This window comes from Aquarana catesbeiana, linkage group LG02 (assembly GCF_042186555.1).
Source record: "Aquarana catesbeiana isolate 2022-GZ linkage group LG02, ASM4218655v1, whole genome shotgun sequence".
In the NCBI taxonomy this organism is placed as follows: domain Eukaryota; kingdom Metazoa; phylum Chordata; class Amphibia; order Anura; family Ranidae; genus Aquarana; species Aquarana catesbeiana.
In genome coordinates, this window is record NC_133325.1 from 322,173,246 (window position 1) to 322,245,334 (window position 72,089).

Sequence of the window (72,089 nt, forward strand, 5' to 3'; positions counted from 1 at the left end):
CCCAGTAAGCAAGTGGTTAAAGAAAAACCAATGTATCATGATAAAAATATTAAATACATAAAATTGAATTGAATTGAATGATACAAATCACTTAATGCGAATGTGATCATGTTGTGTATAATGCTAAAAAGCAAACAAGTGTATGTGAATCCTAAATAACTAATAACCCTATGTGAGAGCGGACCATGGGAGAGAGGGGCCCATACCACATGTCTGTGCACACAATCACCAAAAAATGTTTTTGCAATAAAAAGCAGAAACCAAACCAACAATAATACACACTGAAATACCGAGTAACTTCACCATAAACAGTGGATGTGACTAGAGTACAAAGCCCACCGAGCCTACAACCCAAAAAGTGACTTACCCTAAGAGGAAGACAAACACAGTACCAGGTGGCCGGTTCAATTGACAAGCTGCACTGTGACCAAGCCATGGTCTGGGCTAAATAGTCCAGACCCCTGGGTTGGTCCCGCCCACACAGTGTCCTCATGGTGGAGAATCCACCAATGGGCTTGCATGGAACAAGGGGAGGCATGACTGCTCATCCCCACAGAGTGTGGCCAGCTGATGCCTCCCAGCCACCTGTAGCGATGCAGCCGAACCAGCTGCACTGCAAAGCAACCGACACTGCCGATCACATCTCCACCCGCGGGATGCGCATGCACGGCAATGCCGGCATGCTGACGTCACGTCCATGGAGCCGGGAACGCCGCCAATCGTGTCCACACCCGCAGTGAACGGATGCGCATGTGCGGCGATGCCGGTGCGTTGACGTCACGCCTGGTGAAACGTGACTGCTGCCGATCATGTCCACACCCGTGGGAGGCGGATGCGTGGCGATGCTGGTGTGGCGACATCACGCCTAAGGAACCGTGAACGTGGCGCTGGGGGGAAGAGAGGAGGACACCAATCCTACTGGTCTCCAAACGCAAAGTCTATAGCAAGAGCCCTGCACGTCTACACCACGAGCCCCGCAAGTCTATAGCAAGAGTTATGCAAGTCTCCATTTTTGACAAGAAAAAAGAAACAAGCAGCGCAAATCTATAATCCCACAATCTGGTGATAGTGAACTCACTGCTAGTAACCTAATCCCTTACTGTACACGTGTGAAATGCATTCAATCCATTGCATTAAATAATTCGTCTATCATACAAAAATTATTTGTTTCTATGCAAACAATTAAAGTGCAAATGCTGTTAAAAAAAAGTACAAAAGAAAAAATGGTGTGCTGATACATTGAACAATAAGTCCTTAGTGCAAGAAAATATTATTCCTTAGTAAAGTGCATGATTGAAAAATATTTGCATTCCATTTTGCAGTCCCAGGTAAAATGCAAGATTATTATTATCATTTTCTTGGATTTTTCCTGGGATTGCAAAATGGACTTCAAATATTTTAAACACATATGAATTTTTGATGCATGCACTTTACTAATGAATAATATTTTCTTGCACTAAGTACATTTTGTTTACTGTGTCAGCACACAGTTTTTTCTTTTGCACTTTTTCTTAACAGCATTTGCACTTGGTTTGTTTCATAGAAACAAATACTTTTTGTATGATAGATGAATTATTTTATGCAATGATACAGAGTTTATCATTATACATGATTGTTGGATGAATGCATTTCACATGTCTACAGTAAGGGATTAGGTTAATAGCAGTGGGTTCACTATCACCAGATTGTGGGTTTATAGATTTGCGCTGCTTGCTTCTTTTTTCTTGCCAATTAACTGGTGATCATAGGCATGTGCAGGGGGTGTGCCAGGTGTGCCTGGGCACACCCTAATCACCCCAAGCGCATTAACATTATCGCTGTGTGTGCAGGCAGGGAGATGGGAAATATCTCCCTCTGACCATTTCCGCCATTCAAGAAGTGCTACCATACTTCTTTCTCTGTACCGGCCGGCTCTACCATAAGAGTGTGTGTCTGTATGTATATGTAATAGATATATATATAAAATCACACACACATATACACGCATGTGTGTTTGATCTTTGGGGTGCGCACCCTAATGCAATAGGCTACACACACCTATGCTGGTGATTCACCGGTACTTAGGTGGTAGCAATCTTATTTAATGCCTCAATCTTCCAATAATATCTTTGGCACTAGTTTTTCATGTTGTTTGTCCAAGTGTCTTGTTTTATCGGGTCTATTTACTAAGTGAAGAGAGGTGAATTGTCAGAAAAGTCTAAGCGAAAGTGGTTGAAGTAGAAAAAAATAAAAAAGCTCTCATTGAAATTTTTTTAGTTCAGCTTTTTTGGCCTATATTTTACCATTCCCCTAAAAAATGTACCTCAGTTTACTGAATAGTGCATTAAGACAAAACTGATCTTTATAAAAACATTTATTAAAATATTTGAAAAAAAATCAATGCATAACACTGGATTACATCTTAGTTATTTTTTTTATTAGGATGAACAAAACATAAAAAAGAACATTTATAATATGAAAAAGAACATTCTCAAAAACAATAAAAAAAAAAAACACACAAAAAAAATTGCAGTAATATGCGATACTATGTGAAACAGTGATGAAGTGCACTAATTGAAGAAGCTAGGCAGCAAAAAGACAAATATGCACAAATGCCTATCCCAAATAAAAAAAATAACAAAAAAAAAAGACACAAAACAAAAATTGCCATATTTAATAATATAATAATATAATATATAGTATCGTAATATGCAATACTATGTGAAACAGTGATAAAGTGCACTAATTCAAGAAGCTAAACAGCAAAAAGACAAATATGCATAAATGACTATTCCTAATTAAAAAAAGCAAAAACATACAATGATATGCGATAATATGTGAAACAGTGATAAAAGTGCTTGAATCAAAAGCAGGTATTCATCTGATTTTCCATAAAAAACAAAAAATAATGTGCATGTGCATCAAAAAGTGATGAGATGTGAAAACCACATGCTCAAAAAACAGTTCTTGAAAGTTGTGCACAAAATTGTTTCCACCATCCAGGCATCCACCTGGAGTGTGCCCTAGCAGCCCACCTTAAACAAACACAACAGGTATAGTGGCGCTTTGGTATTCAAATCCTTAATGGCAGTTCATGTTCCACTAGCCTCTCCCCGCCTGCATCGAAATCCATAGCTGGTCTGACAAGGCTTTAATATATGGATCCTTTATGGAAAAATCACTTTCCACTCTCCTCTCCTCTCTTAAAAGCGCCAATAGACCTGTTGCGGTCTTTGTTTAAGGTGAGCTGCTAGCATATAAAAAAGGAAAGATAAAACATTCCTATTTGTGCTCCACCAATGGGATATTAGGGTTACTCACTCCTTGATTTCTACCTACCTGAACTCCATATCAGATCTCATGAATACCACTCACCTCTCTGCACACCACGCACCAGCACCAATTAAAGAAAAAACGTACACACAGCAGGGTGGTGGTGGGATAACCATTACACAACATAACTGAACAAGAACTTGCAGCAGACTTGCAGAATGTTTGCAAAGAAAGTTGATCTGGAGTCATGTAATGTGGACTTGCTGCAATTGTGCAACAAACTTGTGAAGCCTGGCAAGAGCTTAGCAAGTAATTTTTAAACTTGCAGCACAATTACTTGCTATCTGGCTTACGGTATGAAAGCACCGCCAACACCCAAAGGCCAATTTTTCCACACCTGTTACTTCTATCCATAATCTGGGAAAGAGACACCAGAATTTATCCAAAAAAAATCTCATTCCGTGTGCACTAAATTGTGGCCTCATCATACAGACTGCCCCCCCCCCCCCCCCCCCAGCCGTTGTTTATAAAATAAAGAAAGCTTGTATGAAAAATGTCATTTCTTTGGGCTTTATAAATGTCATTATTGCTGCAGCAGGCTCTATACATGGTACAGATGTGCCATTTTTATTGTTATTTTTCGTTTTAATGATTTCACCTTAAGCATCAGTAAAAATTGATTTTTTAAAAAAATTTTTTTTTCATTGATGCATGTCCCCCAGGGCAGTACCCGGATTCCCATAACCATTGTATGCCCAATTACTTGCATGTAAGCCTTCAAAATGGGCACTTTTCCAGTTTAGGTCCCATAGACTTCAACAGGGTTTGTTATTCGGTTCCGAACTCTTGCAATGTTCTAAAGTTCTGCCGCGAACCGAACAGGGGGTCGTTCGTCCCATCTCTATTCTTCAGATATTCAGGTAGTTGCAGGTGTGGCAGCTGCTTTAATACAATAGCCAGCTGTGGAGATTTCTCCATAATTAAGCATGAATGGAGGAATCTATTGATTTTCTCTTGTTCATCCCTTGAAGTCTAAAAAAGTGTAGGGTTAAGATTAACTTTGTTACATATAGCCAAATTTACGAAAGATCTGCATTACCAAGCCTTATGTTAAGTGGTTATCTTTTGGTATATGCAGAAAGCTGTGAATAAAAAAAAAAAGTCTATCAGAAGGAAAAACATATGAAATACTTTTAGTCAAAAAAAAAAAAAAGCGTTCTCTAATGGGTATATTTTAACCAAAATGTAACACTCCCTGTAATGGTCAGCTGCCATCCTCGGACATTCAAGAGTACCTGGTGTTCTATTTCTGTTTCTATTTTAAATGCAATGAACTTGGAAGAAGCATTCTGGCAGATTCTGGTGCTTTATATTTTTAATAATGATCTCATCTATCCTATCTTTCATCACATAGATGAAACAGCATCTAGAGACATCTATGACATTGCAATGCATTTTCTAACCCTTTCAATGTTTTATATGATGCTGACTGACCTACTCTATAACTTCTAAAGTAAACCTGTCATGAGTGAAACATGGAGGCTGCCATTGTTAGCCTTCTGAAAATGTGAGCTATTGTATTATCTATATATAGAGATAGCAGTTACACTTGTTTATGGAAGATATCATAAAGAATGTCAGAATTCTGCTCATCTAGATTACTGTACTAGATTAGATTACTGTACATCTAGACTACTGTGAAGTTTTTCTCTGATATGGCAAATGTCAGGGTTTTACATCAGTGCAGATTAAGTTCAATAGGCCTCTGTCACAAAGCAAAACACCTGTGTAATTGAGGCTCAGAAGTAAGCAGCCATTTTCTAAGGACCATGTCTCAGCAGTGACATATTTAAATAGCATCCCAGTGCACTAAAGCAGTACACGTGTTTTAAAAGGCAGCAACGCATGACAACTTACCATAGGACATTGCATCAAACATTTTGCCACGTCTGACTTTTGAGACTTTTGCTTACTTCAGAATCCTACTGATTTCAATGGGCTGCCTGAATGAAATGCACATTAACGCCTGACAAATTATGTGCATTAATGCACCTCACACATGGAAATGGGCCCTAATTGTTTTGGCCCATTTTATTAATATGAAGCACAACACATCTAATTAAACAATGTTTAAATACAAACAAATGCAATGTCGGTGGACTTGAAAAGTATCATATATTTAATCAGATTTGAACACGTAGGGCAATGGAGTGTTAAAAAGAATAAATCTAGCTCTGAAATGGTACATATGCACATTCCCTTATGGCATTATGTATGCATAGCACAAATGTTTTTATTAATCTGAGGCCATGAGAAATATATAACAATTACAGTGGTCTAAATTAATATTTAATGCAACAAAATAAAAGGCACATACACATATAAAGGTTATAGCTAGTGATAAGTATATACAAGGAAAGAACAACTTCCCAAAACAGTTTAAATCTGGTCAAAAAACAATATAGCCACATTTTTTTAGCTTTGAAACAACTAGAGAATGGTTAAGAACTGTTGGGTGTTTTTTTGCTGTCGTCTCACCAGGGAGACTTCTTTTCATTTCCTTCTTTTTTGGAATCTCTCCAAAGCAAAGAAACATCCCCTCTTACACCAGAACAGGAGTCCAAACTAGAAGAGTTCCCCCTCACCTCCTGTTCCAGTAACAACTGTATTCTGGATTTCCCATCAGTTTCTGTACCAAAGACAATGGTCAACAAGAGTAACAGAGAAGGTGCATATCCCAAGTGGGGACATAACAGCAAAACAAAAACATAAACAAATAAATAGGTTTTGGCTTTACCTGTGCTTTAACCACTTCAATACCAGGCACTTAGACATCTTCCCGCCCAGACCAATTTTCAGTGCTGTTGCAATTTGAATTACAATTGCGCGGTCATACAACACTGTACCCAAACAAATTTTTTATCATTTTGTTCCCACAAATAGAGCTTTCTTTTGGTGGTATTTGATCACCTCTGCGGGTTTTATTTTTTTGCGCAACAAATAAAAAAAGACCGAAAATTTTGAAAAAAAACACGTTTTTGTTTCTGTTAAAATTTTTTGTAGATAAGTATGTTTTCTTCTTCACTGATGGGCACTGATATGGCTGCACTGACGGGCACTGATGGGCACCGATGAGGTGGCACCAATGAGGTGGCACTGACGGGCACTGATGATGGGCACTGATAGGCAGCACTGATGGGCACTGATAGGTGGCACTGATGGGCACTGATAGGTGGCACTGGTATGCAGCACTGATGGGCACTCATAGGTGGCACTGATGGGCACTCATAGGCGGCACTGATGGGCACTTGTAGGTGGCATTGATTGGTACTTATGGGTGGCACTGATGGGTACTTATGGGTGGCACTGATAGGTGGCACTGATGGGCACTGATAGGTGAGCACTGACAGGTGGCACTGATGACACTGATTGGTGGCACTGAATAAACTGATTGGTGGCATTGCTGGGCAGACCTGAAACATGTTGGTGCCAATCAGTGCCCATTTGTGGGCACTGATTGGGCACATGTGGGTGGCCATGGGGTACATACCTGGCCATCCACATGTTGCCCCTTCCCTGGTGGTCCTAGTGGTGATCCCTGGTGGTCCAGTGTGGTGATCTGAGGGGGGGCTGCGCTGATAAACAATCAGCGCAGACCCCCCTGTCAGGAGAGCCGCAGATCGGCTCTCCTCTACTCGCGTCTGTCAGACGCGAGTGAGGAAAAGCCGATCAACGGCTCTTCCTATTGACATCGTGATCAGCCGTGATTGGACACGGCTTATCACGTGGTAAAGAGCCTCCGCCGGAGGCTCTTTACCAAGATCGGTGGAGTGGTGTGTCAGGCTGACACACCGCTCCACCGATCGCCGTGATGCGCGCCCCTGCGGGCGCGCGGCAGCATGTTATCCTGCTGGACGTCATATGACGCCCAGTCAGGATAACTGAACCACCGCCCAGCCGTCATCTGCTATGGGCCGGGCGGGAAGTGGTTAAAGTATTATTTAAAACAACGAAAAACAAGTGCAAAATTGTATGCAAAATTTTAGATTTTGTCACTTTTGGTAATGTTATCAAAAGCAACAAATGTTTACAACTCGTCATAACATATATATTGTTTTTTAACTTGTCTTTTTTGGTAATGGATACTGTCAGTAGAAAGAAAAAGGCTCATTCAAGGATAACTGGACATTTAATACAGACATCATTTATAGGGCCACCCCCAGCACCTCATACCTCTCCCAAAATCTATGATCCTCCAAAATTACTACCACTTCTCTAAAACTCTCCTGTTCAGATCCTGCGTGTTGTAATTTTCATTGATTCCCATAAGAAAGGCCATTAATCTTTGCAAAATTTTATAGCATGTTCATGGCCATGAATGGAGATTGTGTCACGCAAAAGAAGCAGAGCTCAGATTTGAGCAAATTAGAAAGAAATGTGGTGTCCAGCGGGTCAACCTGCAAAGATCTCAGAAGAGTGGGGACAAGTAGGTGTAAGACTAAGCCCACGTTCACATCGGGCCATTTTGACATATCAAATTGCATTTCAAATCGCCTATTGCCGGCAAGGGCACAGTCCGAATGGGTGCGACGCCGACTTTGCGGGTCCACACCGATTCCCAAAAGTAGTTTCTGCACCACTTTTGGCGACTTCGGGGGAGATTTAAATAGACATCTGTGCAGGAACCTGCACAGATGTCTCTGAAATCACTCCCGAAGTTGGACTGACATGCGGGTTTGAAATTGTGCGAGTTCAGCTGAACACGATTTCATACCCGCAGCAGTGTGAACCTAGGCTCAAAGTGTGGAGGGGCAAGCTGGGGAGGTGGCCCAAGAAAGGATAACTGTAGTCAGGACAGCCATCAGAAAATTTTGGGCACCTTACACAGCTTTAGGCCTGGGCCCCCCCGCCCCCCCCCGGGCTTGTCTATGGGCCATCCTACCGAATCTGCACACCAGTGACCTCACCTGTACTCACTCAGCCCCCCGCTCAATCCTGTATATAGGTCAGCCCCCCCCCACACCTGTATAATTGTCAGCCCCCTCAAACCTTTATATTTGTCAGCCCCCTCACACCTATATATATGTCAGCCCCCCCCACATGCACACCTGTATATATGTCAGCGCCCCCCCCCCCACACACACACCTGTATATATGGCAGCCCTCTCACACACACCTGTATATATGGCAGCGCCCCCCCACACACCTGTATATATGTCACCCCCCCACACACAACTGTATATATGGCAGCGCCCCCCCACACACCTGTATATATAGCAGCGCCCCCCCACACACCTGTATATATGGCAGCCCCCCTCACACACCTGTATATATAGCAGCGCCCCCCCACACACCTGTATATATGTCAGCCCCCCTACGCAGACCTGTATATATGGCAGCGCCCCCCCCCACACACACACCTGTATATATGTCAGCGCCCCCACACACACACCTGTATATATGTCAGCGCCCCCCCACACACCTGTATATATGTCAGCCCCCCACACACACCTGTATATATGGCAGCGCCCCCCGCACACACACCTGTATATATGTCAGCACCCCCCCCCACACACACACCTGTATATATGGCAGCGCCCCCCCACACACACCTGTATATATGTCAGCACCCCCACACACACCTGTATATATGTCAGCACCCCCACACACACCTGTATATATGTCAGCACCCCACACAAACACACCTGTATATATGTCAGCGCCCCCCCCCCACACACACCTGTATATATGGTAGCCCCACATACACAAATCTGTACACACACAAGCCTCTGGCCCCTCCCTGTACACAAACAGCCCCCTTCCCTTACCTTCACAGCCTCTTCATGTAGTTTCCTACCTGGTCCCAGCTCGTTTTCACAAAGCTGACATGTTGCTGAGAAGCATAGTAACAGGCTGATAGATCACTGTCACACGAGGTGTGCACACGCACATAGTAGCCAGAGGTGGAAGTAAAGAGCTTGATGTCTGAGTCAATGACACGAGAACTGCAGAAGCTGTGAAATCGTTTCTGTACTGCACAGCATGGATCCCCTTCACCCGTCCTGCCTTCTCCTGGCCCGGGCGGGCCCCTTACAGTTGTAACGGCTGTACCCCCCTGACTGAAGTAAAAGTACAGGTAACCTTTAGATTATTGTAGAAAGTTCAAATTATTGGGGATAGTAAAAAAATATTGTATCTCTGACAGAACTTTGGTGCAAGACTACCAACATATACCAATATCCATTTTTTTATTGTTATTTTTTATTATTATTAATATTATACAAAAGGATCCTCGATAAAGCCTTGTTCCCCTTGGACAATATCTTCAGTGAATTCTGTAAAACAAACATAAAAACAAAAAATCAGTTAAAGCAAACCCTTTTCTGATGAGTGCGTGATTATATGTAGAAGACAGCGAAATAAAAAGAAACAGTTCTAGAGGGGCATTTGATGGAAAATGAGGATCTCAGCATTCTTGAAAGGCTATTTCTTTTTTAAACCCCTGCATAGATTGTGCTGCATAGAACACTCTGTCACCACTCAACAATCCCAGTCACTTCTCTCCCCCTTGTCCTGCTGAGTTGACCAGTCACAGCCACACCAGGTGACATATCATGCCGAAAGCTCAAACCAGTCCCACCAGCTACCCCAACCAAGAGAGGACATATGGGTTGTCAGCAACAGTTCAGACCCCCCCACCCTCACCACTTTACTCCCCTCTCTGTTTATATTTATGTCCAGGTCAGCCTCGTACACCAAGTGTCTTGAATATTAAAGCTTTTTTTTACAACATAGATGGCCAAAGGCAGCAAGCTTTAAACGGCAGTCAGCTGTCAATTTAGATGAGTGTGAGGTGCTTCTGAGTTCCTTCTGACCTGCTTTGATCTCCTTCTGAGCTGCTTTTGACTTCTTTTTGACTTACATAGGGAAAAAATGTTCTGTTTGTAAACAGGTTCTCACTGCCCAACCTATTCTGCCTACTTCAAACACTAGCAAAATGAAAGAGTCCAGAATAATTTTAAGTGTTGATAAAATAATCATATAAAAACAGCCAATGTGTTTCAGGGGAAACACCACTTCCCCTTCATCATCACTGAACACAGGATAAAAGGTGGATGGACTAAGAGAAAACAGTGACTTCACGAATTTATGTTAGAATCACAGGGGGCAACAACTTGACAGTGATTGTTGAGCAGCAATGGAGCTCCACTGCTGTCAAGTTTTTACTCAATGCGGACAGTTCAATACCGATTCCAATATAGATCTGTAAAGTCATTGCTTTCTCTGGGCCCATCCAAGTTTATCCTATTTTGAGCCCTGTTGTAGGGGGAGTGGTGTTGCCCCCGAAAAACTTTGGCTGTTTTAGATGACCTTTTAAACAATTAAAATTATCTTGGACTCCAGGTTTGGTCAGACATTCGTTTATGTATTTCTATGGTTTGAGCTACTATTAAGAAGCCGTACCCTAGGTTCACATCTATATGTTTCAGCAGGTGTTTTGTGGGTGCCTGCATTTCCCGCAAAAAAAGGTGCATGCCCCTTTTTCAAAATGCAACCTGCAGGGAAATCACATAGTCGTTTTGACCATGTGATTTCCCTGCGGTTTCCGCACACGCACTGAGATTTCACATGGGTGGGGGTGCCATTCAGAATGAATGGCAGCCCTGTGCGTTTTCTAACAGTAGCGCATTTTCACTGTGGGTGGTTGCGGGTATCGCTGCGATTCCCGCAGCCACAGGCATTGGTATGAACCTATCCTCACTGTGCAGCAGTTGCCTCATCAGAGCTATTGAGCTTGCTTGAAGTATTACATTAAACAAATTTTTTTTTTTACCCCAAACCATTATAGATTGCCTAATTTTGTTTTTGTTTTGGTAAATCGCTGTACTTTAAAATATCAACTCCAAGTATTTGTGATGGTTAAGCTGCCTGTGCTCTACATACTATATCCAAGGACTAGTTTTAGGGTTAAACATTTTTAAAACTTTTTATATATTTTACATACACTTTATATATTTTATATTTGTTTTCATATATTTTTTTAATGTGGCAAACATGCTGTTCACTTTCCATAGCCTAGTGAATGGGGTGAAGCTCTACTGCCCTCATTATCCAAACATGTGCAAGCAAAAATACTGTTTTTTTTTTTTTTTTTTTACTTTTCCTTGCATGTGATTGAGTTTTCTTTGCAAAGTGAATTTTTACTACATTCATTAAGCTAAGCAAAAATTTTCATGTAAAGCGAACAGCCTTTTTTCCTTTAGTAAATAAACCCTATCTATTTTTAATATTATTATACAGAATTTATATAGTGCCAACAGTTTGCGCAGCGCCTATGTATTCAGTATTATTTTGTAGAATAATCAGCACCCAAATTTAAAATAATTCCTGTAAATATTCCTAAGTTAGAGGAAATCAACAACTCTCCAATACACAGTTAAAAGTCTGAAAACGTTAGATAACAATAACAATACACGATCGATGAATACAAACTGTTATTGAGGTAAAAATTGTTCTTCAGAAAGTAATATTACACACATTAACACCATCATGCATATGTATACCTTTATAAATATGCTAGTGTTCATCTATGGAAACCTTTCTTCCATTTCTAGGCTGTTAGAATAAAGCAAAGTGGATGTAATTAGTAACTGGTATATCATATTTAAAAATGGTAAATCATTGTGCATATCAGCAAAAAAAATACCCTAGATTTATTATTTCATTTTATATATGGCTATTTTGCATATTGACAGGTCGTGTCAAGAGCACTGATGATGTGCACAGTGCAGTTACCTTATAGCAGCTAATTAGATTTTCCCAGAGCTTTTTTTCAGGGGGAACTTGGTGGAACTCAGTTCCACCACCTCTGGCTCAGACCCTTGTGGGGGGGGGGGGGGCTGCTCACCACAGTCACTTGTAAACACAGAAGTCTGATTTCTGTGTTTACAAGTGACAGCTCTGCACTCTGTGTGTAACCCCCCCCCCCCCCTGAACTCTGCACCCTGTATGTAATGCAATCCTGGTATTTAATGCCCCTTTAAGACCCTGCTACTATTCATAAAATTTGACTGACCACACCCACTATTTAATGTGATTTGGAGGGTGTATGTGGGGGGAGGGGTTTTGGGGGGTCGTGGTTGAGTTCCAGCACCCATTGTTTGAGAAAAAAAGCCCTGGATTTTCCCATACTATAGTTTGACAAATCAAAGATAAATCCTGTAATAGGATTTACTGAATTATGTACAGTGATCAATCAGGTTTTTTGCAAACTAAAGAAATGTAATGCTCTAGTGGCAAAGTGAGTATGAATACAATGTAATATAGCAAGTAGTGACAGTTTATAATGATTTGGGTTTAATGACACTTTAAAATAGCCAGGCAGCTAGCATTTTCAGGTCAACAGCGGCAAACTATATATTGTATACATTTTTCATTACAGGTTTCCTTTAAGCTCTATTGTGGCAGCATGCTTAAATTATATCTAATCCTAAGAACAAAATGTAATATATTGCAGCCTACCAGTCCTTAAATATAGTAACTGTATACATTTTCTATTTTCAAGCTAAGCACATTTTCTACAAGTACAGGAAATACGCTTTGATCCAGCCAGAAATCTTGTATTCTTACTGTGTCATGTCCTGGGTACTGAACTGAAATCTCATACAAGGTTATAGCTTTCCTAGCTATCTTTTGTGAACTACAACTACGCCCGCATATGTAATAGAGATGAGGAGAGAAGAGGTGTCTGTAGTCCAATTCAGTGACACCAGTGCTCCTCCATAAATAAAGTAAAGTGGGTAAACAGTGCTTCTCTCTCCCTCAGGACAGGAAATGTGGTAATGGCAGAGTCACCAGGCATAAAAAAAAATCGTAAGAAAAGGAAAATAATGCATATTGAACTGGAAATAATGGGCTCTAAACTGGGTCAGAACCCATTTGCCCTAACACACAGGAAGCTGTCACATGATTGCATCACCACTGGAAATTCCCCACCGCACAGCTGCACTTAACAAAGGGGTGGATGAGATTATTATGACATCATTGTCCTAATATGGCCACATGGCTGTACTAGAACGATGTTGTTGTCCTGATATGGCCATATTAGGTCTATGATATCACAAGCATCCTCACCTTTTTGTAAATGTACGTTCAGCTAAGGGGCAAGAAATCTCCTGCCCACAGCTCACTGGCCTAGCAATACAGCTAACCTTCAGGTTTGGACCAAAACCAAGCTCATATCTTCGGGACCCTAATCATAGTAACAGAGACGTTTTTGACTATTTCCAAACTCTGCAACCCCTTGTAGCATAAAAAAGATCAAGACATGCACTGAAGACTAAAAAGAGATACAAAACATACCCTGAAAAGGAAAAATGGCCTTCCCACTGTACCAGAGCTATCCTGTAAAATATAACACATCCAGCATTAAAAAACGTTGGGAGATACACTCATGATGTTTGATTATAATTAGACATGGAACTGCTGCCTAAATGAAATTAAAACTTTTTTTTTAAATTAAAATAAGAAAAGTATTATGCGTGCTCTGTGCAATGATTTTGCACAGAGCAGCCCTTATCCTCCTCTTCTGGGATCCCCCACCAGATCTCCAATCTCCTTCTCTTCGGTGGGTGCCCCCAATAGAAAGCTGCTTTCTATGGGGGCACTCATGCAGGCTCACTTCCAAGGTATCCTTTCTGCATCCATTGACACAGACCGGACAGCTCAGTCCCACCCCCTGTTCCCTCATCACAGCATTTGATTGACAGCAGCGGAAGCCAATGGCTCCCGCTTCTATCAATCAGTCCTGTGAAGAGGGAGACAGTGGCAAGAACCGCAGCTCTTGTGCACATCGATGAATAGGGATGGGGCTCAGGTAAGTGTAAGGCCTCTTGCACACTGGATGTTTTTACAGCTGCTCCTAGGGGCATCTGCCCTTTATTTTCCCTGTCTCTAAATGCCCCTTCATGTTAGCCTATGTTTCCATGCACACATAGGCTTTTAGCAGCATTTAGTGGCAGGAGCTTTTAGAGGCTTTTAGAGGCAAGGAAAAAAAAACACTGCCAGTGCATTTTAAAAGTCAGCATGTTAAGCAACATTATGGTTTCGTATAAAATGAATGAAAGTGTGATAATTGTTGGCCCCTAGAATTGTACACTGCTATACAGACTTAAAAAAAAATTTAAAAAATGATAACCTCCAGTCGATTCTGTACAAATTTTCTGGGCCTATAAGACCATACTGTGTATATATATATATATATATATATATATATATATATATATATATATATATATATATATATATATGCACTTTTGTGTTTGCCCCCTATTTATCATGCGCTGAACTGAAAGATCTATGACTTTTTCTATGTACACAAAAGGCCTATTTCTCTCAAATATTGTTCACACATCTGTCTAAATCTGTGTTAGTGAGCATTTCTCCTTTGCCGGAATAATCCATCCACCTCACAGGTGTGGCATATCAAGATGCTGAGTAGACAGCATGATTATTGCACAGGTATGCCTTAGGCTGGCCACAATAAAAGGCCACTCTAAAATGTGCAGTTTTATCACACAGCACAATGTCACAGATGTTATAAGTTTTGAGGGAGGGTGCAATTGGCATGCTGACTGCAGGAATGTCCACCAGAGCTGTTGCCCTTGAATTGAATGTTAATTTCTCTACCATAAGCCGTCTCCAAGGCGTTTCAGAGAATTTGGCAGTACATCCAACCGGCCTCACAACCGCAGACCACGTGTAACCACACCAGCCCAGAACCTCCACATCCAGTATCTTCATCCCCAAGATCGTCTGAGACCAGCCACCCGGACAGCTGCTCCAACAATCAGTTTGCATAACCAAAGAATTTCTGCACAAACTGTCAGAAACCGTCTCAGGGAAGCTCATCTGCATGCTCGTCTTCCTGATCGGGGTCTCGACCTGCCTGCAGTTCGTCGTCGTAACCCACTTGAGTGGGCAAATGCTCACATTCAATGGCATCTGGCACTTTGGAGAGGTGCTCTCTTCATGAATCAATCCCAGTTTTCACTGTACAGGGCAGATGGTAGACAGCGTGTATGGCATCGTGTGGGTGAGCGGTTTGCTGTTGTCAACGTTGTGGATCGAGTGGCCCATGGTGGCGGTGGGGTTATGAAATGGGCAGGCGTATGCTATGGACAACAAACACAGGTGCATTTTTCTTCTATGGCATTTTAAATGCACAGAGATACCGTGACAAGATCCTTAGGCCCATTGTTGTGCCATTCATCCACGACCATCACCTCATGTTGCAGCATGTTGCAAGGATCTGTACACATTTCCTGGAAGCTGAAAACATCCCAGTTTTTGCAAGGCCAGCATACTCACCGGACACGTCACCCATTGAGCATGTTTGGGATGCTCTGGATCGGCGTATACGTCAGCATGTTCCAGTTCCTGCCAATGTTCAGCAACTTCGCACAGCCATTGAAAAGGAATAAACCAACATTTCACAGGCCACAACAAACAGCCTGATCAACTCTATGCGAAGGAGATGGGCTGCACTGCATGAGGCACATGGTGGTCACACCAGATACTGACTGGTTTTTGAACCCCCCAGACCCCGCCAATACAGTAAAACTGCACATTTTAGAGTGGGCACACCTGTGCAATAGTCATGCTGTCTAATCAGCATCTTGATATGCTACACCTGTGAGGTGGATGGATTATCTCGGCAAAGGAGAAGTAACTAACAGATTTGTGAATAATATTTGAGAGAAATAGGCCTTTTCTGTACATAGAAAAAGTCGCAAATCTTTCAGTTCATCTCATGATAAAAAGGTTAAACACAAAAGTGTTGCGTTTAGAATTTTGCTCTATATATATATATATATATATATATATATATATATATATATGCTACAGACATATCAGAGACCCAGAAAGATATATCCAAAATAATGGACATTGTCTTTGCATTCAATACTATAACAAGTATAAATGTGCAGATAACCTAGAGTTATTGTGTATCTTTCCAGTTTAATAGAATTAAATAGGGGTTTGCCAGGGCTGCAGTCACATGATCCTGCAGCACATTAGGGAAAAGAACACTTATTAAACTGGAAATGAAAGTTACCATTAGGGACGTTAATCATTAATTAATCATTATCCAAAATCATGGGCCAAAGTTTCACACCCATAAATATGGATAAAGATACTTTTTTATCCTTAACAGGAATGTCAGACTTTAATGGTACCACACACTTTCTGGTTTCTCAGAGCACTATCTGATGGCCAGCTGACCCCCTAAGAGCAGCACGGTGGACCTAGTTGCAGCTATAATCTGTCAGTATTACTGGTGATTCCTGGACAACTTAATCAAGAGATATTGGGTGCATTAGTTTGCACTTGCTGATAGAGTGAATATGGTATACACGTATGACCAACTGACCAACATAAGAAACTGAGAGTCGGTAAGACTTAATTTTTTTAGGGGTTATAGTTAGAATAGGTCCTATATCTGGAGGACTAACCCCACCTAGTTGGCACTCTTGCACCTGCTGTTGTTGTGGGGTCCTGGGTTCCATCTGTTGCATCTTTGGTTAATGGGCAGTGCTATACCATGTAATACTTATGTGGCTCTTCTGATGAAACAGGCTTCACCTCACCTGCAAAACATGTTTGAGTGAGTTGTTCGCACTCCACTGAACTACCTGCACCTTTTATACAAAGCCTGTTACACATGACCTTTTCTGTGTAAAAAGATTAAAAAGATGTATGATATAGGATAACATATGTAAACATATACTGTATATATGGTTAGTCAGTGGTAAGACTTGGCCCTTGCAGGGGTTTACCATAGTTTTTTTATTTTTATTTAAAATTATTGTTATGTATCCAAACTGACAATATGCTATATATCTTTGTATCAGGATTTTAAATATAATTTAAATAACTGTAATACTTATTTTTATTTAAATTACACTTGTGGAGGTACGATTAAAGCCTGACATTCCTGTAGAGAAAATACATTTTCTTGAACTATTAAGAGTGAACAAACCAATTTGGCAGAGGCTCTCTAAATGCTCATTACAGGAATAGAACACAGCTTCTATGAAAGCCTATAGGTTTTTCAATTGAAAATTACTGAGGTTAAATCTATGTGCTCCGCATTTGTACAATTTACTACAGTAATTCAATAATCAGAAAGGAAAGTACAAACTACTTTTTCTACATTGATTTAATCTTCAGAGAGGACCTAAAATATACTCTTTCCACTCTTTAAAATGTATTAAAGGGAAGGGGAGGGAGTGGGTAGAAACTAAAGGTGAAAGGACCAAAGGAAGGCACAATGGGGAAATGGCTCAGTCAAGTGCAACGTTATTCACATACAAGTTGACCAAATTGTGTCAAATTTTTGGGGGCAATTGCAGCTTTCATGTTAATTTGTAAAGGGGCAAAACATTGTTGATGGCAGGATGGAAGGAAGGTACAGTAGGAGATAAAGGAGACTTCCACTGTATAAGAATTTTCTTACCAGCATAAAAGGTAGTGTAAAAGACAAGCAATTTTACATAGCAGCTCTATGTAAGTATACTATGTAAAGTTCTGCACTATCCAGGACACGAGAAGCAATACCTTAGGATTCCATCTTAGGGCTAGATTACAGGTAACATTAAAAATATAATTAGGCTATGACAGAACACCACTATCACACCTCTCCACTTTTGACCGAATATGGACTGGGATGCCATGATTAACAGATTGCATATGGATGGATCAATACAGAGTTTGCCTTGAAACACTGGATGAGTCACAGGACTTGATAAGTATATATACTTTCTTTTTGATCTAAGAATCAAGGTTGTTTTTTTTTGTGAGAACTCATAAGAGTTTGGGCACACAAACCACAATCTAGAGAACCCATTGGAAGGACTACGCTATTTCTATGTAACAGTGTGAAGAGGGTGGCTAAGACTGTATTGTACATTTCAGAGTAGAACCATACAGGCATGAACTGTGCAGCTACAGCATAGCCAGTTGGTTCACAGTATTTCACAGCCCTAAAGGCCCCCCCTCCAGACCACTGTAACGGTGCATTTCTGACTTCAACATCAATATCTACAGTAGAGTCAATACAACCTTGGAAAACATCAACATTAAGTCCCAAATAATGATGTAGGTTTTTCTACTTCTCAGTATGGCAAACTCATGATTTACAACCACATGAATGTGTAGATCCAATCCAGCAGCTCAAGCATCCCATATCCAGTGGATCCCTCAGGATCATTATGATACTTTGATTTAAAGTTACTCTATGTTTGGACAGCTATTTATTCTATATCCAAACAATCTAGGTCACTAATTCATATTTAGATGGTGAGAGAGATGGATTTTTAGATTGGTGTGAGTGTGATTGGGAGATGTGGTACCATTTTAGGTTTATGGCTAATGGTTTTGTAAATTAATAAACAATTTTCTATTTTTGAATCAGCAAGTTGAGAACCATTTTTTGCAATATTGGTTTGAGGGTGGTTTGAGCATAAATTTGGCTTTGAATCTTTAGTGTTCGCTATGTAGTTTAATGATTGCTCCCACCTCTATACAATATATATATATATATATATATATATATATATATATATATATATACAGTATCTCACAAAAGTACACCCCTCACATTTTTGTAAATATTTTATTATATCTTTTCATGTGGCAACACTGAAGAAATTACACTTTGGTACAATGTAAAGTAGTGAGTGTACAGCTTGTATAACAGTGTAAATTTGCTGTCCCCTCGAAATAACTTAAAACACAGCCATTAATGTTTAAACCACTGGCAACAAAAGTGAGTACACCCCTAAGTGAAAATGTCCAAATTGGGCCCAAAGTGTCAATATTTTGTGTGGCCACCATTTTTTTCCAGCACTGCCTTAACCCACTTGGGCATGGAGTTCACCAGAGCTTCACAGGTTGCCACTGGAGTCCTCTTCCACTCCTCTATGACAACATCCACAAAAATGGTGGATGTTGGAGACCTTGCGCTCCTCCACCTTCCATTTGAGGATGCCCCACAGATGCTCAATAGGGTTTAGGTCTGGAGACATGCTTGGCCAATCCATCACCTTTACCCTCAGATTCTTTACCAAGACAGTGGTCGTCTTGGAGGTGTGTTTGGGGTCGTTATCATGTTGGAATAGGGGTGAGGGGATCATGCTCTGCTTCAGTATGTCACAGTACATGTTGGCATTCATGGTTCCCTCAATGAACTGTAGTTCCCCAGTGCCGGCAGCACTCATGCAGACCCAGACCATGACACTCCCACCACCATGCTTGAATGTAGGCAAGACACACTTGTCTTTGTACTTCTCACCTGGTTGCCACCACACACGCTTGACAACATATAAACCAAATAAGTTTATCTTGGTCTCATCAGACCACAGGACATGGTTCCAGTAATCCATGTCCTTAGTCTGCTTGTCTTCAGCAAACTGTTTGCAGGCTTTCGTGTGCATCATCTTTAGAAAAGTCTTCCTTCTGGGACAACAGCCATGCAGACCAATTTGATGCAGTGTGCGGCGTATGGTCTAAAGGACTGACAGGCTGACCCCTCACCCATTCAACCCCTGCAGCAATGCTGGCAGCACTCATACATCTATTTCCCAAAGACAACCTCTGGATATGACGCTGAGCACGTGCACTCAACTTCTTTGGTCGACCATGGCGAGGCCTGTTCTGAGCTGAACCTGTCCTAATAAACCGCTGTATGGTCTTGCTGCAGATCAGTTTCGGGGTATTGGCAATATACTTACAGCCTAGGCCATCTTTATGTAGAGCAACAATTCTTTTTTTCAGATCCTCAGAGAGTTCTTTGCCATGAGGTGCCATGTTGAACTTCCAGTGACCAGTATGAGAGAGTGAGAGCGAGAACACCAAAGACACCTGCTCCCCATTCACACCTGAGACCTTGTAACACTAACGAGTCACATGACACCGGGGAGGGAAAATGGCTAATTGGGCCCAATTTGGAAATTTTTACTTAGGGATGTACTCCCTTTTGTTGCCAGTGATTTAGACATTAATGGTTGTGTGTTGAGTTATTTTAAGGAAGCAGCAAATTTACACTGTTATACAAGTTGTACACTTGCTACTTTACATTGTAGCAAAGTGTAATTTCTTTAGTGTTGTCAAATGAAAAGATATAATAAAATGTTTACAAAAATGTGAGGGGTGTACTCATTTTTGTGAAATACTGTGTGTGTATATATATATATATATATATACATATTCAAATTTGTCTAATAGGAAAACTCACAAGTAGCCTCTCGAGGGACCATCTCTCTGTTGTAACATAACGTTAATAACATTAATTATGGCTTTTAAAATGGGACAAATCTTAAGGAAGGTCCAAACCACATGAAAAAATGTGCCTTCAGTGAGCTGACATCTAGTACATAAGGGACAAACTGCAGGGTAGATGGCAGCTAGGTGGTGAGGGGTAAAGTACGCTCTATAGAGGAATTTAATTTGTATAAATCTGTCTTTGGCAAGAACCATATTAGTAGTGTAATGGTGCATACAATCATTCTGGCCATCTTTTGACAAATCCAGCAGATCATCCTGTCACTTCTAAATCTGGTCAGTTGCACCGAATGTGCGGAGCAGAGTCTGTGATAAATAGAGGACAAGGGTTTACCTATCGCTCTTGAGGTGAGTAACCTCTGCAGAGGGTTGGATTCCAGGGGAGATGTGGGCAGGAAACTGTGATTGCACTGCATGTAAGTTGCAGATATTTAAACAACATCCAATTGGGGAGATTATATTCCATTTTAGACTCAACAAAATTAGTCAATCTGCTCTTGGACATATTGTGTTTCAATGCTATGAAACCTCAGGTAGCCCAAATTTGTGGATCAGGCAGAGCCCACAAATGGGGAAGAGTAGGATCAGCCCATAAAGGCATCAGCAGACTATTCTTACAAAAGACTTCACAGATTACTGGGTCCACAGACCCAAAAGGTTAAGATTTTAAAATATTGAAAATTACTTTTGAAGCTACAGTAACATGTTAAAGGTTATATGAGATTTTAGTGATTTGATTAAAATATACTTTAAACTCTTCATGCCAGCTGAACGCATATATGTGACCTCCCAGCTTGTGGTCCTTAACGCTAAGTGGGCGTATATATGTGTACCTGAATGTTTGCGCCCTGCACGTTCCGGGCGGCTAATGGAAAGCTCCCAATCTCTACTTGTGATTGGGAGCTTTCCGATCATGTGACCACTATGACAGCCAATCACGGTTGTCACATGATCAGAAACCTGGCATCAGAAACCTCTTAAAGGATCAGGAGGCGCCGGCGTTAAGGGGTTAGCTTCCAGTGCACTTTATGGCATTATATTTTCTATTAATGGAAACATCAGGATTAACCATATAAGCATACCTTTTTTGTATATTCTTCTGTAGTAATATGCGATTCCTATAAAGAGAGACCATGAAAATAATTGGATTTATTACTTAATATAAATGCATGTCAGAAACAATACCAGGGATACTTCCAAAGTTGTTTATTATACCCATGTCAAGGTCCCAAATTTCAAAGATGGTTCTGGCAGGACTTTTGTTTACTCTACCTTTTGACTGTATCCTGCTCAGATTTAGCGCTAAATAATAGTGTAATGGCATTATTTACTATTATTAGCTATTTTAAGCCTTCATATTGTGAATCTTTATTATAGTGTTAAGCAATGCCTGGTTTGCCTACTGTATGAACTTGAGGTTTGCGTACATACAGTATCTCCCACACAAGTGAGTACACCCCTCACATTTTTGTAAATATTTTGTTATATCTTTTCATGTGACAACACTGAAGAAATGACACTTTTCTACAATGTAAAGTAGTGAGTGTACAGCTTGTATAACAGTGTAAATGTGCTGTCCCCTCAAAATAACTCAACACACAGCCATTAATGTCTAAACCGCTGGCAACAAAAGTGAGTACACCCCTAAGTGAAAATGTGCAAATTGGGCCCAATTAGGCATTTTCCCTCCCAGGTATCATGTGACTCATTAGTGTTACAAGGTCTCAGGTGTGAATAGGGAGCAGGTGTGTTAAATTTGGTGTTATCGCTCTCACTCTCTCATACTGGTCACTGGAAGTTCAACATGGCGCCTCATGGCAAAGAACTCTCTGAGGATCTGAAAAAAAAATTGTTGCTCTACATAAAGATGGCCTGGGCTATAAGAAGATTGCCAAGACCCTGAAACTGAGTTGCAGCACAATGGCCAAGACCATACAGCGCTTTATTAGGACAGGTTCGACTCAGAACAGGCCTTGCCATGGTCGACCAAAGAAGTTGAGTGCACGTGCTCAACGTCATATCCACAGGTTGTCTTTGGGAAATAGATGTATGAGTGTTGCCAGCATTGCTGCAGAGGTTGAAGGGGTGGGGGGGTCAGCCTGTCGATGCACAGACCATACGCCGCACACTGCATCAAATTGGTCTGCATGACTGTCACCCCGGAACCAATCCTCTTCTAAAGATTATGCACAAGAAAGTCCACAAACAGTTTGCTGAAGACAAGCAGACTAAGGACATGGATTACTAAAACCATGTCCTGTGGTGTGATGAGACCAAGATAAACTTATTTGGTTCAAATGGTGTCAAGCGTGTGTGGCGGCAACCAGGTGAGGAGTACAAAGACAAGTGTGTCTTGCCTACAGTCAAGCATGGTGGTGGGAGTGTCATGGTCTGGGGCTGCATGAGTGCTGCCGGCACTGGGGAGCTACAGTTCATTGAGGGAACCATGAATGCCAACATATACTGTGACATACTGAAGCAGAGCATGATCCCCTCTCTTCTGAGACTGGGCCGCAGGGCAGTATTCCAACATGATAATGACCCCAAACACACCACCAAGATGACCACTGCCTTGCTAAAGAAGCTGAGGGTAAAGGTGATGGACTGGCCAAGCATGTCTACAGATCTAAACCCTATTGAGCATCTGTGGGGCATCCTCAAATGGAAGGTGGAGGAACGCAAGGTCTCTAACATCTACCAGCTCCATTATGTCGTCATGGAGGAGTGGAAGAGGACTCTAGTGGCAACCTGTGAAGCTCTGGTTAACTCCATGCCCAAGAGGGTTAAGGCAGTGCTGGAAAATAATGGTGGCGACACAAAGTATTGACACTTTGGGCCCAAATTGGACATTTTCACTTAGGGGTGTACTCACTTTTGTTGCCAGCGGTTTAGACATTAATGGCTGTGTGTTGAGTTATTTTGAGGGGACAGCAAATTTACACTGTTATACAAGCTGTACACACACTACTTTACATTGTAGCCAAGTGTCACTTCAGAATTGTCACATGAAAAGATATGATAAAATATTTACAAAAATGTGAGGGGTGTATTCATTTGTGTGAGATACCGTATCTTTTAGGATAAGAAGCAAGTCAAATAAAACTTGTTTTCAAGGGAAATGGGTTGCACATGAGATCCATTTATGATGCTTCTCACCTAATTATGACTTTCTTCTAACTTGTTTTTTTTTTTTTTTTTTTTTTGCATCCACATAGATTTGTATTGTGAAAAATGCAATTCAGTAGCATTAGCATAAGGTATGCCAGAAATATGCACATAAACACAACTTTGCATTTAATGAATATATGTACTTTCTTTCATTAAAATGTGTTTGCCTCATATGTATATATGACATACACAAAGTTTGAATAAAGCAAACAATCTTAACAAAAAACTCACTCCTTTTCATGCAAAAAGTAACGGCCACTCATTACAAAAATTGAAGACAATCATCTTGTGCAAATTAAGCAAAACAATTTTAATGCTGCTTAAATCTACTACTACTACTGCTGCTACTACTAGAAAATGAGAATTAGCACTTGCTATTATGGAGTGGCACAAGATGGTGTTTGTGCAGAGAATAATAATACAAATTTGAATGGTAAACATGGGCCAACAACAAGTCAAGTGGCACTTAGCAATTGGTGCTTTAAGCAGTGGCGGTGCATTTTATTTCATTTCTTTCAGTTGGAAACCATTGATTGGGACAAGAGGGAGGGTTGTTAAGTGAATGAATTTTTTTTTTTTTTTTATTTGACCCTCATGGACCCTCTGAAACCAATCCATGGACCCCAAGTTAAGAACTCCTGCATAGGTTTAGACAGTGCCCCTTCCCTCTTACTGTATAGTTGACTTTTGTTTTCACTAAAAATCACATCAACATGCAGCTGACATAAGCAAAGAATAGGTTTAAGTAAAGAATATTGCTGTTACATACTTTTAATGTAATTCCACTTCCTTATCTTTTTTGGACACTGGTGACGTAGCCAAGATCTTACAGATGCCCCTTGGAAAGGCTATTTCACCAGCAACTTCCAGGGAGATCTCATTCCTAAACTGTGAGATCTTACAAGATCTCAGGAAAAAAAGGCTTGTTTTTCAGCAAATGAGTGTAGTGTCATATAACACATATCTGAGATGAGGTGCAAGACGTCATGCCATACAACATTACACTGCAACTCTGTCACTCATCTGTCACAAGATGGGGGAACATTTTTTTTTTTAGGTAGAGTCTAAGGTGTTATGTTGCATGCATGAAATAACTCGCAAATGTCATTGGTTGGCCGGCAGAGAAGAAGGCAGAAGAAGTCAACCACAGGTAAGGTCTACAAGGCTGGTGGCTTGGCTTTGGAAGAGGAGAAGAGAAGAGGCACATTTGCATCTGACAATGTGGAGGCTTATTTTGCAACAACTAGTTGAGTAAAAGTGGCAATTTAAAAGGAGGGGGTGGGGGTCTGCTTTAATAAAAAACACTGTAATTTTAGCTTTGGCTTCCAATGTAAAATGTATCATTTAGTTGCTATTTAAACTTTCACAACTGACAGTGAACATTAGTTTGTACTCACCCCAGTTTTTAGCGCAGGGTCTTGTGCTCTGGAGTACTGAAATAGAAACTATGAATAACAACAGTATAGTTATATTCCTAAAGCATACACCATGCTTATATAATGCATGTGTTATTTTTGTGACTTACTCTTTTATATATCTCTTGATCATTCCCCTAGAAAACATAAAAAAAACCCTCATGTTTTTGTTTTAAACAGAGCTGAATAAATATCCATGCTACAGTAAATAAAAAAAGTGACACCCTGGTATAACCTTGGTATTCAGATGAAAGAAGACATTCTGCTGGGTGCATTGTGTATCATTAATATTATGTACAGTCAATGTACATCAACTTGAATGGGGCATTGCTGGTTCAGTGGTTTTAATCTCCTACGGATAGGAAGGGCACTGCATTAGCTGTTCAAAGTACTAGCCCTTCTTACTCAAATCCAGTGTTGGTGTTTTGTCCCCAATAGATCACATTCATTGCATTATACACAATAAGAATCTTATCACAGGAAAGGAAATATTTGGAAAGAGATATATGGAGGCTACTTTTGAAAGCGCTAGTTGCCTGGCTGTCCTGCTTATGCTTTGGCTTCTGAAAACAAGTAAGGGGATCAAAAGTTATACTGTCAATCATGCTTGTTCAGGGTCAGTTTCGGAGAAATACTGAGTTCAGCTACTGTCAGGCAACCATCATATTCAGCACACATGTTTAGTTCATGACAGATGCACTTGAAATAAGCTAGCAGGAGGTCATTGCAACACTAAATTATTGCACAAAAGTTTATAAATTTAAAAAGCAAAATGTGCTTCGTAAAAATGTGCTTTGCTAAAAAAAAAAAAGCATAAATGCATAAGATATATGGGAGATTAACTACCCTTAAAGTGGATGTAAACCCGATTTGTGAAATTTGAGCTGGGCACATATATCTGTAGTGTTTTCTTATCTCTCTCCAAAGCCCTAAATCCCAGGGCTTTCTCCTGCTCCATTCTTCTGTTATCAGCATAACTTCTGACAAGTTCTCTGACACAAATGATAAAACCAGCCTGAAATTTGTGTCAGGGAAGGTGCTATAAATAGATTAGCAGACAGCTGGTCAATTCACAGCACAGCTCTGCAAGTCTCTGTCTATGTGGAGAGGGGGTATGTGCCTTTTTTCCAAAAATAGTGCTAAAATCTTGTGAGCCACAAATGGGTTAATGCCTTCAGTGTGAATAAATGAACCTAATTCAGCTGCACACACTAACCATGTTCCATACCGTGTATATGCCAAAAATAAATAAATATATGTGTATGCGCTAAAGGCTATAAATACGTGAACAAAGAATATAATAAATCTATACAATATTAAAAATTATTATAAATTATAAACAGTGTCACACACCTGTGAAGAAAGTGACTATAATCCACAATTGAATATATGAAAAATGGTAACATGCACCATGCAAAAAAATGTGAGAAAAAAAAAAAATCCTTTAAATGATTAAAAAAAAAAAAAAATATATAAGTGCTACTTGATAAATAAAGTGTCCGAAACCAATTCATACAAATGAATATATCTCAGTCCAAGCCATTCATAAGAGTATATAAATCAAAGTGCACAATAGTGTCCAAACAAATAGCAGGCAATCCTCATGCTGGTTTTTTTGAAAAAGTGCTAAATATTCCTCATGCTCTTCTTATGAGATGTGCACATTAAGGCATGCTGCAGTGCTCTCCAGTGACCCCCAATGGATAATGCGCTCACCTTAGAGCGTGTGACACAGTAGCTAAACAGTGTCAAAACACGCATTAGAGCCACTCCAGGGCTCACACAGGTTATGCTGGTGATGATCTGTATCTCGCTCAAATGGTGACATATATGAAAGAAAGGAGACTCATAGCATAATACCGCCAGGAATTTATCTGAAAAGCCCTAAAAACAATCCCTCCAGGAGGGTACTCACAATGCTTGGGTGCGTCAGTGCACCATCCTATCCAAAACATGCAATACAGATGAATCCTGTGGCGTGCGGTGCGGTGTTCAATCCTCTGCCTGTCTGTGTGTAGAAAGCTCCGTCCTGCCCCCCGGGGGCAGGACGGAGCTTTCTACACACAGACAGGCAGAGGATTGAACACCGCACCGCACGCCACAGGATTCATCTGTATTGCATGTTTTGGATAGGATGGTGCACTGACGCACCCAAGCATTGTGAGTACCCTCCTGGAGGGATTGTTTTTAGGGCTTTTCAAATAAATTCCTGGCGGTATTATGCTATGAGTCTCCTTTCTTTCATATATGTCACCATTTGAGAGAGATACAGATCATCACCAGCATACCCTGTGTGAGCCCTGGAGTGGCTCTAATGCGTGCCTTTTTTCCAGTCAGCTGTCTCACAGTGCATGGCAAGACTCCCCTCCCCCTGCTGGAACAGGAAGAGAAAATTCTAACATAATGTGCACTTTCTAAACAGTATATAAAGCTGAAGACAGCAGATATACATGTAAAACGTATGTAGGGAGATTTGTTTCATCCCTGTGTATCATCTGAGGCTGTTCACTTCACTGGGTATATGTGAGGGTTTACATCCACTTCGTATATTCCTATCAATACTAATAAATGAGAACATTGCGTGATCCTGGCATTTCCATGGTGTTCCTATGGGAAATTGGACTGTAACTTGATGCATCTGTTTTACAAAGTTATCGTGTAGTAGTCCTTAAAGTGTTACTAAACACATTACCACTCTCTTATTTTTCAAAAGTAGATACGGCAATAAAATCAATCCAGGGTAGATTGCATATAAATTAGTATAAGTACCTCATCTTCTCCTTAATGTACTGAAGTCATGTGACACCATTCACATGCTCCACACGGAACTATGAAATCGGTGGGCAGCGCAAGCAGTAGACTCCTGAGGTATCCTGTAGATATCACTCCAGGAACTTACACTCCTGTTCCTCTCACCATCAATCACAATCTGGGAGCCTCAACACAAGCCTCTGCATTGTGTGTGTCACGTGAGGTGGCGCTCAGTGTAAATAATCGATCATTCCTCTGGCTCTGCCCTGCAATCCACATCGGCTTATAAGCATGTGTGTGTGGAAAGCAGGGGAGGTGAGGAAGGTCATTCCTTATATGCAGTCGAAGGCGCCATAAACAAAACTACAAAGTCACGTGGGTCTGCTTGAGGAGAAAAACAAGGAAGTGAAAAGCTTCCCATAAGGCAGATTATGGAGCATGCACATAGCCAGTGACTATGCAATAATTAGAGTGTTGGCTGATATTGTGTTGCCACTGAGGAGAGGGTGGTCCAGGAAAAAGGCAGGATCAACAAGGCATTTAAACCAAATAAAACGATGCATTACTAAAAGCTTCAGCAGACAGGCATAATTTTAATTATAAAGCACAAAGAAACATTTTGGGCTGAACGGCATTGATTGTTTGACAAAAAAAGATGGTATGTGTAGTATTTAGTATACTTGATTTATATATAATACTAAAGATTTAAAAAATGTAAAAAAATACATATTAATTAGAATAAAATGGAGCAAAACATGTTATGCCCCGTACACACGGTTGGACATTGATCGGACATTCCGACAACAAAATCCTAGGATTTTTTCCGACAGATGTTGGGTCAAACTTGTCTTGCATACACACGGTCACACAAAGTTGTCGGAAAATCCGACCATTCTGAGCGCGGTGATGTAAAACATGTACGTCGGGACTATAAACGGGGCAGTAGCCAATAGCTTTCATCTCTTTATTTATTCTGAGCATGCGAGGCACTTTGTCCGTCGGATTTGTGTACACACAATCGGAAATTCCGACAACGGATTTTGTTGTTGGAAAATTTTATAGCCTGCTCTCAAACTTTGTGTGTCGGAAAATCTGATGGAAAATGTGTGATGGAGCCCACACACCGTCGGAATTTCCGACAACAAGGTCCTATCACACATTTTCCATCGGAAAATCCGGCATTAGTGTGTTGTTGCTGTAGCACCCTGCCCTAGGCTGTACTCTGAGCAGCAATTGGGTTATGAATATTTATTTGATCTCAGCCAATCCCTGGGAGGGCGCACCCAGAACCTGTGGCTGAGGAGAAGATAAATGTTTGGACGGTATGTTTAGAGCCCTCTTCTCCTGGGGCCTCTGCTCCTGGGAGACAGCCTGTGCTACTGGAGAGCTGTTGCTGTCAGGCCTCAGAATGTTCTTAGCTGAGGACTTTGAAGGAATTCGGGCTTAAGGAAAACTGCTGGATATACTGCTTGTGAGTATCGCAGGGAAGCTGGTTGAGGAGCTGTCTCTGGACATTGTGAGTAGGACCTTGCCTAGAGCTCCAGGGGTCATCAAAAGCCTGCATATGTTTTGGAGTATCCTGCATCCTCATCCTCTAGCCTTTATCCTCATCCCTCTACCTGCCTGTGTTCAACTACTGCAATGCATCTTCAAAAAGACACCCCTAGACTAAGCCTGAATATTTTCGGTGTGCTCTGGAACTATCAGGGCCTGGCTGCCTTTGAACAGGTAAGGGAAACCTGGGTTATATTCAATGGCCCATCTGGGGGTAAGCACTACACTGCACATTTTGCTAGGCTTCAAAGCACATGTGTCAGCAAGATATGCTGGGATGTAATTTAGAATGAGTGGCACTGCTTCACACTAACGCATGTAGATCTCATTGCTGCCTTAGAGAGATGGTACAAAGGTGGACAGCCACTGTATTTTGCTCACCACTTTTATTAGAAACCAATGCACTGAGGACACAATCATGGGAGCAACCTGTATTAAATCTCAGTTTCTTAAAAGGAAATTTGTAAATGAACATTCACTAGGCATGTGCAATTCGTTTCGTTACGAATTCGTTTTTTAACGAATTTCGACAAATTCGTTAATTCGGGAATATCCGAATTAACGAAAACCCGTTTAACGAATTTTTTCCGAATATTCGATAAAATTGGACATTCGTAAATTCGGGCATTCGAACATTCGTACATTCGCAATTTACATTCGTACATTCGTACATTCGAACATTCGCAATTTACATTCGTACATTCGCAATTTACATTCGTACATTCGAACATTCGTACATTCGCAATTTACATTCGTACATTCGTGCATTCGTGCATTCGTACATTAGTAAATTAGTGAATTCGTAAATTTGTAAATTCGAAAATTCGGAAATCTGAAATAATAGTTAACTAATAATAACTTAACTATTAGTAATTACTAGTAACTTTGAATTTATAGGTATTGTAATTTCCTTTTAAATTTGGCTGTTAGTGAACGTAACACATACAAATTTATCCGAAGTTATGAATGATCCGAAAAAACGGAATGGAACGTAATGAATTAATAATAATAAATAACAATAATAATAATAACAATGTTTTATTATTATTATTTATTATTAATTTGTTCCGTTCCATTTGTTTAAATGCAGCCTTAATTTTGGATAATTCGTAACTTTGGATAAATTTGTATTTGTTACGTTCACTGACAGTCAAGTTTGAAAGGAAATTACAATACCTATAATTTAATAGTTAGTTACTATTTCAGATTTTTGAATTTTCGGGGTTTTTGGTTTTTCAAACTTCGAATTTACAAATTTCCGAATTTTCGAATTTACAAATGTACGATTTTACGAATGTACGAATTTACGAATGTACAAATGTAAAAATGTACGAATGTACGAATGAACGAATGTTCGAATTACGAATGTTCGAATTACGAATGTTCGAATTACGAATGTTCGAATGTACGAATGAATGCATTTACGAATTTACGAATGAACGAATTTACGAATCGCAATCATAACGAATGACCCGAAAAACGAAAAAAATAATAAACTAATGAAACGAAAACGAAAATGAACGAATTTTTTTGGCTGTGCACATGTCTAACATTCACCAAAAAACTTACACTGTGAAAAGAAGCAGCAAATCAGAACTAGTGTGTGCCCCACTGCAAAGCAGGAAGCAGAGCTTTCAAACGTACTGAGCAATTATGATGGCCCCCCATGTACAGAATCTCACAAAAGTGAGTACACCCCACACATTTTTGTAAATATTTTATTATATCTTTTCATGTGACAACACTGAAGAAATGACACTTTGCTACAATTTGCTACAATGTAAAGTAGTGAGTGTACAGCTTGTATATCAGTGTAAATTTGCTGTCCCCTCAAAATAACTTAACACCCAGCCATTAATGTCTAAACCGCTGGCAACAAAAGTGAGTACACCCCTAAGTGAAAATGTACAAATTGGGCCCAAAGTGTGAATATTTTGTGTGGCCACCATTATTTTACAGTACTGCCTTAACCCTCTTGGGCATGGAGTTCACCAGAGCTTCACAGGTTGCCACTGGAGTCCTCCTCCACTCCTCCATGATGACATCACAGAGCTGGTGGATGTTAGAGACCTTGCACTCCTCCACCTTCTGTTTGAGGGTTTAGGTCTGGAGACATGCTTGGCCAGTCCATCACCTTTACCCTCAGCTTCTTTAGCAAGGCAGTGGTCATCTTGAAGGTGTGTTTGGGGTCATTATCATGTTGGAATATTGCCCTTCGGCCCAGTCTCCGAAAGGGAGGGGATCATGCTCTGCTTCAGTATGTCACAGTACATGTTGGCATTCATGGTTCCCTCAATGAACTGTAGCTCCCCAGTGCTGGCAGCACTCATGCAGCCCCAGACAATGACACTCCCACCACCATGCTTGACTGTAGGCTAGACACACTTGTCTTTGTACTCCTCTCCTGGTTGCCACCACACACGCTTGACACCATCTGAACCAAATAAGTTTATCTTGGTCTCATCAGATCACAAGACATAGTTCCAGTAATCCATGTACTTAGTCTGCTTGTCTTACGCAAACTGTTTGTGGGCTTTCTTGTGCATCATCTTTAGAAGAGGCTTCATTCTGGGACGACAGCCATGCAGACCAATTTGATGCAGTGTGTGGCATATGGTCTGGGCACTGACAGGCTGACCCTCCCACCCCTTCAACCTCTGCAGCAATGCAGTTAGCACTCATAAGTCTATTTCCCAAAGACAACCTCTGGATATGACGCTGACCATGTGCACTCAACTTCTTTGGTCGACCATGGCGAGTTCTGTTCTGAGTTGAACCTGTCCTGGTAAACCTCTGTATGGTCTTGGCCACCTTGTTGCAGATCAGTTTTAGGGTCTTGGCAATCTTCTTATAGCTTAGGCCATCTTTATGTGGAGCAACAATTCTTTTTTTCAGATCCTCAGAGAGTTCTTTGTCATGAGGTGCTATGTTGAACTTCCAGTGACCGGTATGAGAGAGTAATGCTGGCCATACACTATACAGAAAATCGGCTGAACCCATTTTCGAAAAACGAACGTTCGACCGTGACCGCAAACGATCGTGCCATCATATAATGACCGATAAATTGTTCAGTGGACATGAATAAATAATTTTTTGTTCGTTTTTTTACATATACCTAGTGCAGACAGTTCGGACGGGAAACACATTAACCTTGCAATTTATCGTACGTTCGGCAGAAATTTTCCAAACTTCCCGTTCGTTTTTTTCCCACAAAAACGTCACAAACGATTATCGATTTGTGCCCATTAACTTGCCAAAAAACGAACGAAGTGTCTATACGAACGATTTTTCGGCCGATTTTTCGTATAGTGTATGGCCAGCATAAGAGCGATAACACCAAATTTAACACACCTGCTCCCCATTCACACCTGAGGCCTTGTAACACTAATGAGTCACATGACATTGGGGAGGGAAAATAGCTAATTGGGCCCAATTTGTACATTTTCACTTAGGGGTGTACTCACTTTTGTTGCCAGTGGTTTACACATGAATGGCTGTGTGTTGAGTTATTTTGAAGGGACAGCAAATTTACACTGTTATACAAGCTGTACACTCACTCCTTTACATTGTAGCAAATGGTAGCAAAGTGTCATTTCTTCAGTGTTGTCACATGAAAAGATATAATAAAATATTTACAAAAATGTGTGGGGTGTACTCACTTTTGTGAGATTCTGTACATGGGGGGGGGGGGGGGGGGGGCGTCATAATTGCTCAGTGCATTTGAAAGATCTGCTTCCTGCTTTGCAGTGGGGCACACACTAGTTCTGATTTGCTGCTCCTTCTCACAGTGTAAGTTTTTTGGTGAATGTTCATTTACAAATTTCCTTTTAAGAAACTGAGATTTAATACAGGTTGCTCCCATGATTGTGTCCTCAGTGCATTGGTTTCTAATAAAAGTGGTGAGCAAAATACAGTGGCTGCCCACTGTAGCAAAGTGTAATTTCTTCAGTGTTGTCACATGAAAAGATATAATAAAATATTTACAAAAATATGAGAGGTGTACTCACTTGTGTGAGACACTGTACATATATAATAACAAACTATATATAGGAACATTGTTGTTTTAACAAAAAACTAAATTTACATCAAGCTGTTTTTTTTGTTTTTCTTTGTATCTAAAAATCATTGAAAAGGCTATATACTGCAATTCCTTTAAGGAAATCGTGAATGATCTTAAATGCTCATTTCTATGGCAGCACCATGTGATAGAAAACAAAGCAAGTTTAAAGCTGACTTGGTTTGTGCATTATTTTAAATGGTGCAGAACATATTTTTATGCTTGAGTCTGACGCAACTGGATTTATGTGCATGATGTACAAAACTCACCTTGTTGGGTGACGACTCTGGATGTCAACAGTAAACACAGGTGCTTAATAGCATACTGTATACTATCTCATTTTCTCATTTCTTACCTCGTGTATCTTCATTCTGTTGTAAATGGTGCTACAAAGATCCATGACAAAATTGGAAATCTAAAAAACATTTTTGTAAAAGAGTTTGTAAAAGATCAGTTTGTAAATGATCACTGCAACAAGGGTTCTGAAACAGTCTACATGTCTTTACAATTTTGTTAAAATATTTTGAAGAGTATTTCAGTTTTATACTGATTATAGAATTGATTTTAAAAGCTGATATTTCACTTGGTCAGCTTGTTTAAGATAAATGACCCTCACATTTATTTTGTTTTTTTCATGAAAGCATTGTAAGTATCTGAATAAGACTTGACTCAGCATCCTGAAGCCCCTTATACAGCAAAACACAGGCTGGAGAAGGTAGAAGCAGCAAGGAAACAGTCAATCGTGCTGCAGTGAAATGAACATGCTGATAGGTGGATAGAGCACAGTGACAAAGAGATGAGCTTGTCAGTTTGCTGCTTCTCCTTCACTGTCTAGTCATAGAGCAGGTGTGGGGAGGAGACACATAAATGTTACTGAACAGCAGCATAGAAAAATGAGGTCTCCCCAACTGCTAGACAGACTATGTGCTGCGGCAGAGATGTGTAAATCTTAGAACTGAATGGACAGGCATACAAAGCCAGGGCATTTTTCATCAGTGTGTTTAGTTGTTTACCCAGAGTTTAGCTTTTAAAGTTTGTGGACATTTTGGTTGTTCACTTTGCAAGGGAAGTTTTCTTTAGCTTAGTAAATAAGGTGAAATTTTGCAAAGTATAACTGATCATGTGGGGAATAAAAGCAACAGTATTTTTGCTTGCACGTGATTGATGATGGAAGTTAGTATAGCTTCACCTTATTCACAAAGCTAAGAGAAAATACCCCTTGCAAAGTGAACAGCCTATATGCCTTCAGTAAATCAAGCTCAAAGGATTCCAAATACTGCTGTGGTTTGTAAGAAGACACAATGGGGTTGATTTGCTAAAACTGCAGTGTGAAAAATCTGGTGCAGCTCTGCAAAGAAACCAATCCGTTTCCAGGTTATCAAAGCTTAATTGAACAAGCTGAAGTTGGAAGCTGATTGGCTACCATGCACAGCTGCACCAGATTTTGCAGTCTCCAGGTTTGGTAAATCAACCCCAAAGGATCTGTAACATACCCAGCCACCCAGAATATGCAAGTCCTGGCATCTTTAGAAGCCATGCCATCTTATGACGGGATAAAGTATGTTTTTCAAGTGGCAAGTGGGGGGTGAAATAAAGAACAGATTTTATACATTTTCTCAACTGTGTTTGCTCCATATGGGATCCTAAGACTCTATATTTTGTTGTGACAACCCTTTCCCTGTAAGACAGCATTGATTCTCCTAGATATTCTTGAATGTTTTTTAAGGAACCGCACCGAAACCAACCGCAGTCCTTGTTTTTCTATTCACAGAAAATAGCTTGTTTGATATTGGCTGCATGTTTGGGGGTCATTGCCTTGCCGCAGAATGAGTTTTGTAGGGATCAGACGGCTCCCTGAGGGCACTGCATGATTAATAAGGCAACTTTAGGAGACCATTCATTCTGATAAAATCCCCAAAATCGATGTACAGAAACACAGCCCCAAACCTGGAACCTTCACCCTGCTTCACTGTTGCCTACAGACTCTCATCCATGTACTACTATTCAGGCCTTCAAGGAGCAAACTGCTTTCTGTTACAGCCAAATATTGTAAATTAGGACTTATCAGTCCAGGGCATAGGCAATTCACTTGGACTTGTTTCCACGTAGGAGGTATGGCTTTTTAGCTACCATGGTTCCACTGGTTTTTGCCACTTTTGAGCTAATGTGGCCGCATAACAGCCAAGTCTTAGCTAATAGTAACACTGAACATCTTCCAATTGCCAAAGGAAGACAGCACGATGTGTCTTTCATATGTTTCCTTTAGTCGATCACTACTTCGATCCAACCTTCTGCAGAACAGCATGTACAGAAAACACCTGTATTTCTTGAATTGCAAGATGTTTAAGGCTCTGGTATAACCACATCTCAAATAAAAATGTTATTGTAAGCAAGATAACCGATTCTAGATCTCTCAGACAGGCCAGGCATTGTTATACACGTGCCTTCTAATAAAAGGATTGGTTAGGAGACACAGATAGGTGCTCTTGTGACTGTATTGGTCAATTCAGAAAATAAAACTGATGTGCATTTTTTTTAAACCTGAATTATAAAGGAAGCCTTGATTAGTTTTGAACCACATAAAGTGCGCCTGACAATTGGTCTGCTCTGGTGAATGCTGGAGGAACCACAATCTTTTCCAACTGGGTATGCTACCATAGATGGATAGCTTTATGGATAGGCAGATAAGCAGGCACATATAAAGATCACCTGTTAAACCCCTCTGCATTAGGAGAAGCACAGCTCTTCAAATGAGCCAATCAATTACTATGGAGCCAAATGAAGGAAGATTTAATTTGATCTAGGATGGGTCTATTATGAGTGAACAAATACTACCTATTCATTTATGACCACAGCAAACATAGATCCGTTAAAGCAGACCTTCAGTCATTTTTTCAACTTTCCATCTATTAAATCTTCTGCCCCTGTTGTTTTAATTTTGGATAGAAAAACTTTTTTTTTTTTCTGCCAGTAAATACCTTATACAGTTCACTACCTGTTTCTTGTCTGGTAAAAAGCCCAGGCTAATGACATCATGCACAGCTCTCTCTCTAACTCTCGTGAGAATCTGCCAGGAAGGGAGGGGGGATGAGTCATAAGAGGGCCAATCAGAGCTGCAGGGCTGCAGAGCTGGAGGTGTGCCTCTGTGTGTCTGTAAATCCAGGAAGTGAACAGGCAGCAGCTTCAGCTGCCCACAGTTAAAATGGATGCAGCCAGACTCAGTGGAGGGAGATTTCTGAGGCATATTTGGCAAGTACAGAATCACAGTATATATAAAATAACCCTTTCATGACTAAGCCTATTTTTTTTTAAATTTGGTGTTTAAAATCCGTATTTTTTGCTAGAAAATTACTTAGAACCCCCAAGCATTATATATATATATATATATATATATATATATATATATATATATATATATATATATATATTAGCAGAGAATTTAGAGAATAAAATGGAGATTGTTGCAATATTTTATATCACACGGTATTTGTGCAGCGGTGCTTTAAACGCAAATTTTTGGGAAAAGGGACAATTTCATGAATTTTAAAAAATTCAAACAGTAAAGTTACCCCATTTTTTTTGTATAATGTGAAAGATGATGTTACGCTGAGTAAATAGATACCAAACATGTCATGCTTTATAATTGCACGCACTCGTGGAATGGCGACAAACTACGGTACCTAAGAATTTCCATAGGCGACATTTTAAATTTTTTGTACGGTTACCAGGTTAGAGTTACAGAGGAGGTCTAGTGCTAGAATTATTGCTCTCGCTCTGATGATCGCGGCAATACCTCACATGTGTGATTTGAACACCATTTACATATGCGGGCGTGACTTCCGTATACGTTTTCTTTGCTGCGCGAGCTCGCGGGGACGGGGGCACTTTAAAAATTTTTTTTTTTCTTATTTATTTTTATATTTAAAAATTGTGTTAAAAAAAAATTAAAAAATTGTTGACTTTTATTGCTTTCACAAGGAATGTAAACATCCCTTGTGACAGTAATAGGTGGTGACAGGTACTCTTTATGGAGGGATCATGGGTCTAAAAGACCCCCAATCCCTCCTTTGCACTTCAAAGTATTCAGATCACCGAAAACGGCGATTCTGAATACTGTTTTTTTTTTTTTAAACCGGCGCCATTGGCAGCCGAGTAAACGGGAAGTGACGTCATGACGTCGCTTCCGCGTTTACGATTAGGAGGCAGCCGATTGGTCACCGGACCTCCCGATGGCACGGGAGGCCCGGTAAGAGCGGCGGGAGGTGGCGGGAGGGGGGACGTCCCCTCCCGCTCCTCCGGTATAACAGCCAAGCAGCTTTTAGCCGCATCGGTTGTTATACTCGGGTAGCCGATCGCCCACTGTAAAAACCGGTAACGGGATGATGCCCGCAGCTGCAGTATAACCCCGGAAAGCCGAGTACGCAAATCTGCGTATGCTCGGCGGGAAGGGGATAATATGCAAAGTGGTTGGAGGGAAGCTTCAGAATGGCAAAGATGTTTTTATTAAAAATTATGTGCGCAGACTGCAGTTCCTCCTTAAGTACTGCATACAGTATATGTGCTACAAGAATGTGATCATTATGTGTGTTTGGCCTAAAAAAAGTAATTGGTAAAACATTTATGTTATACAGTTAAGATTCATACTACGGTTTCTCCTTTTGGAACACTGGCTCCAAACATTAATCTGTAGAAGCACACATAGTTGATGTGCTAGGGCACAGTGAGTGTCCAGGATAAATCAATAATGCTTGTCTCTACAGAAACGTAAACTAATAGGGGAATACCTTGTGGATGTACTAAATGCTTCCTGCAAAGTTACAGTGATAAGTTATTGCGATTTATTGGATAGCAACTCTGCTGTTAAAGCTGGCCTAGTTCATCTGATACTCATTTTAGTAGCGGGAACAGCAGACATGAGTTTTGCCTATATTATGCACATACCATACAGTGGGGAAAATTATTATTTGACCCCCTGCAGATTTTGTAAGTTTGTCTACAAAGAAATGAAGGGTCTATATTTTTTATCATAGGTGTATTAAAATGATAGAGATAGAATATCAACGAAAAATACAGAAAAAAACATGATACAAATGTAGTCAATTGAGTTGCATTTCAGTGAGTAAAATAAGTACCGTATTTATCGGCGTATAACACGCACCGCCGTATAACACGCACCCCAAGTTTAGGAGGGAATTTTAAGGAAAAAAACTTTTAGGAGGGAAGTTGAAGGGAAAAAAAACTTACATTTAAATGCCCATCATTGCAGCCTTCTCAGTGCAGCCTTGCCCCAGTGCAGCCATGTCAGTGCAGCCTTGTCAGTGCAGCCTTGTCAGTGCAGCCATGTCAGTGCAGCCATGTCAGTGCAGCCATGTCAGTGCAGCCTTGTCAGTGCAGCCTTGTCAGTGCAGCCTTGTCAGTGCAACCATGTCAGTGCAACCTTGTCAGTGCAGCCTTGTCAGTGCAACCATGTCAGTGCAGCCTTGTTAGTGCAGCTTTCCCCAGTGCAGCCTTGTCAGTGCAGCCTTCCCCAGTGCAGCCTTCCCCAGTGCAGCCTTGTCAGTGCAGCCTTCCCCAGTGCAGCCTTGTCAGTGCAGCCTTCCCCAGTGCAGCCTTGTCAGTGCAGCCTTCCCCAGTGCAGCCTTGTCAGTGCAGCCTTCCCCAGTGCAGCCTTGTCAGTGCAGCCTTCCCCAGTGCAGCCTTGTCAGTGCAGCCTTCCCCAGTGCAGCCTCGTCAGTGCAGCCTTCCCCAGTGCAGCCTTGCCCCAGTGCAGCCTTGGATACTGTGATCCCCTGCCATCCTGGGCTTCAAAATCGCCGACCGCGATTTGAAAATGGCGCCGCCGGCGCTGAAATACACAGAGCCGGTCCTCGGCTCTTTTCGGCGGCTCTTGTTCACTTTTGGCTCCACTCGTAGTCCCGCCCAGGATGGGCGTGACTGTGAGCAGAGCTATCCGAACCTAGCCGAGTACACTCGGCTAGGTTCGGGCGGCACTCGAGGGAAGCCGAAAGTGGCCGAGGAGAGCCGAGGACCGGCTCTGTGTATTTCGGCACCGGTGGCGCCATTTTCAAATCGCGGTCTGCGATTTTGAAGATCTGACAGCTCGGGATCGCAGGGGATCGGCGTATAACACGCACCCGCGATTTTCCCCTGATTTTAAGGGGAAAAAAGTGCGCGTTATACGCCGATAAATACGGTATTTGATCCCCAAGCAAAACATGACTTAGTACTTGGTGGAGAAATCCTTGTTGACAAGCACAGAGGTAAGACGTTTCTTGTAGTTGGTGACCAGGTTTGCACACATCTCAGGAGGGATTTTGGTCCACTCTTCTTTACAGATCTTCTCTAAATCCTTAAGGTTTCTTGGCTGTCACTTGGCAACTCAAAGTTTCAGCTCCCTCCATAAATTTTCTATAGGATTAAGGTCTGGAGACTGGCTAGGCCACTCTATGACCTTATGAAACAAAAAGAGGGGTTTGGGGTTTAAATGAGGTGTGTAGGATCACACAGCTCCATCCCTATCTATATGCAAGAAAAAGAAAAGACTATAACCACTAGACGACCAGCCGCCGCAGTTATACTGCAGGTTGGCTCGCCTGGGCAAATCGCCGTAGGTATATGTCGGCCGGTATAGTCGACCACTAGGGGGCGCATGTGCGCCACTGGAGACGCAACAACAGAGCCGATGCACGTTCCTGGCAGCCGCAATGTTCGCCGGGCACCCGCGATTGCTCCTAAGAGACACAGAACGGAGGTCTGTCAATGTAAACAGACAGATCTCCATTCTGTTGTTCATACCAAGTATGAACAATGATCGGTCTCCTCCTTCAGGCAGTCCCATCCCCCTACAGTTAGAATCACTCCAAAGGACACACATTTAACCCCTTGATCACCCCCTACTGTTAACCCCTTCCCTGCCAGTGACATTTATACAGTAATCAGTAGCTATTTTTAGCTCTGATTGCTGTATAAATGTCAATGGTCCCAAAAAGTGTCAAAAGTGTCCGATCTGTCCACCACAATGTCGCAGTACCAATAAAAATCGCAGATCGCCACCATTACTAGTAAAAAAAGTATAATAAAAATGCCATAAATCTATCCCCTATTTTGTAGACGCTATAACTTTTGTGCAAACCAATCAATATACGCTTATTGCGATTTTTTTTTTACCAAACATATGTAGAAGAATACATATCGCCCTAAACTGAGTAAGAATTTTTTTTTTAGATTTTTTGGGGGGATAGTTATTATAGCAAAAATTAAAAAATATCGATTTTTTTCAAACTCTTTTTTGTTTATAGCGCAAAAAATAAAAATTGCAGAGGTGATCAAATACCACCAAAAGCTGTTTGGTACAACTTCGCATGACTACGCAATTGTCAGTTAAAGTGACACAGTGCCGTATCGCAAAAAATGGTCTGGTCAGGAAGGGGGCAAATCCTTCCGGGGCTAAAGTGGTTAAATGAGGTAGATCTGGCATGGCTAAAAGATGAGTCAATGTAACAAGTAATGTTTTATACATGAATAAAACATGTCTTGTTACATTGGCTCATCTTTTAACCAAATCCAAATCTACCTCTTTTAAAGTTCCAAACCCCCTTTTTTTCTTTTCCCACTCTATGACTTTAAACCGGAGTTCCGCCCCCCCCCCCCCCCAGCAAAAAATTAAAAGCCAGCAGCTACACATACTGTAGCTGCTGACTTTTAATATTAGGACACTTACCTGTCCCGGAATCCAGCGATGTCGGCACCCCAGTCATCGTTTCCATTGTCTCTCGGGTACTGCGCCTTTCGACTTCACAGCGGTTTCCGTACTGCGCATGCGCACAGCGTGCTGCACTTTCTGAATGGCCCGGCGGCAGGGGAAGGAGGAGGGGGGTGAACTTCCGAGTGATCTCGCCGCAGGGAGATCTCTTGGAAGTGGGAATGGGTACCTGTCAGAAACAGGTACCATCTCTGCTCCCCCCCCCCCCCGAAAGGTGCCAAATGTGGCACCGGAGGGGGGGAGGAGGCAGATAAGCGGAGCTTCCACTTTTGTGTGCTTCTTCTTGAGCCACTCCTTTGTTGCCTTGGCGGAAAGTTTTGGGTCATTGTCATGTTAAAAGACCCATCTATGACCCATCTTCAGTGTTCTGACTAAGGGAAGAAGGTTCTCACATCCAAGATTTTATAATACATGGCCCCATCCATTGGCCCCTCAATGTGGAAAAGTCAGTCTGTACCTTTAGCAGAGAAACAGCCCCAAAGCATAATGTTTCCACCTCTGTGCTTGACTGTGGGGATGGTGTTCTGAGGGTCATAGTCAGCATTTTCCTTCCTCTAAACACAGCGCGTCCCCCTCCTCAAGAAGGTGGCATGTACAGTCATGCCAATGAACATCTAAATAATTCAGAGAAAGATTGGGAGAAAGTGCTGTGGTCAGACCAAAATTGAGCACTTTGACATTAACTCGGCTCGCTGTGTTTGGAGGAAGAAAAATGCTGACTATGACCCTAGGAGCACCATCCCTACAGTCAAGCACAAAGGTGGAAACATGATGCTTTGCTAAAGTTACAGGCTGACTTTGCTACATTAAGGGGCCAATAGACGGGGCTATGTATTGTACAATCTTTGATGAGAACCTTCTTCCCTCAGCTAGAACATTGAAGATGGGTCATGGATGGGTCTTCCAGCATGACAATGACCCAAAACATACCACCAAGGCAACAAAGGAGTGGCTTAAGAAGAAGTACATTAAGGTCATGTAGTGGCCTAGTCAGTCTCCAGACCTTAATCCTATAAGAAAATCTATGAAGGGAGCTGAAACTTCGAGTTGCCAAGCGACAGCCAAAAATCTTAAGGATTTAGAGAAGATCTGTAAAGAAGAGTGGACCAAAATCCCACCTGAGATCATTTAAAATAAACCTATGTTAATTATAGACCCTTCATTTCTTTGTAAGTAAGCAAACTTACAAAATCTGCAGGGGGTCAAATAATTTTTTTCCCAACTGTATGTTTGCAAAAAATGTGTCTTCTTTTACTGCCTTCTAATGTATTTTCATATAAACTGTAATCTACTATTAATCAATCAATCAATCAATCAACCAATCAATCCATCAGTCATCAAGGACTTACAATCACAATACTTTCTATAACTGATTTTGTACTTTAGTCACAGATATGAAATGGCTTTTGTATCATCCAGGGGCGGCCTGTTCATTAAGGGTGCATGGGCGCTGCCCCCCCCCCCCCCATCCATCGCCACCTCCCCTTTCAGGACATCGGCGCATGAATTCCAACAGGGGGGAAAGTTTTTTTGAAGCACCGATTAGAGCCGGAGGCTCTAATAGGCTTCAATATAGGGTGGGCTTGGGTCGCAGAGAGTGCCCTATCAGCCCACCCAGGTGTGTTACAAAAGCGGATGAATATTCGCTGATGTAACACTGATCCTCCTCCCGGCCAATCAGGAAGCAGGTTTTGACACCGGTCACCCGACTGGCTGAAAGGACAGGTGATCCTATTGGATGCCTAGGAGGAGGAGGGGAGGAGCTGGAAGTCGCCATGGAGAAGAGTACTCCGAGCTGAGCCACTGCACCATGCTGCCTGCCAACTCCCGCCACGATGGGATAAGTGCCGGCACCGACCGGCAAACAGCAGGGGGTGCCGCTCGAGGGGGGGTGGTTGTTTGCCGCCCCCCCAAAAGAAAAACACCAGCCGCCACTGGTATCACGTTATATAATGAATCGGGACACTAACAGACTTATCAGTAGTATAATATTCTATCTAATAAACTGCCAAATGTCTCACATTTGCCAATTGCATATATGGAGTTAACTGAAATGTATAGATTCAAATATATTTACATTTTTTTTCTACAACAAATTGATTGGCCTATGATATCTTAGCTTAGGATCTGCACCCTGTGGTCAGATATAGAGGCTGAATTATAAATCTTTGTACAACACATACACTTATATTCATGACAGTAGCAACGGGGTTGATTTACTAAAACTGGAGAGTGCAAAATTTGGTGCAGCTGTGCAAGATAACCAATCAGCTTCTAACCTGAACTTGTTCAATGAAGTTTTGATAAAAAAACTTGAAGCTGATTGGTCTCTATGCAGAGCTACACCAGATTTTGCACATTTCAGTTTTTGCAAATCAACCCCAATATGTTGATTGGATTTAGGCATAGTAGCTGCAGTCAGCCACTTTAACGCCTCATTAATACTTTTGTATAGTTGTGTCTACAAAGAGCTCTCAATATGGATTTTTGGTTTTGCAGAACCCTTAAGTGAAAATCTAAAGAAAATTGATAAAAAAAGAGATAACAAAACCCTTGCATTGTAATATTGAGGAGATTTGTTTTACACAATCATAATTTTTTTTTCTGTTTTTACCTGTGGTTGATCCAATAGTGCTGTCCACTGGCTAAAGCAGAACGCTAATCTCTAGGGATAAAAGAAGAAAAGGGAGCATGACCAGTAAGATGTTTCTTAAAGTGAGAATGTGCCACGCAATGTAGGTAAAAGCAATAGATTTATTTAATGTCAGCTCCACCACTGGCAAACTTCTCGCTTCTTAGCTAAAAGAAGAAAACCTCTGTGGGCTACATTTGCACAACTTGAGGCTTACACAGTGCTGAGGACTCTCCCCTGCCTCCATGTGACAGCACTGGGTTCTTGAGCAGCCAGTTACCATGCAACAGCTCAGTCACATAGGAGGAAAGAAAGTCATATATTCCCTTTACCTTAAAGCATCAGGTACGTTTTTGGTCTTAGTTATCAAATGATGTAGTGGGGGAATGAAATGAAATTTAAAGCAGCTGGTTGAACTGTCATAAAAGTTAACCTGCTGTTTTCCTCATTTGACCTGCTCTTTGCATATTTTAATTAATATATACATATAAAGTAAAAAGTGCAGCGCTAATTAACATGGGGGGGGGGGGGGGGTATTTACTGAAGGCAAATCCACTTTGCACTACAAGTGCACTTGGAAGTGCAGTCGCTGTAGATCTGAAGGGGGACATGCAAGGAAAATAAAAAACAGCATTTTTGCTTGTACATGATTGGATGATAAAATCAGCAGAGCTTCCCCTCATTTCAGATCTTCCCCTAAGATCTACAGTGACTGCACTTCCACGTGCACTTGCACTACACTTGTAGTGCAAACTGGATTTGCCTTTAGTAAATCAACCCCTAAGTGTACCATATGTTATAATGTGTGAACATCAGTATGTCTATACTGATAGAGCAATGTATAAAGTGCATATCAACCGATGCAAGGAATGTGAAATATGTGAACATCAACACAATATAGGCAATGTATACCAATATTAAAAGTTCATCATTGCTTATACAAATAAATCAATTTGTGCAAAATATTATCACACAAACAAAGTGTAAGTAGAACCACAAAAAAGTGCATAAGTGCTGATAATTAGTTGTCACAATGAAGTGAATAACCGCAGGTTTATTCAATGAAAAACAAAGTCCACCATAGTCTGCTTAAAACTGTCAACACAGTAACCAAGAAAGGTATAAGATGGAAGACTGAAGATGAAACGTCTATGCCAGGAAAGAGTGGTGGCGAGTGTATGTTTACAATTATTGTGGTAAGCACAGTAATTTTATATTTTTCTTCATATATATATATATATATATATATATATATATATATATATATATATATATATATATATATATATTTCTCCTATTTCAACATCATAACCTTCTGAGGATTTTTTCAAGTGCCCTTGTAACATTGAAAGCTAGGTCTTTCTCTAATGGAAATAATAATTTTGCTGTGCCCCCTTTGACTACTGTATGTAGCTATTGGTTACTGCCCCTGCTAGGTACAGGGAGGGGCAGGTCAGCCACTGACTTTGTTAAACATTGTGGGCATTTACATAATAGTGCCCCAAGTTTGAGGGTTGCTGTAGTGCTCAGTTAATTGAAGATTATGGACAGGCAGGTTGCTTGCTTTAGATTCCATTACTGCATCCTTTCACCAGAATGTTTGTTGTAACAATTTGGAACATATCTTCCATGTGTCATTCATTTTTTATAATTCAATTCTCAAAGTTACTCACACTGCAAAAAGACTTCCATGATGTTATTTTGGATTCCAAGACAATCAGCTAATCTAGGTACAGGCATACCCCACTTTTAAGTACGCAATGGGCTTTATTTACTAAAGCTGGAAAGTGCAAAATCAGGCTCACTTCTGCATAGAAACCAATGAGCTTCCAGGTTTTATTACAAAAGCTTAATTGAACAAGCTGGGGTTAGAAGCTCATTGGTTTCTATGCAGAAGTGAGCCTGATTTTGCACTTTCCAGATTTAGTAAATAAACCCCATTGTGTACTTAAAAGTGGGGTATGCCTGTATATATAAGCAGATCTGACTTCTTAATTGAAACATTAGCTTTTGAAACCTTTCTCATATACCTTTATAACCAATAGTTTTGGTTGTTATACACATGAACCATCTGCCCAACTATTGCATGGGGCAATAAACATGACTGCACAATTACTATTTGTGGTCATTTATACAATAGTTTTTTCCATTCTGGATATCAGTTGTGTAAATTATCTAGTGCTATTAAAATTTTAATACCATTCACTTTGCAGTTACTGACAAAACATTTTTAAATGATTTTAATTGGCCAAAAGGTTTCCCTATCCATGAGCACAATTATCTATCTGGCACAAGATGAAAACACAGAAAATTTACAGATGGGGACCTGATAAAAAAAAAAAAAACTGTGGTCAACAGGCTGCTATCTAACCCAATGGCCAGATTACCCCTTTAACTATAAGAGAGCAAAACTCTTGAAAAAAACTTTAACTATAAGGCTTCTCTCCAGTATTTTGGTACCTATCGTTCGCAATGATGTAAAAAAGAAAAAGTAATTGATTACATTTTGATCTCCTTATCTTGTTTTCTTTGGGTGTTTGTGAAAGTACTCTTTTCCTAATGTAACCAAAATGTTTCAATTTTTTGAGCTGACAACATAGTAAGTGTGGAATTGTTTGTTGGATTTGATGCACATTGTTGGTTTTTATGCAAATAGACGCTGGAGAGCTCCAGCTGCCATTGAGTGAGCCTATGATTCTGGATTAATGGACTATCTGCAATGCATACCTGCTCTCAATTTATTTATTGATATATATATATATATATATATATATATATATATATATATATATATATATATCCAAAAAGGGACTACATTTTGCAGATGACACTATAAAAAAAAAAAATTTGCAGAGGTGCCTTGGAACGGTGGTGTGGCTTCCCAGATACCTGCCAGTATGCAGGTATAAGAAAATTACATTCATGTTGTAAATTGTATTCACTAAACATTGTTAATGGTAATATTCATCTTGGCACTTAAGTACATTTTCTGTTATGTTCCATAATCTTCCATAAATCAGGCCGTGACTCCTGGCATGTATGTATTACTGCTGTATATGTAATTATTACAATATTTTAAATAATATGCAAATCTACAATGACAAAACTAAACAGAAGTGAACAAATACCTCACTTTCTGGAATGTTCATATCGACCATATAGTGTGCTGCCGATTGAGGGAAACCTGAAAAGAAAAGAAAATAGGGATATTTTAAAACATACACAAACATAAAAGAAAACTTGAATTGTGCAAACAAAAATAACTTTTTTTACAATTACAAAAGCCTATTCTGATATTTGCATTTACTGCAAATATCACCCATTCTTCTTGCAGCAAATATACCCATACCCTGAAACAGGATATAATCTACAATTAAACCATTATTATTGGTCACATGTCTAAAAAAAAAAAAAAAAAAGATGAAATCATAAACACAAAAGCATAAAAATGTTACTTTATTAGCAAACATGAACACGTTTAAAATACATCAGAATAATGTGTTTAATTACTGTAATATCCTTAATATATTTTTTCTTCTATTAATTCTTACAGCTATCATCATCAAACTGGCAAATGGCACTTATGCCATTGTCTTTTAAATTCCCTGCTCATAGACCTTACTTTTGAAAAGCTGTCTCAAAACATTAAAATATGTTCATTATTTTTTTATGTTTGAAACGTAATCCCTTATTTATGACAATTCAGGTTTTATGTGCGTATTATTAAATAACATTTTAGAATGTAAAATGTTTCTATTTAACATATTTTATAATACCTAAATTGTACCTCAGTTCTTTTCAGATCATAATACTTTTAGTGCCGACATGAGATAAGAGTATAGTACGTAGACTTACTAAAATACACTAGGAACTTTCTTGTTTCAGCAGTGTTTTTAAATTAGACCTAGGGCATGCAACCCATGAGTTAGGACCTCCAGAGGGGTCTCAATATGTTTCTCAGGGTGCCGTTTACACAATAGTCATTAATTATGTTTCATAAGTTTTACACAGCTTTCATAACTGCATAATTTGAAAGGTCACTTGATATCACTATATAACCAGTATTTAATAAAACAAAGAAAATAAAGGGTAATGTCTTACCAGAGGATAGATGAAGAGCACTCAAGCAGCAGACTGCAAACAGCAACGGCAGAGAAGGACGATATTTTCCCGATTTACTGATAAGGAACTCTCTCTTTTTCTCTGTAAGGGATTTGCCTCTCTTGTGGCTCCAAGCCCTGAGCATCTTGCCAGGAAATGTTAATGGTGAGGTCTGGCTCATCCACAGTTCAGCTCTATCTCTTTAAATGTAACACTGTTTCCCATAGGAGTGCAAGCAATCAGCACCTGGCAGGATCTTACTTTCTCTGCTGGTATCATGCTGAGCTCTTATTTATCAGACATTGCCCCCCCAAATCAATGTTGCCTGATTAGCTGAGGGTTGAGTAAGAGGGGAAGAACAGAGGATCTATATTATTGCACAATAGGGAATTTTATAACTAACACTGAACTGTGGTGGATAGGAAATGCTGCTCATGAACACTATGTGATATCACGGCACGTGCCTTCTGAAATATAATGGGTTTTTCGCTTCCTATGGAGTTTATTAACAATTGATATTTAGTGACATTTGCTGATCTTTGTAATGGGAGATTTACCATGAAACCTGCTTTACAAGAAATTGCATTGAGATGATCTAGTTTATTGTATGTCTGCAAGAACTGTTCTCTGTTATTATCTCTTTTCAGCAGACTTTTATGGTGTCATTGTACAGTTTGCTTACACTACAGTATTTAGTGTTAAATTTTAATCCCAATTTGTCAATCTGACAAGCCCCCAGAGAAATAATTTTTAATGTGTTAAATTTTAATCCCAATTTGTCAATCTGACAAGCCCCCAGAGAAATAATTTTTAATGTTTACAGTGTCTTATTCGATGCCTTTGGTTTAATTAGGTTAGTAGGGGAGTCATTAGCTGGCAATTATACAATGCGTATAAATTATCTCTAATGGTTTGTTTCTAGAACTCAGTGTTATGCCGCGTACACACGATTGGACATTCCGACAACGAAATCCTGTAATTTATTTCCGACGGATGTTGGCTTAAACTTGTCTTGCATACACACGGTCGCACAAATGTTGTCGGAAATTCTAATCGTCAAGAAGAACACGTACGACGGCACTATAAAGAGGAAGTTCAATAGCCAGTGCGCCACCCTTTGGGCTCCTTCTGCTAATCTCGTGTTAGTAGAAGTTTGGTGAGAGATGATTCGTGCTTTTCAGCCTCGTGCTTTTCAGATCGTTTCTGCTCTTCAGTTTGTGCTTGTGGGTTCGTATCTGATTTTCAGTGCGTGTAATCAGTTCACATCTGGTTTTCAGTGCGTATTTTTATATTTCGTATTTGATTTTCAGTGCGTTCTTGTCCGCTCGTTTCTGATTTTCAGCTCGCTCTTCTCAGGGCTTTCTGATTTTCAGTGCGTTCTGCCAGTTCATTCTGACCAGCCGACCGTTTTCTAGCCATGTTGCAGGTACGTACTCATAGTAGAATTCGTGCTGTGCAGGGGCTTGGTATTGGGGTTCTTTCTTTGACCCAAGTCCAGTCCATGAACAGCGGAGGAGGATTTCATGGATGAAGAACTGGTTGCTTCAGCGTGACCAATTCTCGGACATGCCTTTGTTGCGGGAGATCTGTGAGAATAATCCTGATGATTTCAGGAATTATCTCTGGATGACGGACCCAGTTTTTCACCGTCTGTTGGCTTTAATGTCCCCTTATATTACAAGGCAAGACACCTGCATGCGGCAAGCCATCACTCCCGAACAGAGGCTAGTCGCCACGTTGCAGTACTTGGCAACGGGGAGAAGTCTGCAAGACATCAAGTTCTCGACAGGCATCTCCCCCCAGGCTCTGGGGATCATTATTCCAGAGACCTGTTCTGCCATCATTCAGGTCCTGCAGAAGGACTATATTAAGGTAAGATTTCTTCTTTAACATCACATTATATGTATTTAATGTTTGCTAATGTATTGTATTTCTTTCATCATTCCCTAATTACCATGATTGTAATATGCTGTGAATGTCCTCTTTGTCCTCATGCATGCTGGAAGTTTTTCAAGTTCCTTTTTTGTCCTTCATGCATATTTGCCTTCACTAACCTCCCCAGCATGCTATCCTGGGCCCATACACACCTAGCCTAGTCACTTAACAATGTATTTTGTCAGCTCTATAGTAGTGATTTACCCTAAACACCCCCTAAAACGTGTCCATATGTTATTTGTGTCCTTAAATTCAGGCAGGAACAAAGAAGGTAACCCCCTCAAATGGGACTTTAACAGACCACCCACTCAGAAATAGATAAAATGTAATCTTTAATGATATAGAATAAAAACATATAAAATCTACATATGACAAAAATGCACAATATGTATTACATGGAAAATAAAACAAATACTGTACACATGAACGTCATACAATGTGAATGCCCAAATGCCCGACGTGTTTCCGGTATGAAGTGTTCAAATACCTTCCTCAGGGGCCGAGGGTTCAAAAAAAATTTTTACATATATATTGGTTCTAAAATTACAAAGAGATATGTCAGGCAACACATACAGTCAGAGCGTGAATGGTCATGAAAGGAGAACACAAGAGCAAAAAATGATAAACAAACCAACAAGAAAATAAGCAAAAAATAGAAAGGCAAAATATGAACATACCCAATGTGATGATTCCATGTATAGACAGGCACTAAGGACAGAGAGGTCCGTAATAATATTATATAGCTCTCAGACTGTAAATATTGGGCAAATTTTTAGGTGCATAGTATCTGCAATATCTGCATGATGGAAAGAAAAAATATAAATACACTCATAAGAAAAAAGTGTAGAATGTATGTATGTATATATATATATATATATATATATATATATATATATATATATATATAAATCTGAGCAAATGTACTGGTGGTGGAAGGAACGTGACTGGACAAGAAAAAGCCAGAAAATTAATAAAAGGTCCTTACTCTCCTAGGTATCCAACAGGGAGAGAAGTGACTTAATGGAATAGGTAATATAGATCAACCAGGGACCACCAAGAAACTTGAAAAGAGAGCATGGGGAAGGAAAACCACGTGAAAAGGAAAAGGGGTCCTAAAAATAAATAAAGAACCCCTTAGAGAAAGATGTGCCCATGTGAACACCAGCAGAATGGGAAAAATCCACACAGATCCCAACAGGGGGAGGGAAAGGAGAAAACCTACCCATCCTGTAATATGTGCTAATGTAATTCCCGTACCGGTATAAGGGAACAAACAATCACTGGAGTCTGAAGTGTTAGCTGAATAGCCTAGGGGTTGATATCCAGTTGTCCCACAACGGATATGTCCTGAGTATACCAATACATAAGATAAGTCTCAAGGAGGGTGAGGAGGTATTGAATAAAAATATATTCCAATCCCCATGGTAGAAAAAAAACTACGGGTGTTACGGGTGTAACAGTCTTGCTTGCAATGTGTGGTCACTTGATCCATGGCTGGAGCGGAATAGCTCACTCTCCTTCTTTATATGTCGGTGTAGAACGCCGGCGCATGTGCCCTAATGTACGCAACGGTGGTTTGTATGGGAAGAGAGGTAGCTGCCGGCGTGTGCATATAGAGTCAGCGAGGATAGGATGGAGATGAGAGGGGACGTTGGCAGTAGTGGAACGCAACGTCAATAAGGTAAACAAAGTCAGCAAAGATAGAGTGAAGATGGGAGGGGCCAAATAGTACGGCTCCTCCAATCGAATATAGAGCATTTGTACCTGGACCTAATCCGCAGGCTAAATAGGGGGAAAAAAGGTGCCTATAGAGCAAAATGCTAAAGAATCAACGAGTGAAGACATATAAAACATGAATTTAAGAGAATGCAGATGCAGATAAGATTATACATGAAATTTTTTTTTTTTACCAAATGGTCAAACGCCATCTAGTGGAAATAAATGAATGCAACAACCCAAATTCTTTCACATGGAACCACCCATAGCTTAGGTATGTTCACTGGGACATATATCCGGAAGAGTTGTATAATAGGAAAAAAAAAGTAAGTAATAGCTATCAATGTATAATTGCTACAGATAACATCCTGTATAAACCTGGTATATACTAAGTTAGCAATAACACAGAGAATACAAAGGAAGAATGAATAATAAACCCTGCAGGTATATAGCCTCAGTTATGTGTGGACACTGTAATATAGGTGTTCATAGAACTTTTAATTATTGTTTATTTCTTCCTCTTCTCTGATTTGTCCATCCATCATTTGAATAGTAGTGTGGTTTAATCAGTTGGGGGCCTAAAAGAGATCATACCTAGAAGTCTGGGAGATGGCAAAAAGGCGGGGGGGATGTGTGTTTAATTAGGGTTAATAATAGTAGGCAGAGAAGCCCCAAAATATTGTAGGTGCCTGCCTCTATGGCGAAACAGAAGAAAAGGGGATAATATGGCCAAGACAGCTCCCAATCATTTATCCCTGACCCTCCCATGTCCCCAACGTGAATCCCTCCAGAAATGGTCTATACCTGATACAGTCGTTCAAGCCAGGAGGTGACGTGGCTTGTAAGACCACTATCCACCTGGTCTCCTTTTGTAGTAGGATCTTATTCCAATCGCCCCCCCCCCACTACTGGGATGTATCCGGTCAAGTACCAAAAATTTGATTTTCGGGAACTTTCCTTGGTGTACATCTCGGGTATGTCTGCCCAGGGGTAAATCAGGATTGCAAGTATGCATGCTCGTTATATGTCTTCCCATCCGCACATGTAATTCCAGCTTCGTTTTGCTCACATAGAAACAACCACATGGGCATGTCAGCAAGTAGACAACCCCAAAAGTGCAACAATTTGCAAAATGGGAAGGTCTATTAAATTCAGGCAGAGTGCAGGAGGCTTTTTTTGGGGGGCCCAAAATTATTTGGAACCCTCCCTCCCCCCAACCGCTAAGTCAACCGATACCAATCCTCTATCTGCTGACTTTGCCAAACCCATACACACTATACCTACCTCTTTTGTGGTCAGAATTCTGTATGAATTCACCAAAGCATGTAGTGAAAGGGCCTGCCTGAATACTTTCACATGATACTGTTTACAGTTTTGTTCTCCTATTATCTTGATAGGTAATTGCAGAATGTAAAAATGTGCTTCAATTTGGACAGTGTGTATTTATATTTTTGTATTATGACACTTCTTACCTGTCCAGTGGGCTGCCAATAGTGTAAAGTAAAGAGGAGCTTGCCAAAGTAACACACATTATCCATACATTCATCTCTCAATGAAGTGGAGAGGGTTACCTGTCCAAAACATCTACCCCCCCCCTTGAAAATATTTACAATGGGCCATCAGAGGGGGTGAGGAATCTGATAAGTGGACCTTAGATTTTTTTTTTTAATACTCCTTCAAATAAATGTTGCACTGATGTTGGCCACGAATGTTTGTGTCTAATCTGCTTGCAATGTTATGTGCAAAAGTACAAATTTTTTTTTTTTCTTGTTTCACTCCACAGTTTCCTTCAGCGCCACAGGAATGGCAGACTGCGGCTTCCCAATTTGCCCAGCGGTGGGACTTTCCCAACTGCGGAGGGGCAATTGATGGGAAACACGTCCACATAGTCCCACTCCCCAACTCGGGGTCATACTATTACAACTATAAAAGGGGTTTAATAGTATTGTGATGTTGGCAGTGGTGTCGGCGACATATGAGTTTCTCTATGTGGACATGGGGAAGAATGGCCGGATGTCCGATGGTTGAGTCATCGCCCAGACTGAGTTCTACTACATACACACCTTGTTTTTGTTGTTAATGTATGTAATGCATTAATGCTAAAAATATTCATCATTTTCAGCACCATGAATTAATTTTTTGGAGTGACGAAAATGGCCTGATTGTTGCAAATTATAAAGCACTGTGGGTGTTATTTACTAAAGGAAAATCCACTTTGCACTACAAGTGCACTGCAAAAGTGCACTTGAAACTACACTGAAAATGCACGTGTAGTGCAAAGTGGATTTTCCTTTAGTAAATAACCCCCATTGTCACTGTAAACACCAACTTACTCCAAAAACTGCTATTGAGCATTGAAAGAAGAAGCCACACATTGTTGAGTATAAAAATTTTTACTCTGTGCACATTCACATGTGCATTTTGAAAAGGGTTTTTGTACAAACCAACATATTTTTATAAAATTTTGTTTTCGTTTACACATTAGAAATATCTTTTTTTGTGGTAAACAGGCATGTTTTTAAAACCATAAAACAATACACAACTCAGGAACTTACAAAGTTCAACTTTGATAAATTGAAGGCAATATCAGAAGTTAGTATGTCCAAACTGTGTTGATATTGCCTTCATCAGATGGGGTGATGTCACCCCTGTGAAAGCCAAATTTTGAAGATGCACACGAATTTAGAGTCAAAATGGGGATTTCCCTCCTGATCCCATGGCTAAGGTCAACATGTGCTAGCTCCCATCATGGGGGACCAATGTACATGTTTCAGGGGTACAACCCCTTTCTCTCAGCTACTTGAGTTGCGAGGAAGGGGTTGCACCCACAAAACGTGTACATTGATATCCCTTGTTGACACACTGTGTGCATCTTCAAAATTTGGCTTTCAAAATTTTTTGACAAATTAAGAAAAATAAAAACAATTAGTCAAATTTTGGTGTGTTTTATATTCTGCCCAAAACATCAATGATGTTTTTGAGTATTTTTTCCACATCATTGATGTCTTTCTTGATCTTCTGTAAATCCCTATTGCACACAATGATCTCCCTGATGAGGATGTGTGCACTTGCACTTGTGAAATGTGTTTCTTCTTCCACAACATCCACATCACTTAAAAATAAAAAAAACACACCATGTATTATAAATATGCAGGCATACATCTATTACCTGAAGCTGTTGTCTCAGACACTCACCTGTTGTGGTCACTATTTTGCCCACTTCATAAACCTCTCCTCAGGTTGTGGTGTACTGAGTTCCCCTTCTTTAGGAGGTTGTGTGTCCCTGGTGTCCTCTGATGTCCTGAGTCTTTTCTCCCCTATGTGAATAAAAAAAGGTATACTTAGCACACAGATATTTGAGGGCAGAAATAGGAATATGAAACATTGCTTGGAAGTGTCGTACAATTGTCTGTTTTGGCAGAGTTCCAAGCTGAATACATGATATTTTTCCTTCCTAAAGCTGGAATACTTAATTTTTATGGTAAAGTATCACACATGTAGTATCCACTGGAGCACCTGTGTGGGACACCCTAAAAAGTTTGTTCTGGAATCCCACACTAGTGCTCCTGCGTCCAGATGTGTAAACAGCTGCTGAGTGTCCTCTCCTTTCACTGAATCAAGTTTGCATTTCATTCTAGTTACAAACCTATCTAGACAACAATGTACTAAACTTTTTTGAATACAAATAGGCATGACCAAATGTAGTTAACCTACATCTGCCAAAAACATTGTATTAGTGAGCCAACGAACAATGTTTATTACGAACGATTACTGTGCCCACGAACCAGAAACTTACCATTTTAAACTGTACAACAGTAAAGAAAAGCACATGGAGCAGCACTAAAGTAATAATAATAATATGAACACACCACAAAATACTTACTTTTTAGAAGCAGTTTCCTGATCCTTCTGTACTGATCCTGCTTCCTCAATTTGAGGTCTGACCATTGTTTCCTCAGGTGATCCTTGGATCGCCCTACCCCAAAATTCTTCTGCAGACTTTTCACAACTTTAGCCATGATCTTGGCCTTTCTCACATTTGGGTTTGGGTAAGGTCCATGTTTTCCATCATAGTCGGCCCTCTTCAAGATGTCCACCATCTCCACCATCTCTACAAAGGACATATTTGAGGCGTTAATTCTCCACCGGGATCGGGGCCTTTGTGGCTCTGGCCTTTCATTGTTGCTGCTGCTGCTGTCTGCATGCACTTGTTCATTCCCTGCCATGTGCTCTCCCACTGCGCCGAAAGAGAAGGGGCGGGGAATATAATAGATAGAAGGTCAGGGGCGGTTGGAGTTTCACGCATGCGCAGTGTATAAAAAGCGGAACACGTATGCGTCGTACGTACAATCTGTGAGCGGAGGAAGGCGTATTGGAAGCGCCGATCATTCTAACGAAGGTACAATTTTAACTTGGGGCATCAGTGGCCTATACTGCTTAGAGACTGAGGCCAATATTGGGACAAGATTAGGACAGTTTAGCCTGACATTAGGGTTTGTCTTGCAGATAAAATAGATCGATTCAACGATCATGATTTCCTCCCCCAATACATTGATTTATACAGAGAGCTGCAGGCAGACAAAACACCCCTTTTATACAAATCGACTAAAGAGGAAGGCAGCACTGGATAAATTGCTGGAATTTGGGAAGCCGCAGATCCCCACGGCTGACATCAACTATTTGAAGTGCAAAATTGGTGGTCTGAGGAGCACTTATAATAGGGAGCACAAGAAGGTCCAGGATTCCATGAGATCAGGAGCAGCAGCAGATGACATTTATGTACCCAGGCTGTGGTACTATGACAGACTGCGATTTCTGTCAGACCAGACTGAAATCAGGCCATCACTCTCAACCCTTCCTTACACCCCAGCTGAGGCTTCCGACGTCCAACCTGGGCCTTCCACCCAGGAAGAAGATGTGGAGGAGCCCAGCTTGAGTCAGGTATTGCATTGTTCAACATATTTCTCAAAATTGTGTGAGATTGATGAACAATAAACTAATACTATGTCCCTTTTTCATACACAGGAAAGCCTCAGCCAGGAGGATGTAGGAGAAGAACGACAAGGGTGCCAGTCTAAGTGCAATATTTAAAAACAGATTTAATACATCTTAAAAGCATGTACTCACAAGGGTACATGTAAACAGGCATGTGGATGGTATGCAGGTAGTGCCAGGTGTCCCAGGGATATAGTCCAGTCACATCATGTGATATTGTTCCGCTTTATTAGACAGGCTGCGCTGATGGATTGTCGGCAGGTCGGGCCGCTGGAACGCACTGTGTGTGATCTGGGGGAACAAAAACACTTCCGGGTCCATGCAGGGATGGCAGATAGGCAACGCGTTTGCGGAGCTACGCTCCTTCCTCAGGCCTATATCACATGATGTGACTGGACTATATCCCTGGGACACCTGGCACTACCTGCACACCATCCACATGCCTGTTTACATGTACCCTTGTGAGTACCTGCTTTTAAGATGTATTAAATCTGTTTTTAAATATTGCACTTATGCCTCGTAGACACGGTCGGATTTTCCGATGGAAAATGTCCGATCGGAGCGTGTTGTCGGAAATTCCGACCGTGTGGGGGCTCCATCGGACATTTTCCATCGGATTTTCCGACACACAAAGTTGGAGAGCAGGAGATAAAATTTTCCGACAACAAAATACGATCGCGTCAATTCCGACCGTGTGTGGCCTGTTCCGACGCACAAAGTGCCACGCATGCTCAGAAGAAATTCCAAGACGGAACAGCTCGTTCTGGTAAACTTAGCGTTCGCAATGGATACAGCACTTTCGTCACGCTGCAATTTTAAAAATGGTTTAATACAGCGCACTCTCTTCTTCTTTATAATGTGACAAGAATTAAGTAGTTTTGCTGCTCATATTCACACACACTTCTCACAAAGTTTTATTTTTGTTTTTTTATTGGGATTCCCTGAATATATTGTTATTAGTTGTCACATCTGACAGAATTTTTTTTTTTTTATTTAATTTTTTTGGGGATTTTAAGCCTTTTTTTTTTATTTAATGTTTGGATTTTTTCAAAGGCTGATCTTTGTTCAATGTTATTTTTATTTTTACTCCAGAATATTTTTGTGTGTGTTTTGTGTGTCAAGTTACCCCAACAACATTGATATCTTTTATTATTTAATCTCCAGGAGATTGTTTGTTGTTGGTGTCCCTTGTTCATTTCACATTGTATATTTGAAATGTACCTGAATCCTCAGAAACAAACTGTCCTTTTTGAAGTAAAACACATAGGAGAGTATAATTCAAAACAAAAATCCTTTATTAAGGGATCAGAACCAAACAAAGAGGAAGGCAACACTGGATCAACAAGAGAAATTAGCGAAGCCTGGGACCCCCACGGCAGACATCAATTCTTGAACATCAAAATTGGTGGCCTGAGGAGTCCATATGTAAGGGAGGGCAGTCTGGTCCAGAATTCGCAGAGATCCGGATAGCAGCAGATGACATGTGTTTCCTCAGGCTGTGGTACCACAAGAGGCTGCATTTTTTGGCCGACCAGACTGGATCCAGGGTCCTCACTTTCTGGTCTTCCTTTCACGCTTCCTTCCCGGCTGTGGCTGTGCTGTTGGAGATGTGGCAGGAAGAGGAGTAGGACCTGGAGGAGGAGGAGGACTGGGAGGACCTGGAGGAGAGGGAGGACGAGGAGGAGGACCTGCAGGAGGAGGAGGACCATCGCAAAGGTGTGTCTGAGCTGTCATTTGGCCCCTCATACCTTTGTTAAGAGCCTCCAATATGAGCGCCTCACACATGGCTTCTTGTCCCTCCTCCATCCTCTGCATTTTATATGCAATGACGGCAGCAATGTCCTCCTCCACGGTCTGTGGTGCTCCCAGGACCTCTGTAGCCCTCCAAAAGAGTCCTCTGGTAGCCTCCTCTAGGGCACTCCTCCTACTGCCACTTTCTCTTTCCAGGGGGGGTGGAGGGACCTGCAGATCAGGCAGCCGGCTCGGCCCGGCCACCTCCTGGCTGAGACTTCCCTGTGTATGAAAAAAGGACATGGTTTTAGTTGTTGCATCATCAATCACAATCCTAAATTAGTACTCCCAACTAACATCTAGTTAACATCATTGATTGTACAAGCAGAAATATTTAGAGGAATGCTATACCTGGCTCAATCTGGGCTCCTCCATGTGTTGTTGCCTGGAAGGCCCAGGTTGGGCGTCAGAAGCCTCAGCCGGGGGGGAAGGAAGCGTGGAAGGAAGACTGGAGAGGGATGGCCTGGGTTCAGTCTGGCCTGCCAGAAAATGCAGCCTGTCGTAGTACAACATCCTGGGGACATAGATGTCATCTGCTGCTCCGGATCTCTGTGAATCCAGGACCTTCTTGCGCTCCCTTAGATATGTGCTCCTCAGGCCACCAATGAAAATCTTTAAATAGGTGATGTCTGCCGTGGGGATCACCTGCTTCACAATTTCACACAATTGCACCAGTGCTGCCTTCCTCTTTGCTTGGTTCTTGAAATGGGGGTGTTTAATCTCCCACAGACAGGGCAGCTCCCTTAACATATCTACGAATACTGACATGAAGTCATTGTCTTTCAGTAGCATATCCATGTTCACTGCAAGACACAACACAAGACAAAGCCTAATGTCAGACAAAACTCTCCTAATCTTGTTACAATATAGGCCTCAATGTAGAAGCAGTATAGGCACAAGTTTGTCTCTTACCTTCGTTCTTACGATCGGCACGTCCAATGCTCCTTCCACCGCTCACAGATCGTATGTAATACGCACGCGTGTTACGCTTTATACACACTGCGCATGCGTGTAACTCCGCCCGCCCCTGACGTTCTTTCTAGTCTATTCCCCGCCCCTTTTTGTTCGGCGCAGTGGGGGAAGAGCACATGGCGGAGTCACAGCAGGTGCGTGATAATTGCAGGAACAAGGAGGAGGAGGAGGAAAGCCCGGATCCGGACATGTCCCGATCCAGAAGGAGACGTTTTAAGGCCACAAATATGTCCTTTGGGGAGATGTTGGAGATGGTCGACATCATGAAGAAGTCCGACTATGAAGGAAAGTATGGGCCTTACCCCAACCCAATATCAGAAAGGCCAAGATCATGGCGAAAGTGATCAAAAGTCTGCACAAGAATTTCGGGGTACGACGATCGAAAGATCAGCTCAGGAAGCGGTGGTCGGACCTGAAATTGAGAGAGCCAGAGCAGTACCGAAAGATCCGGAGAGTGCTGCAAAAAAGTAAGTAGTCGTGCTGTGTTCCTATTCTTTCTGTCTTTATTCCGTTCGTGCTGCTCCATATGCTTTTATTAATTGTAACCTTTAAAAGGGCAACTTTAATGTTCATGGGCCCATTATTCGTTCGTATCAAACATTTTTCTTTCGGCCTCTAAAACACCATTGTTTAGGCCATATGCATTTTCCCACATTTTTTTTGGGCCTACTTGGATGCCAAATATTTGTTTGTGTAGATGGGTTTGTTACTCGAATTAAATGCAAACTAGATTGTGTGTAAGGAGAGGACACTGAGCAGCTTTTTTCACATCTGGACACTGGAGCACTAGTGTGGGACACAAGAACAACATTTTTATTAGGGGGGGCACACAGGGGGTCCAGTGTATACTATAGGGGGGTCTCTATCTGTGAAGCTTGTACTAAACAGGTAAAGTATTGCAGCTTGACAAAGGCCAATAAAAAAAATACATCTTGGAACTCTGCTAAAATAGACAATTGTACCCCACTTCCAAGCAATGTTTCCTATTTCTAGTTCTGCCATCAAATATCTGTGTGCTAATTATACCATTTTTGTTTTACATAGGGGAGAAAAGACTCGGAGGACACCCCTCATCCGAGGAGACCACAGACCCCCCACCTCTGGAAGAAGGGGAACTAACACCAACCCAAGAAGAGCAGGAGGAAGAAGAAGATGTGGTGGAGATTGGCACCACAACAGGTGAGTGTCTGCGACCACAGGCTCAGGTAAAAGAGATGGATGGTGGCAGATTTTTGATACCTGTTTTTGTTTTCTTTCTCTCTTTTAGGTGATCGTGATGTGAGGGATCCAGAACGTTTCACATCAGAAAGTGCCCAGATCCTGATCAGGAAGATCATGAGGTGTAATGTAGAACTGCAAAACATACAGCAAAAAATCAATGATGTGATTAAAAAAAATAATAACATCATTGATGTTTTGGGGCGAATTTAAAACCCCACAAAATCACTTTTTGGATTGTGGTCCAATCTTTTAAAACTTTTTGCAATGTTTTGAAAAGCCAAATTTGGAGGATGCACACAGTGTGTCAACATGTGCTATCTGCCATCACGGGAGATCAATGGACACGTTTTGGGGGTGCAACCCCTTCCTCAATTATAAAGTAGCGTTGAGGAAGGGCTTGCTCCCCCAAAACACGTCCCTTGATCCCCCCTGATGGCAGATAGCACATGTTGACATTCGTAAATTGGTGTGCATCTTCCAAATTTGGCTTTTCCAGGGGTGATTTCCCCCCATCTGAACGCTATATCAAACCCAGTTCCTAAATACTGATGTCTGATATAGCCTTCAGGTTTTACCTAATGTGAACTTTGTAAGTTCAAGTTTTTTGGCTTTCTTGTTGGTTTTACACAGGCCTGTTTTATCTTAAATGGACATTTCGATTTTTGATAATGCTACTGCAAAAATTGTTATACAATAAACATGTTGGTTTGTTTTAAAAACCTTTGGTAAATGCACATGTGATTGTGCAGGTATAAAAAAGTTGGTTACTCAAGAATGTGTGGATTATTGTCTCAACACTACAACACTTTTGGGGTGATGTAATTGCTGTTTTCAGCAAAAATGGGGGTTATTTCCTAAGGGCAAATCCTCTTTGCACTACAAGTGCAGTTTCAGTGCAGTTGCAAGTGCACTTGTAGTGAAATGTGTTTTTGCATTTAGGAAATAACAGCCAACAGTGCTTTGTATAATAAGGTTACACAATCACAACATTTTCAGGACTCAACACATTTCTGTCAGGGTCAGCTAAAACAAACACAAGCAGTAAATGTCCACAAAGAATTTCTTTTTTTTTTTATTATAAAAAGGCTTCACAGATTGTCTGGCATATTGATAGCCCCCCTACCCACAAAGAACTCCAGGTAGCGTAACCGGACATCACGGGCACTCAGGGAGGGCAAGCCAGGACGGCCACTTTCAAGCGCCGTCAGTATGGTTTGATGTATAGATTCCGGCCTCAGGCCCAACTGAGCCAGCATAGTTGGCCGAAAGTTTCCTTAAAAAGTTATGGAGAACACAGCACGCAAGTATAATATGGTTCAGTTTATACTCCGCCATATGGATGGGTGTCAGAAATAGTCGGAACCGGCTGGCCAGGATTCCAAATGTGTTCTCCAGCACTCTTCGGGCTCTGGCCAGCCGGTAATTAAAAACCCTCTGTTCCGGGGTGAGGGTCCTCATTGGGAATGGCCGCATCAGGTTGTCCCCCAGCGCAAACGCTTCATCAGCAACGAACACAAATGGGAGTCCTTCCACATTGTCCTCTGGAGCTGGCAAGTCCAAGCTGCCATTCTGGAGACGCCTGTAGAACTCCGTCTGGGCGATGACTCCACCATCGGACATCCGGCCATTCTTCCCCACGTCCACATACAAGAAGTCATAATTAGCTGACACCACCGCCAACATCACTATACTATTAAACCCCTTGTAATTATAATAGTACGACCCCGAGTTGGGTGGTGGGACGATGTGGACGTGTTTCCCATCAATTGCCCCTCCGCAGTTAGGAAAGTCCCACCGCTCGGCAAAGTGGGAGGCCACAGTCTGCCATTCCTGTGGCGTGGAAAAAACTGTTGAGGAAAAAACGATAAACATTACTATTTTTACTCTGAAACATGGCAAGCAGATTAGACACAAACATTATGGGGCAACCTCCAGATAGCATTTATTAAGGGGAATTTAACAACGCCAAAGTATAAGGTACACCTATCATATCCCCCCCCCCTCTCATGGGCCATTTCTAACATTATAGGGGGTGTGTGGAAATCTTGGACAGGTAACCCTCTTCACTTCATTGAGAGATGAATGCCTAAATAATGGGTATTACTTTGAACAGACCCTCCTTAGTTACACTATTGGCAGCCCACTGGACAGGTAAGAAGTGTCATAATACAAAGATATAAATACACATTGTACACATTTGAGGACATTTGGACATTCTGCTATTACCTATCAAGATAATAATAGGATCCCAAAACTTTAAACAGTACCATTTGAAAGTATACAGGCAGGCCCTTGCACTACATGCTTTGGGGAATTCATCCATAAATCTGAGCACTAAAGAGATGGGTATAGTGTGTATGGGTTTGGCAAAGTCAGCAGATAGATGATTGAGGATAGAGAATTGGGATCAGCTGACTTAGCAGTTGGGAGAGGGAGGGTTACTAAAAATTATTTGGGGACACCACAAAAAAAAAGCCTCTGGCACTCTGCCTGAATTTAAAGCAAAAATAACATTTCCAAACATTTTAGGGGGTGTTTGGGGTAAAGCACTACTATGAAGCTGATAAAATACATTGTTAAGTTACTACATGAGGTGAATATAGGGCCAGGAGACACCATGCTGGGGAGGTTATTGAAGGGCAAATATGTATTAAGGACCTAAAATAATAATTACATAAAAATCCAGCATGCATGAGAACAAAGGGGGCATTCACAGCATATTACAATCATGGTAATTAGGGAATGAGGAAAGAAATACAATATATTAGCAAACATTCAATACAATAAAATGTGATATAAAAGGATAAAAATCTTACCTTCATATACTCCTTCTGCAGGACCTGGATGATGGCAGAACAGGTCTCTGGGATAATGATCCCCAGAGCCTGGGGGGAGATGTCAGTCGAGAACTTTAAGTCCTGCAGGCTTCTCCCTGTCGCCAAATACCGCAGGGTAGCGACCAACCTCTGCTCCGGAGTGATGGCTTGCCTCATGCAGGTATCCTGCCTGCTGATATAGGGGGTCAGCAAAGCCAACAGACGGTGAAACACGGGGTCCGTCATCCTGAGAAAGTTCCTGAAATCATCAGGATTATTCTCACGGATCTCACGGATCAAAGGCATATGAGAGAACTGGTCACGCTGAAGCAACCAATTCTTGGTCCATGAACTCCTCCCCACCCTGTTCATGGACTGGACTTGTGTCAATGTCAGGACCCCAACACCAAGCCCCCGCACAGCGCGAACTCTACGAGGAGTACGCATACGAAACATGGCTAGAAAACGGTCGGCTGCTCAGAACGAAGTAACAGAACGCACTGAAGAACAGCAAGGCCTGTGAAGAGCGACCTGAAAAACAGTAACGAACGAACAAGAATACAAGGACTACTTAAAGTCACGCGGAACTTGCTGCACGCACTGAAGAGCAGATACAAACCCACAAGCACAAACTGAACGGCAGAAAACGATCTGAAAGCCACGAGTCTGAAAAAGCGCGAATCGTCTCTCACCAAACTTTTACTAACACGAGATTAGCAAAAAGAGCCCAAAGGGTGCCGCGCTTGGTTCTGAACCGGCCTTTTCTAGTCTCGTCGTACGTGGTGTACGTGACCGCGTGGTTGGCGATCGGAAATTCCGACAACTTTGTGCGACCGTGTGTAGACAAAAAAAGTTTAATTATGGCGGTGCCAAGAGAAACAAAATACAGTACTTAAGAATAAAAATTCTATTTATTTATTTAACATGATTCAATAAAATTTAGACATAACAAACACATAGACGAGGTGTGCAAAAGAATTCTAAAATCAATTCTGTAGCAAATACTATTTCACATCACTTGGCCTAATGATTGTGGCGGCCAGTTCTGTGAGTGGGTATTCAGATGTCCGACATGTTTCGCCGGTTTTGGCTTCTTCAAGGACAGTTGTTTGATACCTAAAATGGCTACAGAGTTTTCTATAAAGAAAAATACAGCAGTCAATGGATATTTAGGAGCAATTGATATGTTTAAGATACAAATTAGTATAAATATACAAATATCACCATATGTTTGCGAGCCGTCAAGGGGAACTATGCCCCGCCACCCAAAAATGGCCTCTAGAAGCCCTCCCACACACCACAGGTGCCACTAATGCCCCAAAACAAGCTATCTATAAGGGGTATTACCGGCAATTCAGCAGGGATAGATATTACGTGCCTCCGAAGTAAAGCCCCAGAAATAGAGATCAAAGTAAATAGCTGCAGGGGACGCTAGGAGAGACCTGACAGAGAATATGCCTAAAGAAATATATGCAGGCAAAGTTAATGTAAGTGGGCCAGGGGCTATATATCAGTTAAGGTAGAAGATTTCAAAATGGACTAACATAGTCTCTAATTTTACTTACACGTAAAATACTAAAGTTGGAAAACAACGGAGAACAGCCAGTATTGGGAGTAGTTCAATTATAAGATGACAAGTGTCACTGAAGTGGTAAATGAGAGAGAAAACAAAACAAAAGGGGAGCATTTATGTGCCAGGTAATGTGTAGGTAAGTTTCAGTAGTTGCAATATAAGTAGAGCAGGTGGCTAATCAAGTTATAAATAGATTTACACTCACCAATAGTGCAAGCTAGAGTAGGAGGCTATGGCTGGAAAAGCCAAACTGCAGCCAATAGAAACGCCGATCAGAACACGCTGGGGGATAAAAGTATGCACTGTCAGCTCAATAAAACCCAGTCCGAAGGAGAGTGAAGGGGAGCGGCCATCAAAGCAAAGAAGTACTTACCCGATCATGCTACAGTTCGTGTGACCGAGTCCTAGGATTCCCTGGCGTGTCTAATGGCCTGGGATGCCGGCGCTCTTATGTCCCCCTTACACGAGCGGCGTCTGACGTCACCGCGCGCGTGAGCGGACGAAAAGGCCACTGCGCATGCGCCACTCACTGTCCGTCCGGTCCTACAAGGTCCAGAAGGCACAGCGGTGGTGTCCATGGTGATGTAATTACATCACGGGCACTGCGCAGTATACAAATGCCGCAATAGGCAGCGAGATACCTGGAAGAGAGAAATTAAACCAGTGCGCAGTGGCGGAGGCGGGCAAAGGACGAACCAATGCCCTTGGGTGTCCGTACAGCTGGGATGTATCTCTTGGGTGTCTTATCACAAGTTGTTCCTTATGCCGCCTGTATCATCTTGTCATTTACATGTGTGCTAATTTGCGAGCTGTCTAGGTGACCTGTGTAGGTACATGCCGGGGACTAAGTGTTTTCCCTATCTATTTCTTCCCTTCATCCTTTCCAGCCTTGTGTGCAGGCGCCTTCCCTTATTTTTCCGCATTGTCCCTTCGTCCCCGGTCTGTTCCTATCGACCTCTATCCTACTGTGTCCCAGGTGCACCCCGCCCTCATGGTTGCCTTGCTGCCCCCTTTGCAGACTGTCACCCGCTGCGGCCAATGGTCCACGGGTCCCTGCATCCCAGGATGATATTGGTGCTGCCTCTGGTGTCATCAGCCCCTTTATTTGAGATACATCCCAGCTGTACGGACACCCAAGGGCATTGGTTCGTCCTTTGCCCGCCTCCGCCACTGCGCACTGGTTTAATTTCTCTCTTCCAGGTATCTCGCTGCCTATTGCGGCATTTGTATACTGCGCAGTGCCCGTGATGTAATTACATCACCATGGACACCACCGCTGTGCCTTCTGGACCTTGTAGGACCGGACGGACAGCGAGTGGCGCATGCGCAGTGGCCTTTTCGTCCGCTCACGCGCGCGGTGACGTCAGACGCCGCTCGTGTGAGGGGGACATAAGAGCGCCGGCATCCCAGGCCATTAGACACGCCAGGGAATCCTAGGACTCGGTCACACGAACTGTAGCATGATCGGGTAAGTACTTCTTTGCTTTGATGGCCGCTCCCCTTCACTCTCCTTCGGACTGGGTTTTATTGAGCTGACAGTGCATACTTTTATCCCCCAGCGTGTTCTGATCGGCGTTTCTATTGGCTGCAGTTTGGCTTTTCCAGCCATAGCCTCCTACTCTAGCTTGCACTATTGGTGAGTGTAAATCTATTTATAACTTGATTAGCCACCTGCTCTACTTATATTGCAACTACTGAAACTTACGTACACATCACCTGGCACATAAATGCTCCCCTTTTGTTTTGTTTTCTCTCTCATTTACCACTTCAGTGACACTTGTCATCTTATAATTGAACTACTCCCAATACTGGCTGTTCTCCGATGTCCTGTTTTCCAACTTTAGTATTTTACGTGTAAGTAAAATTAGAGACTATGTTAGTCCATTTTGAAATCTTCTACCTTAACTGATATATGGCCCCTGGCCCACTTACATTAACTTTGCCTGCATATATTTCTTTAGGCATATTCTCCATCAGGTCTCTCCTAGCGTCCCCTGCAGCTATTTACTTTGATCTCTATTTCTGGGGCTTTACTTCTGAGGCACGTAATATCTATCCCTGGTGAATTGCAGGTAATACACCTTATAGATAGCTTGTTTTGGGGCATTAGTGGCACCTGTGGTGTGTGGGAGGGCTTCTAGAGGCCATTTTTGGGTGGCGGGGCATAGTTCCCCTTGACGGCTCGCAAACATATGGTGATATTTGTATATTTATACTAATTTGTATCTTAAACATATCAATTGCTCCTAAATATCCATTGACTGCTGTATTTTTCTTTATAGAAAACTCTGTAGCCATTTTAGGTATCAAACAACTGTCCTTGAAGAAGCCAAAACCGGCGAAACATGTCGGACATCTGAATACCCACTCACAGAACTGGCCGCCACAATCATTAGGCCAAGTGATGTGAAATAGTATTTGCTACAGAATTGATTTTAGAATTCTTTTGCACACCTCGTCTATGTGTTTGTTATGTCTAAATTTTATTGAATCATGTTAAATAAATAAATAGAATTTTTATTCTTAAGTACTGTATTTTGTTTCTCTTGGCACCGCCATAATCCCCTTTTCTTTCCCCCCCCCAAATTGATTTTCAAACCACTGGGTGAGGTGTCGTATTACACCAAGGGTCGCTCAGCCAAATTCTTAAAAAAAAAAAAGTTTGAGCCAACATCCATTGGAAAAAATCCTAGGATTTTGTTGTCGGAATGTCCGAACAAAGTCCGACCGTGTGTACGCCCTATTAGAGTGGTGCCCTTGTCGTTCTTCTCCTACAGTATCCAGAGGATTGCTTCTTCCTTATCAACAGGGCTGCCTTCTACAGTTGCTCATATTGGACTATAATTCAGTTCTTTTTGGACTTTTAGCAGCTCAGAGTCTGTTGTTCTGATTATTTACTCATTATTATAGTTCCAGATTGTTATTAATTGTGTATTAACCTTCCCAACCACCCCATTTTCCTTCATCATTAGTTTCTGGGGGGTCATAACTGTTTTTCTAATTGTGCTGAATTTAGCGCTCACATCCACATGTCAGCCAGGAGGAGGCTATGGAAAGTGGCAGCCAGGAGGTGGCAGGGGAACGTGGCAGCTAGGAGGTGGCGGGGGTAAGTGGCAGCCAGTAGGTGGCCAGGCCCAGTAGCCTGACCAAATCCCAGGTCCCTCCCCTCCGCCTTCAAGAAAAAAGGCCCAGGAAGGGGAGGAGCATGGAGGAGTCAGCACTTGGGTTAATTCGACAGGCTTCTGCGGCCCTCAGAACCCCCCCAGTCTTCTTGAGGCCTATGCCTGCATGGCTGCCAACAAAATGCAGGAAATGGAGGTGGGCCAACGCCTCTTTTGTGAGGAAGTGATATATATGGCCCTATATAAGGGTTTGAGGAGCGAACTCACAAGCAAAACCCACCTGTGTGAGTTGGACCATCCTCCTCCTCCTCCACCTCCTGCCACAACTTCAACACCAGAGCCACAGCCTGGAAGCAAGTGTGGAAGCAAGCATGGAAGGAAGACAAGAAAGTGATGGCCTGGGTTCAGTCTGGTCTGGCAAAAGACGCAGGCTGTGGTATGACCACAGCCTGGGGACATATATGTCATCTGCTGCTGTTCCTGATCTCTTGGAGTCCTGGACCGGATTGTGCTCCCTATTAAATGGACTCCTCAGGCTACCAATTTTGCATGTCAAATAGTTGATGTGTGCCTGGGGTACAAAGGCTTCGCTAATTTCACCAGTTTATCTAGTGTTGCCTTCCTCTTTATTTTGTTATGGCCCCTTAATAAATGGGATTTTTTTGCACAAATCATTGGCTGTGTTTGAATTAAAAAAGGACAGTTTGTTTGTGAGTAGGCAGACTTGTGTTTTTCCCATTTAGGGCAAAGCAACAGGTTTGCATGCAAAGCCCAACTCCATGTTTTTTTTCTTTTCACAGTTTCCCCAGCTGACTGCAATACTCACCTCCTCTTCTGAGCTGCCCCCAACACTAATTACATTTCATTACTAGATATCCTCGGTCTTGAGAACTCATGGTGTAGTTAAGAAAAAAAGTTAAGAAAAGTACTGGTATGTGTCACTGGAAAGGAGGGCATTAAAAAAGACTGTTGTTTGCCCTGAATGGGCTTCAAACTATGCAAAAAGGTAATAAAGTTTGTGGGCATTGGTAGGATTGTGAAAAATCTGGAGCACCCTCAGGGAAATAATGATGTGGTGCACAATAAATGGTGGGTGTGGCTAAATTGTGCTAACAGATTAATTAAAACCAGTCCTTCTGTCTGGAACAGTTTTTTTTTTGGTTACTTGTGTAGCAATCATCTCCTGTGCTGTGCTCTGTCACATCCCCCTATCATCATTCATTTACAGCCAATTGCTTGGATAAAGCTGTGAATATGTTATTAAGCACAGCACTGGGGATAAATCTCAAATTCTATTCTGTGATGTTCATTTTTCGCCTCTGGACTCCATGTTTTTAACTCTTTGACAACATTGTCAATTTTTATATGGTGATAGGCGGAGACTTAATTATTTGTGATGTGATGTATTTTTCATGGTTTAACTATCATTCAGTCTCTGTTCACACCTAATCATTTTTCAGCTTGTAAAACACTCAGCTCTGAAGCTCCAAAATGCCCAACAAGCAAAATCCGATTAATTTCAATGGCCCCTGTTCAGAAACGCCTGAATTGAGCAAAAAAAAACGCTTGTAAAATGCTTGTAAGGCGCTCGTAAAATGCTCAAACAGCAGCTCTCCACCCCTAATTTCCTCTCCCTCTCCTCCCCTGTTGCTTTCTATTGGCTAAAAAAAAAATGCCTGAAGCTGTAAAACGCTTGTAATACACTTCTAAAACGCTTTAAAAAAAGCTTGCAAAAAGCTGCAAAAAACGCTACTAATCGAAACCCTGAGGTGTGAATGGAGCCTAATGGTTTTCAATAAAGTCTTATCTTAGTCATAGTACTTGGATCACTTTGGTATCTCCCTTTGTTGTAGGGGCCCCTCTCCTTATATTTATTTTTTTGCTTTAATTAAAACCTGAGCCTATTCATTGTATACCCAGCACATGTATGTTACAGTCTTTTTACCCACAAAATGTTTAAATTTTGTGGGTACAAGGACAGACACCTTTAAACCTCAACACTTTCATTTAAAAAAAATCAACAGCTTGTCTGAGCCTTCTGTAGAGAAAAACATTTTAATTTTACAGATATAAAAAGGGATGCTAAGTGGTAAGTGGCAAGTGTGTCCTATTACTGATAGGCGATGCACATGTTGCGGGCTAATCCAGAGACTGTTAATCAAGATGGCAGACAACAGTGTTAGTGCGTGCATGGAACAGCATATGGTGATAAAGTTTCTTGTGAATGAAGGCGTAAAACTACCGGATATCTACAGAAGACTTCAAGCACAGTATGGTGATGAGACGCTCAGCCGCAGTAAGACATTTGAATAGTGTGAACATTTCAAAGATGGCCGTATATCCTTTAGTGAATATTCCGGCTGTGGTGGTTCCCAGCCCACAGCAGTCATTCCTGTGAACCTTCAGTGCATGGAACACCTGATCCTGGATTAATCAACGCATAATCTCTCATGAAATTGCAGAAGAGACAAATCTTGAAGTGAAGCAGGCTGTCCTAGGATGGTTCAGGTGTACTGACAAATCTTTCTTTGTCGAAGCTTTCCAGGCATTAGTTAAAGGTTGGGATAAGTGTATAAATGCAGCAGAGGAGTATGTTGAAAAATAAATACACTTTCCACTCCTTGAAATTTGTTCTTTTATTATATAAACTCAAAAGGCTCTCTTTAACTTGAACACCCTTTGTGGTACAGTGCATCACCATAGCAATAAAAATGTGCCCTGGCCTGTCCGCACCATGGCAGCTCATGACTCTGATCCAAGGTAAACTTGGACTCATGTTCAGGGCACCCTGGCTGAGAAATAATAGTGGGGAACAACTTAGCAACCACAGCATATAATGTTCAGTGGTCAGGACTATGTAAGTGCAACACAGGGCAGGTGGTGGAGGGGGTGGACTTCCATCTTTTCCTGAATAACCTGCATGCCACCTGCTCTGGTTCAGAGTCATGTGTTGTTGTGGTGCAAGCTGGTTGAGTGCATCACCATGACAATGAATATGTGCCCAGGCCCGCCTGTACCATGGCAACTCATGACTCTGATCCAAGTTAGACTCGGTTCCATGTTCGGGGCACCCTTGCTGAGACATATGCCACCTGCCCTGGATCAGAGTCATGCGTTGTTGTGGTGCATGCTAGTAGGGTGCATCACCAAAGCAATGAACATATGCCCCTGGCCGCAAGCACCATGGCAACTCATGACTTTGAACCATTTTCCGGGCACCCTGGCTGAGAAATAATAGTGAGAAACAACTTAGCAACCACAGCATATAATGTTCAGTGGTCAGGAGTATGTAATGTACAGAGTGCAGAAGTCAGGAGCATAATAGGCAATAAGTGTAGGGACCAGGAATGAGCAATGTGCAGACTCCAGGAGTTAGCAGTGTGCAATGTATATAGCGTAGCAGTCAGACGTATGTAATGCTTATTTACAGAATGCAGGGGTCAGGAATGTGCAACTCACATAGAGCAAGAGTCAGAAGTGTGCAATGTACAGCATGCAGAGATCAGAAGTGTGTAACACACTGAGTGAAGAGTTTAGGTGTATGTAACATGCAAATTGCAGTGTTTAGGCCAATGTAATGTACAGAGAGCATGGGTCAGGGGTATGTTATGTACTGAGTGCAAGGGTCATAGAGTGCACAAGTCAGTAAGTACACGGGTCAGGACCACATAATATTCAGACTGCTAGGGTAAGGGGAATTAAATGCACTAGGGAGTGTGTAACACATGGTGCAGGGTGCAGGGATCAGGAATATGTAATGCACAAATTGTAGGGGTGCAGAGTATGTATCACTGAACACAGGAGTCGGGAGAATGTAATGTACAGATTAAAAGGCTCAAGAATATGTAATGTACAGACTGTAAGGGTCAAAATTAAGCAAAGTACAGAGTGCAGGGGTTAGAAGAATGTAATG

The 72,089-nt window shown here is 41.4% G+C and overlaps 1 protein-coding gene across 1 annotated transcript; it reads right to left on the reverse strand.

The window, feature by feature from the left end:
- Positions 1–9,031: 9,031 nt before the first annotated feature.
- On the reverse strand, positions 9,032–48,377 carry NMS (neuromedin S). Its single transcript, XM_073617935.1, has 10 exons — positions 48,036–48,377; positions 47,063–47,118; positions 43,917–43,967; positions 33,896–33,955; positions 25,289–25,315; positions 25,161–25,208; positions 21,678–21,713; positions 13,615–13,656; positions 11,817–11,868; positions 9,032–9,587 (listed from the first exon to the last, which is right to left on the reverse strand). The coding sequence occupies exons 1-9, from the start codon at positions 48,214–48,216 to the stop codon at positions 11,830–11,832; spliced, it is 540 nt and encodes a 179-aa protein (XP_073474036.1). The 5' UTR covers positions 48,217–48,377; the 3' UTR covers positions 9,032–9,587; positions 11,817–11,829.
- Between the last annotated feature and the right edge of the window lie 23,712 nt (positions 48,378–72,089).

Coding starts and splice junctions, on each gene's coding strand:
- NMS (XM_073617935.1), bottom strand. CDS start 48,216: ATGAGCCAGACCTCACCATTAACATTTCCTGGCAAGATGCTCAGGGCT. Junction 47,119..48,035: donor TGCTCTTCATCTATCCTCTG/GTAAGACATTAC, acceptor TTTTCTTTTCAG/GTTTCCCTCAATCGGCAGCA. Junction 13,657..21,677: donor CAGAAGAATATACAAAAAAG/GTATGCTTATAT, acceptor TATATTTTACAG/GATAGCTCTGGTACAGTGGG.